A 69,948-nucleotide genomic window follows, 5' to 3' on the forward strand; every position below is an offset into this window, starting at 1 on the left:
CAGTGGGACCAGGGCAAGGGTGTGGATGCAGGGAAGAATAAAGTATTGAAGCCAGTAATTCAAACTATTACATAAATTTTCTTTTTATTTATTTATTTAGAGACAGAGTCTCTCTCTGTCTACGAGGCTGGAGTACAATGGCATGATCTTGGCTCACTGCAACCTCTGCCTCCCAGGTTCAAGCGATTCTCGTGTTTCAGCCTCCCAAGTAGCTGGGATTACAGGCGTGCACCACCATGCCTGGCTAATTTTTGTATTTTTAGTAAAGACGGGGTTTCACCATATTGGCCAGGCTGGTCTCAAACTCCTAACCTTAAGTGATCTGACTGCCTCAGCCTCCCAAAGTGCTGGGATTACAGGTGTGAGCCACCGCGCCTGGATTATTACATGAATTTAAAATCCTGACCAATGGTTCAATGATTTGAAGTGTTTGGAAGTGAAATTCTTCTGTATATTGTTTTTGCATACTTCCATTCATGGTGCATTATTTTCTGGTGTATTTTATCATTTTGGATTGGTGTTCAGATATGGTAGGGCTTTTAGAAATGGAACTTCCATGTGGCCTGGCTTGAGGAAACATCCCTCAAGAATAATTTTCTGTCAGTCTCTTCCAGGTACCCTAAGGTTCGCATTAGCCAAGGACTCCTTATTATGTTAATTTCTCAGGTTGGAGGTATGTGGACATTGCAAGGAGTAGAAAATTGAACCCTAGGCTGGGAGGAGTGGCTCACACCTGTAATCCCAGCACTTTGGGAGGCCGAGGCGGGTGGATCACCTGAGGTCAGGAGTTTAACACCAGCCTGGACAACATAGTGAAATCCCATCTCTACAAAAATACAAAAATTAGCTGAGCATGATGGTGGGTGCCTGCAATCCCAGCTATTTGGGAGACTAAGGTGGGAGAATAGCTTGAACCCAGGAGGAAGTGGTTGCAGTGAGCCGAGATCACGCCATTGCACTCCAGCCTGGGTGACACAGCAAGACTCCATCTCAAAAAAAAAAAAAAAAAAGACAGAAAAGAAAAAAAGAAAATTGAACTCTATACCATGTAGAGCAGTGGTTACCAAATCTCAGGTGAGGCATTTTTCCTCCTGCTAGAACCAGGGCTGAGAGAGACGGATAGCGCACTGGCTTTATGCAGGAGTCTCAGTTTAACCTCCTCAGGTGGGCCCAAAGCCTGTGCCTTATTCCTACATCATCATTAAAAGCCGACCCCTTGTTACCAAAAGCAGGACGACAAAAAACATTGGTAGGCCAGGCACAGTGGTTCACGCCTGTAATCCCAGCACTCCAGGAGGCTGAGGCGGGTAGATCACTTGAGGCCAGGAATTTGAGACCAGCCTGGCCAACGTGGTGAAACCCCGTCTCTACTAAAAATACAAAAAATTAGCCGAGTGTGGTGGTGCACACCTGTAATCCTAGCTACTCGGGAGGCTGAGGCACGAGAATTGCTTGAACTCGGGAGGTGGAGGTTGCAGTGAGCCAAGATTGCACCACTGCACACCAGCCTGGGTGACAGAGTGAGACTCTGTCTCAAACAAAAACAAACACAATGACAAAAAAGCGTTGGTACCCACACATTCATTTTAGTTTTAATTTCCTCTTTAGTTTCGTTGTCTTTATTTTTAGCTCAGTGCTACACTTGAAAAGTTGCTTGTAAAAATTTACCCAGCATTTCTTTATTTTTTTGTCTTCAACTTTTATTTTAAGTTCAGTGGTACATGCACAGGATGTGGTTTGTTACATAGGTGAACACGTGCCATGGTGATTTGCTGCACAGATCATCCCATCACCTAGATACTAAGCCCAGCATTCATTGGCTATTCTTCCTGATGCTTTCCCTCCCCAGCACCCCTCACAGGCCGCAGTGTGTGTCGGTCCCTCCTCTGGTTTCCATGTGTTCTCATCATTCACCTCCCACTTATAAGTGGGAACATGCGGTGTTTGGTTTTCTGTTCCTGTGTTAGTTTGCTGAAGATAATGGCTTCCAACTCCATCCATGTCCCTGCAAAGGACATGATCTTATTCCTTTTTATGGCTGCACAGTATTCCATGATGTATATGTACCACATTTTCTTTATTCAGTCTGTCATTGAGTGGTGTTTAGGCTGATTCCATGTCTTTGTTATTATGAATAGTGCTGTAATGAACATACACATGCATGTATCTTTATAATAGAACAATGTGTATTCCTTTGGGTATATACCCAGTAACAGGATTGCTGTTTACCCAGTATCTCTATCTGCTTTGTATAGTGAGTTTTCTCAGGTTCTCTCATTAGCTGTTTTGTGATTTTGTATATGCTCTTCTCTTTTCCTGGATTACTCCCAATATCCACTTATACTTTAGGCTCCATTTCTTCTGAATCCTCTGGTAAATTAGATATTCTTCTTCTTCTTTCTCATGGGGAAATTATTTTCCTTCATAGCATTTTTATATTTTGTGATCTTACATGCTTATTTAACTTCTGCTTTCCCATTAGACTCTCAGCTCCTCATAGACAGAGACCAGATCTGTTTTGTTTTCTACTAATTCCCAGAGCTTAGTACAATGCTTAGAACATAACAGGCCCTCTGTAAGTTTTTTTTTTTTTTTTTTTTTTTTTTGAGATGGAGTCTTGCTCTGTCGCCCAGGCTGGAGTGCAGTGGCACAATCTCGGCTCACTGCAAGCTCCACCTCCCAGGTTCACGCCATTCTCATGCCTCAGCCTCCCGAGTAGCTGGGACTACAGACGCCCGCCACCACACCCGGCTAATTTTTTGTATTTTTAGTAGAGACGGGGTTTCACCGTGTTAGCCAGGATGGTCGTGATCTCCTGACCTCGTGATCCACCCACCTCGGCCTCTCAAAGTGCTAGGATTACAGGCGTGAGCCACTGCGCCCAGCCTCTGTAAGTATTTGTTGAATGAATAGTCATGATATTTAGGAATACCACATGTCATTACAGTCGTGTATGTGATATTATGTTAGTCAAAGTACTTTTAAGTATGGTTTCCAAAAGCTTGCTACTTGCCTGTGTTAAGACTGTGCTAGTCTCTGTTCTGGTCAATCTTTTAATGAATGATTGGATAGTGACATTTATGGACTGTGTCAGAGAATTATACAAGCTTTTTCCCAGTCAAGACTCTTGGTTGAAAGCAATAGAAATGGACTCTGATTAATTGAAACAGAAAAGGAATTTAATTGAAAAGGTATTATATAACTTGTACAACTGATGGGAAGATGGAATTAGGTTTGAACAGGATCCAAGAAAGGAAAAGCCCAGTTGCTATAGTTTGAATGTTTGTGTCCCCTCTAAAGTTTGTGTGGAAACTTAATCATCAATGTGATAATATTAAGAGGTGGTAATTAAGGTAATTAAGTCATGAAAGCAGAGCCCTCATGAATGAGATTAGCAACCTTATAAAGGGCTGGAGGGAAATATCGCCCCCCCCTACTTTTGCCCTTCTATCCCTTCTGCCATGTGAAGACACAGTGTTTGTCCTCTCTGAAGGGTGCAGCAGCAAGGTACCATCTTGAAAGCAGAGACAGGGCCTTGCCAGATACCAAATCTGCCAGGTTAGACTTCTCATTCTCTAGAACTACGAGCAATAAATTTCTATTCCTTGTAAATTACCTACTCTCAAGTATTTTGTTATGGCAACACAAATGGACTGTGACAGAAGTTGGTATGAGAAGTGGGGCATTATGATAACAAATACCTTAAAGTGTGGAAGCAGCTTTGGAACTGAGAAATGGGTAGAGGCTGGAAGGAAGAGATTGGAGGTGTATGCCAGAAAAAGCCTAGACGATCCTGAACAGAGCATTAATCACCATGAATGGTAATTTTGGTGAGGGCTCAGAAGAAGGGAGCTGTAGAGAAAGCCTAAATCTTCTTAGAGACTGAGTGGTTGTGAACAGAATGTTGGTAAAAATATGGGTAGTATGCTGGGTGCTGTGGCTCACGCCTGTAATCTCAGCACTTTGGGAGGCCAAGGCAGGAGGCTCACTTGAGCTCAGGAGTTTGTGACCAGCCTAAGCAACATAGGGAGACCCTATCTCTACAAAAATAAAAAATTTTCCAGGCTTGACGGCGCATGCCTGTGGTCCTAGCTACTTGGGAGGCAGAGGTGGGAGCATCACTTGGGCCCGGGAGGTCGAGGCTGCAGTGAGCCAGGATTGCACCACTGCAGTCCAGCCTGGGTAACAGAGCAGGACTCTGTATATAAAAAATAAAGTAAAATATGAGTGGTAAAGGCAATCCTGATGAGGTCTCAGATGGAAATGAGGAAATGTGTCATTGGAAACTGGAGGAAAGACCATTCTTGTTACAAAGTGGCAAAGAATTTAGCTGAATTGTATTCCTGCCCTACTGCTTTGTAGAAGGCAGAACTTAGGAGCCATGAACTAGGTTATTTGGCAGAAGAAATCTAAGTGTTCAGGGTGCTGGATGATTTATCTTGAATGCTTATAGTAAAATGTAAGAAGAGAGAAATGAATTAAAGATGGAATTTATAATCAAAAGGGAAGCAGAATTTAAGCCTTTGGAAAATTTTCAGCCTTGCTATGTACAGAATAAAAAAGCATGTTCAGGAGAGAATACCAACGGGGTAGCCAAGCGAATGTTTGATAAGGAGATTAGCGCAGATGAAAGGGAGCCAGATGCTATCCATCAGGATAAAGAAAGAATGACCCCAAAGGCATTTTGGAGATTTTTGAGGCTGCCACTCCCATTATAGTTCCAGAGCGCCAGGGCCTTGAGAACTGAATGGTTTCAAGGGAAGGGCCCAGGGCACCCACGGTACCTCAGGACTCACTGCCCAGTTATGCCTTCAGTTTCTGCTCCCCAAATTCTGGTACAGTGCTCCTTAACCACCTGAGCTGTGGCTCAAGTGGGCCCAGGTATAGCTTGAACTACCGCTCTGGAGGGCACAAATGGCAAAACTTGGCAATGTTCGTGTAGTGCTAACTCTGCAGGTGCACAGAGTGCACAAGCTATGGAGGCATGGCTACTTCCACCTAGATTTCAAAGGATGCTTCAAAGAGCCTTGCCAATACCTAGTGACCATGGGAGTGGGGCCACCCCAGAGTCCCCACTAGGGTAATACCCAGCAGAGCTGTGAGGTCAGAGATACTGCAGACAGCCCCCACTTGGGCAATGCTTCATAGAGCTTTGGAGGCAGGGCTGCCGCCGAAGATCCCAGACCTGTAGAGCCACCAGCCACCAGCATGCAACGTCAGCCAGGGAGAGCCACAGGCACCTAACTCCAACCCTTGAGAGCTGCTGTCTGGGCTGTGCTCAGAGAAGCCATGGGGGTGGGGCTGCCTGGAGCCTTGGGGGTCCAACCCTCATCTTACTGTGTCCAGAAGGTGGGACAGACATGGAGTCAAAGAAGATTATTCTTTTTCTTTTTTCTTTTGAGATGGAGTCTTGCTCTGTCGCCCAGGCTGGAGTGCAGTGGTGCAATCTTGGCTCACTGCAATCTTCACCTCCCGGGTTCAAGCGATTCTCCTGCCTCAGCCTCCTGAGGAAGATAATTCTCTTATTGAACTGGATCCCCATTTGCCCCATTTTATTATAACACCTAACACCTCCCCCGCAGCTGCCAGCCTGTCCCCACTCCTGGTCCAGTGATGTACCCTACTTTCCTTTCCTTTTGGGTTCCTTTTTGGATTACAGATGCGTGCCGCCATGCCTGGCTAATTTTTGCATTTTTAATAGAGACGGGATTTCATCATGTTGGTCAGGCTGGTCTCAAACTCCTGATCTCATGATCCACCTGCCTCGGCCTCCCAAAGTGCTGGGATTACAGGCATGAGCCACCGTGCTTGGCCAAGAAGGTTATTCTTAAGCCCCAAGATTTAATGCTGTTTGCCTTGCTGGGTTTTGGACTTAACCTGAGACCTGTTACCCTTTTCTTCTTTTCTGTTGCCCCCTTTTGGAATGGGAATGTCTGTCCTGTGCTCGTTATACCTTTGTATTTTGGAAGCACATAACTTGTTTGATTTCACAGGCTCACAGCTAGAGGAGAATTTGCCTCAGGATGAATCATTTCTTTGAGTCTCACCTGTATCTGATTTGGACTTTAGACTTTTGAGTTGATGCTGAAATGAGTTAAGACTTTTGGGGCTACTGGAATGGAAGGAAGATATTAGGTTGGTGCAAAAGTAATTGCGGTTTTTGCTATCACTTTTAATGGCAAATATTTTACATGTGAGAAGGACATGAATTTTGGGAGTCAGGGGCAGAATGCTGTGGTTTGAATGTTTGTGTCCCCTCTAAAATTCATGTTGAAACTTAATTGCCAATATTGTATTAAGATGTGGGGTAGGGCTTTTAGGAGGTAATTTAAGTCATGAGAGCAGAGCCCTCATATATGGGATTAGTGACCTTATAAAGGGCTGGATGGGACTAGCTAGGCCCTCCTTTTTTGCCATTCCATCCCTTCCACCATGAGAGGATACAGCATTCATCCTCTCTGGAGGATACTGCAGCAAGGAATCATCTTGGAAGCAGAGACCAGGCCCTCACCAGCCATTGAACCTGTTGGTGCCTTGATCTTGCCTTCCCAGCCTCCCAAACTGTGAGAAATAAATATTTGTTTTTTTTTTTTTTTAAATAAATTACCCACTTGCAGGTATTTTATTATAGCAGCACAAACTGGCTAAGACACCAGCCAAGATTCATACCATCATGGACATAGTTTGCTTAGAATTCCTATCTGATGATGCTGTCACTGGACACGTCCTGCTCTGTTCTTGGATTCTATAGTCCCTGCTCACTCACTATCATAATACTGGGCTTATCTTTACCTTCCTTGTGTCTTTGCAGCACTTTCTGGAGGGTCCTGGGTGGAAGCATCTGGTTGGCTGAACTTAAGTCATGGGCTTGCCCTGCTTGCTAGGTTTTGGTACAAAGGTACTGTCTCTTCACTTTGGCTGCCATGATGGAAGACAGAATCTGCCTTCAATTGATCTTCGGACGCTCTCCTCAATAGGAAGGGGTTCATATGTCTGTTCAGAGACAGCTGCTAACCCCAGGGAAGATAATTCTCTTATTGAGCTGGATCCCTATTTGCCGCATTTTATTATAACACCCAACACCTCGCCTGCTGCTGCCAGCCTGTCCCCACTCCAGGTCCAGGGATGTAGCCTACGTTCCTTTCCTTTTTGTGTTCCTTGCCTGTGTCTCATGCAGTCTGTTAGAATTCATTTCTAATGTGGCTGTGGATAGGGTAGATCTCCTATGTTCTTCTTCATATTCTTTGAAAAACAAAAACAAAAGCAAAAATCTCATAGACTTTACTGTCTTGAAAGAGTTTCCTGCTGAGTCCTGTCAGAATCTCTGAATTCACTTTAATTAAATTCTACAAACTTTAATGAACCCATTTCCCTGATTCAGAAAATAGTTGCTCTTTATAGGAATTCCCTGATTCTGAGCACTGGGGATGCATAGTTCAGACCCTAAAAGACCTAGAAACCCATCATATAAAATTCCTTGGTCCATTTTTTTTTTTTTACTCTTTTTAAAGCCTTTCAGATGTTGAGAAGCTTGGGGCATTTTCACTTTTTGGCATAGTAAATATTATTATTATTATATATTTTTAAGACAGAGTCTCTCTCTGTTGCCTAGGCTGGAGTGCAGTGGTATGATCTCAGTTCACTGCAGCCTCTGCCTCCTGGATTCAAGTGATTCTCCTGCCTCAGCCTCTTGAGTCGCTGTGATTACAGGCATGAGCCGCCATGCCCAACTAATTTTTGTATTTTTAGTAGAGGCGGGGTTTCACCATGTTGGCCAGGCTGGTCTTGAACTCCTAACCTCAAGGGATGCACTCGCCTCGGCCTCCCAAAATGCTGGCATTACAAGTGTGAACCACCGTGCCTGGCCACCATAGTAAATATTAAAGAATTGTATAGACAGAGTTAAAAACATCGTGGAATGTTTCAAATATGTGAATGTTAAGTGGTTTTTAAACAGACATGCTAAAACACAATTGTATGTATAATCTTATTTGTAAATAATGTCAAAAATCCCATTGATGTTGCTGTTGGGTTGGTAGAGTTCCTGGTCTTGGCCTGTCCCTTGTTATCTCTATTCTAGGTATGTCTGGCTCTGACACACCCTGCTGTCATCTGCTCAGTCCTTCTGGAGGCCTTTCTAGAGATGGCAAACCATCTGGGCTCCCTATCCTTGGTTCTGTCCTTGGCAGGACTGACCACCATAGGATAAGGCTGGTCCTTCCCATTGCTAAAGCTTGGCTTTCCCACCTGTTACCCTAACCTAATGCCTGGACGTCACCTCTTGGAAAGCATTATGGACCCTGTGCTGAACTTGACTTCCTTTGTCTGCCTTTCATGGGAATTCACCCTCCCTTTACACAAGAGTTCCTATTTTTGGTTTTAGAGATTCCTCTGGGTCATCACTGAGCTGAACTGATGGAGGTTCCTTGAAATCAGCAAATGGCCTAGATAATCAGGCCTCCTAACCTCAGCCTTCTGTGATGCTTTGCTTTTCTATTTCCCTCTGCGGGGTTGGGTGGAGCAAGGGATATAGTCTTTTAGAAATAGTATTTTTCACTTAACAAAGACCTCAAACCAAGGAATAAGCATAATCTCTACCAGGGAATGCCACTTAATTGCATTAAGCTTCTTAGATTTATCAGATGAAGGATAAACCTGATTTATCAAAACCAGAGTGGCTGATATTCTGGTTGACAAAATCCAGATTTAAGAGGATAGTTCTTGTTAGTTGGATCAATGAGCTGAAGTGGATGTGATGGCATTTAATTGGTACAGATGTCATATTTGTCACTTTCATTGCCCAAATTCCCAATTACATAAACTCATATTTAGTAATAGCTTAGTGGCATCCCACTTATAAAAGTCTCAGGGGTTTTAGTTGGAAATATATCCAATTTACTATAAAACTGGCATAACCTTAGTTATAAAACATCTTCACATGGCATACACAGATGTCAAGGAACAATTTTACTTAGGGCTTTTGTAAGTGTGATGAGATAAGGATGCCTGAATACCTAATTCAAATAAGCATTTTTTTTTGGTGAAGAAGTCTAAATTACTAAGAGAGATTTACGACAAAGAGAATTTGAATAGACAGCTAGTTGCTGAAGACAGTGAAAAAATTTTTGAAGAATGACATATAAGAAAGACACTGAATCCAGTTGGCTTTACAGGCAAGTAACGTATCCAAACTTTCAAGGAATTATGCTATTAAAATGATTGCAGGCCTGAGTATAGGATTCCATGTTGAAAATTGTGTTCCTCAGGATTTTGAAGGCATTGTTCCACTGTCTTGTAGCTTCCAGTGTTGTTACTGCAAAGTCTGATGTCACTCTGATTCTTGAGCCTATGTGTGAAACTATGTTCTTCTCTGGAAACTTGTAGGCTCATCTCTTTGTCTCTGGCATTCTGAAAATTTTCAGTAGAGTGGACCTATACTCATCCGTCGGGCTGGGCACTCAGTGGCTCTCTCAATCTAGAGATTATTGAATTTTCTTTGATTATTTACATTCCTATTTTTTCTGCTCCTCTTTTCTGAAGCTTTTGTTAGACCTTCTGGACTTGTCCTCAAATCATTTTTTATATTTTCTACTGTTTGTATCTTTGTCTTTTATTCTAGTTTCTGGGGAATTGCTTCACTATCTTCCAGCTTTTCTATTGAAGTTTTCAATTCTGCTATCATACTTTTACTTTCCAATACCTTGGTTTTGTCATTGTTGTTCTCTATGTAGCTGTTTCTTAGAGTATTATCTTATTTCATGGCTGCAATACCCTCTTTATCATATCAGAAAGATATGATAAAATCTTTCTGAATAAAGTAATAATAGTTTTAAAAATATTCTATTCTCCATGCATAATCTCTCTTTTCTCTGGAAAGCTTTATTCTGATTATTTTAGACTCTTTCATATAAGACAATTTTCTCAAATGCCTGGGATCCTCACCCACGTGCTCATATTTAAAAGAGGGTCACTAAAACGCTGTCTGACCAAAAGAGAACCCTACTGTAAACTATGGACTTTGGGTGATAATGATGTATCAGTGTAGGTTCATCAAGTGTAACAAACGTACCTCTCTGGTGGGGGATGTTGACAGTGAGGAGGCTGTGCATGTGGGAAGTGGGCAGAGGATATAAGGAAAATCTCTTTATCTTCTGCTCAGTTTTGCTGTGAACCTAAAAATATTCTAGAAGAGTATTTTTGAATATTTAGAAGATAAAGTCTGTTTAACAAATACAAACAAAACATTTGTTTTGGACACTCTAACCATTGCAGTAAGCAAATAAAAACCCAACTTAATGGGAAAAAAAAAAAAGCTGTTTGAATGATCTGTATGCATGGTTAGGACTTCCTGACTGTAATTTTCATTGTGTGGCCATCTAGCTGTCTATTTCCTTGGAGAGGCCCTGGTGCCCATATCTTTAGGTTTTTTCTTTTGGATCTGTCAGATCCACTGGCAAGACTCTTCCAAACACTTGCATAGAAAATACATACCTGGCTTCCAGGATTCTCAAGAAAAGTAAAAGTAACAAAAGGAAAATGGATTCTACCAGATAGTAAAGCTGTATTACATGCAGGGTGTGGTGGCTCACGCCTGTAATCCCAGCACTTTGGGAGGCCGAGATGGGTGATTGCTTGAGCTCAGGTGTTTGAGACCAGCCTGGGCAGCATAGTGAGACCCCCGTCTCCACACAAAAATACAAAAATTAGCCACGCTTAGTGGTGTGCGCCTGTAGTTCCAGCTACTGGAGAGGTTGAGGTGGGAGGCTGGCTTGAGTACAGGAGGTGGAGAAAGCAGTGAGCCAAGATCGCACCACTGCACTCCAGCCTGGGCAACAGAGCTAGATCCTATCTCAAAATCAAACAACCAAACCACACCACACCACACCACACCACACCACACCACACCACACCACACCAAACCAAACCAAGGGAGGCTGGCTTGAGTACAGGAGGTGGAGAAAGCAGTGAGCCAAGATCACACCACTGCACTCCAGCCTGGGCAACAGAGCTAGATCCTATCTCAAAACCAAAGCAAACCAAAGCAAACCAAACCAAAGCAAAGCAAACCAAACCAAACCCCGAAAAGATTGTGTTAGAAAGCTACATTAATGAAAAGAGTGGTAGTATCACATAAATTGACAGATTAACGGAACAGAATTATAGGTAGTCTATAAAACGTAGTCTGTTACACGTAGTATAGTGAAGCTGTTATCACAAATTAGTATAGGAAGGATTATCCAATAAGTGCTGCCAAAACCATTGATTATTTGGGGGGAAAAGTTAGCACTTCACCTTATATGCTAAAATTAGGTTGTTTGTTCATGCTTTGTCTTTTGTTCAATAATTATTTGTCTCCTATTATGTTCAAGCCAGGTTAAAGTATAAAATTAAAAATAATATTGAAAAGGGGATAACAGTGTAAGCCTAAAGTTACTGGAAAGGAAAAAAATCCATAAATTTGACTACATAGAAATTAAAAATATCTGCAGACAAAGGAACAAAATAATACAGAAAAATTTTTATAACATATGCCGGATAAAGGGTTGATATCCTGTATCTATAAAGAGTTTATATAAGTTGATCAGAAAATAGTAAAACCTGATAGAAAAATGGGCAAAAAACATTCATAGAACAAACATAAGTGCTGAAGAAGTATACGTTAAAAAATCTACCCTCACAAGCCAGGCATGGTGGCTTATGCCTGTAATCCCAGCACTTTGGGAGGCCAAGGCAGGTGGATTGCTTGAGTCCAGGAGTTTGAGACCAGCCTAGGCTACATGGTGAAACCCCATCTCTACAAGAAAATGCAAAAATTAGCCCGGCATGGTGGCATGCACCTATAATCCCAGCTACTAGGGATGCTGAGGCACAAGAATTGCTTAAGCCTGGGAGATGGAGGTTGTAGTGAGTCGAGATTGTACCACTGCACCCCAGCCTGGGAAACAGAGTAAGACCTGCCACACACACACATAGAAGTCTACACTCACTAGTAATCAGGCCTCACTCATTGAAACGTGATACCATTTTTTCCCTGTTTAATAATTAATAATAGGCAAAGGAATTTAAAAATTACAATAATGCTTATATGTATACCTTGAAATGAGCACTTTCATGCAATGCTATTGAACGAATGAGTAATTTTTTTCTGGGAAGCAGCTTGGCAGTCTATATCAAAAACAACCCTGAACAACAAGTATATCAAGCCCCTTCCTCCTTCTTCAGAGCCTTGAAAGTGCTATTCCGTCTACCTGGAATGCTCTTCCCCATCTCTTCCTAGATCATTCCTTCTCACCTTTCAGGCTTTCTGAAGCCCACCTCCTGCAGGCAGGCTTCCAGTGACCTCAGGGTAGATCAGATTCTGTGTCTTTTTTTTTTTTTTTTTTTTGCCTGATCCATCAGCCAGTGTTTTGGGAGCCAATTTTGGGGAGAAGGCAGAAGGACCCACTGTTCATATGTAAACTTCCATTGAATTCCTCTGTTTTATTTATGGTGCTACTACCCTCAATTATGCCTGGCATTTCTCGATTTTTTTTTTTTTTTGAGACAAGGTCTCGCTCTGTTACCCAGGCTGGAGTGCGAGTAGCTGGGAATACAGGTGTGCACCACCACGCCCGGCTAGTTTTTCTATTTTTAGTAGAGATGGGGTTTCACCATGTTGGCCAGGCTGGTCTTGAATTCCTGACCTCAGGAGATCCTCCCGCCTCCACCTCCGTCCTGGGGTTACAGGTGTGAGCCACACCGCACCCGACCACATTTCTCTGTTTTATCCTCTCCAGAGAATAAACCTCCACCTCTTCACAGAGTTGGGAAGGTGTGGTCACCTAGCTGTTCAGTGCGGGGATGGAATCCCTGAGCCGGGTGTTTTCAGCTCCACCCCCATTCCCACTCAGAGGGAGTTTGTGCTTTCATTTCTTGTAATTTGTGCTTTTCTGTGTTTCTGAGTCACTCACAATGAATCACTTTCACAATCAGATAAAAGCCCCTAAATTTTCTTTATTTAAAATTTCCTACTTTGTGACCCAGTAATTTTACTTCTTGGAATATCTTTTTCTTTTAAGGAAATAGAAATTTGGAAAACATTTAGGTACAGACATCTGCATCACAGTACAATTTATAATAGAGGATGATTAGTTGCAAACATCCTAAAAATCCAGTATCAGGGTCATGGTTGAAGTAGGCACTGATAAAGCCTTTAAGTGGTATTTCCAAAATTATGTTCTTAACGACATGGGAAAAAACTTATGATTTATCATAAAATGAAAAAAGCATAATATAAAATTGTAGGTATATCTTTACTAAGATTTTATTTTAAAATATGCATGGAAGAAGGCTGGAGGGAATTACTTCTGAATATTAACAGTTGTTACCTCTGGATGGTGAGATCTCATTCACTGTTTACAGTGATCATGCATTATCTTTATAATTCAAAAGAATTTATATATATGTAAAGGAGGAGAAAATAAAAAAAATTATATTCTTAGGTTGCATTAAGAGAGGTAGAAGTTTTAGGGCAAGAGAGGCAATAATCTGGATTCGGACCAACTGGAGTGTCATGTCCAGCATACAGGGAGGGTGGCACGTGTTAAGAGGAAACTAGGCCAGGTGCAGTGGCTCATGCCTATAATCCCAGCACTTTGGGAGGCCAAGGCAGATGGATCACTTGAGGTCAGGAGTTCGAGACCAGCCTAGCCAACATGGTGAAACCCCATCTCTACTAAAAATACAAAAATTAGCCAGGCTTGGTGGTGCACACATGTAATCCTAGCTACTGGGGCAGCTGAGGCACAAGAATTGCTTGAACCCAGGAGGCAGAGATTACAGTGCCCTGAGATCATGCCACTGCTACTGCACCCCAGCCTGGGCAACAGAGGGAGACTTTGTCTCAAAAAATAAATAAATAAATAAATAAATAAAAGAAGAAAGAGGAAAGTAAACAAATTGCAGGTTGGCCAGAGACTTCTGGAAATTAGGATTATCTGGAGGAATGGGTGGAGAGCAGGCTCAGGCTGGATCTGGTGACTGTCTGTATGTGGCTGCACTACTGTTTGGGAAGGACAGAACTGAGTGTCCTGTGGCTCTGGGATCAGAGCCAAGGCTGGAGAGAGATTCTTAAAGGTGGAGAGAGATGTTCTGACATCTCTCTGACATCTGATGGATACCTCTTCCTGCAAACGTCAATAGTCATGCTGAGGTTGGTGTGAAAACGAAGAATCCCTAGTTAAGGAACTGGAGGTGGTAGAACCATGAGGCTGGCAAGCCAGTGGCCAGTGAGCCAGCATGTTAGATTGGGAAGAAGTTTTGACATCACCCAGCTTGACAGCCTTGTTTATGTGCAGCCCGTGATGTTCTCATGCTCCCATCGGTCATAGATAAGATGACCTTGGGTTATGCAAAATTCCCAGTGCACTCCACATAACCCCATCCCCGTCTTTCCTACTCAGGAAGGCAATGTGAATTTAAGTGACTGGAATTAATCTTATTGTAGAAACAACCTTGAGTTTTTTCTGATTCATGCGAAATAGCACATCACTCATGAGTTTCAGATCAATGATCAGTGACAGGTTACCACACACAATGCTCCTCATACCTATTGTCACATACGTGTTTCTCATCCAACTCTTTCATTTCACAATGGGGAAATTGAGGCCTAGAGAAGGGAAAGAGCCATAGTCAAGCACGTATGAGAGGTGTGAGGTAGGAGCCAAGTCTCCTAACTCCAAACGATGGCTCTTTCTCTAACTGAGAGCCACCAGCTGTCAACTTAGATTTTGGTTGGTGGCAGCAAGGGATAGGCTGGTGAGAGGAAGAAGGAAACAAAGGAAAAGAAAGGTGTGAACCTGCTGTGTTTCATCCTAGTGACATCGCCAAGGAGATGCCTGCGTCCAACAAACCTAGAATTCTCCAGAGCCCCCTGCCTGACCAGTGCTTGGAGGTGAGGTGGGGATATGAGGGTGGTCGTATGGGTTGAATGGTGCCTCCTGCCAGATATATTGAAGTTTTAACCCCTAATACCTCAGAATGTAACCTTATGTGAAAATAAGGTCTTTTCAGAGGTAATCAAGTTAAATCGAAGTCATTCGGGTGGGTCCTAATCCAATATGAGTGATGTCCTTATAAAGAGGGGAAAATTTAGACACAGAGACACAGGTAAAGGGAGAACACCAGGCAAAGATGAAGGCAGAGATGGGAGTGATGCGTCTAAAACCCAAGGAGCACCAAAGATTGCCAGCAAAACACCAGAGCTGGGAGAGAGGCCTGGAACAGTCTCCCTCACAGCCCTCGGAAGGAACCAGCCCTTCGGATATCTTGATCTCAGATTTCTGGCCTCCAGAACTGAGAATCAGTTTCTGTTGCTTAAGCCGTACAGCCTGGGGTACTTTGGTACAGTAGCCTTGGCAAGGGAATACAGGTGGGATGGGGCTTACAGCCGCTCTTCTCTGCATAAAGTCTTCACCATATCCCCAACCCAAATGGTGTGATCCCAGCCCCATGACACTGTCCTCACTCTTAAATCCCCAGCCCCTATGTGCTTGTGTTTGTGTGGCCGCCAGTCTAGGACCCAACTTGTCTTGCCAAAGGTCCAAGTTCCTGAGCCCCAGCCTGACCCCGGCTCTGACACCAAGCTCAGAGTGGGTGAGCTTTGAGGGAGGGGAAGGATGCCATCTGTGCTCACTGAAACCTTTCTTCTCCTACCTTTCCAAAGTAGGAAAGGTTGGGGATAACAGAAACACCAAACCAGGGCTCTCAAGCCCCTCAGGTGATGCTGGCTCTAACGCTGGCTTCTAACCTGCAGCTTCTGGCCTCTCACCCTGGCTGGAGGAGAATCTCTTAGACAAGGACCTCAACTTCCAGTGGTCATGGACTTCCAGTATGTGAACAGCCTCCTTTTTGAGGCTTTCAGGATTGAGCCCAGCCTCACTCAGTCAAGCAGTGGTTCAGATCCCTGAGAGGCAGAGGTCATTGCTGGAGACTAGCTGGAGAAGTCAGAGAGCGCTTCCTGGAGGAGGAACCTATGTTAGTCTGGCTGAAAGGTGTGAGCTTGATTTTACTGCATGACTACTGAGCCAGGCACAGTCACATACTTTCACTTATTTGGTTTCCTGTCAGTTGTGAGGCAGGTAATGTTATTTCCATTTTAGAGATTAGAAAACTGAGACTCAGAGAAGCGAAATGATTGACTCTAGACCACAGCATTTAAATTCAGGGCCCTCTGGTGACAAGCTCATCTCACTCTTCTGCACTAAGGCCTTTTCCAGGGTCCAGTAGTATTTAAAGGATTTGTGGAGTTTCGAAGTGTGGGGGGCAGGGACACTGCATGCTGACACAGGGGCAGGGTGGGAACATACTGGGTGAAGCTGGGAGCCATGAGGAAGCTGGCCTGATCTACTTCAGCGATTCAGAGGGAACAATGGGAACCACAGCTGGAAGAGGAAGAGGGTCGTAATTTATTAGGCTGAGCATTCAGACTCGCTGGGTAAGCAGCGAGTGAGCGAGTGAGCTCTGGATGAGGAGTACGGAGCTGGTGTTTTCAACACCCATCCTGATGGGAGAGGGGCCAACTTGCCAACCTGCTGTAAAGGCATCGTGGCTCTCAAGGAGAAGCATGTGGCCAACATCAGATAGACCCCCTTTCCTTCTTCAACCCTAGCCCCAGATGCTCCTGGGAAGGGAGGACAACCAGCTTGCCTCTGAGGGTCACTACCTCGTGCTCTCTCCTACCTGGGTCGCCTCCACATAGGTCAATTCTGCCAGCAGTGGGCCCATCTTCAGCCACACCTCCTGTATCTAGATGGCTCATCAGGACCTAAGTGCCCCCTCAGCCTGTCAATCCCTCCTCTGACTTTGCACAAGCAGTTTTCTCCACTTGAATGCTCAGTGTTCTCTTTCCCTCCCCAGTGAACTCCTAGTCAAGACCCAGTTCAATTGTTCATTTTGTTTCTGCAGCCTTTGTGGCTCATTGGCAAGATCCAGTCTCTTCCGCTTCTGTACATTGCCATTGTCCTCACTGAGGTCTGGGTGCATGGAGAGCAGATAGGAAGCAGATCCTTCAGTTGCTTCTCCTGGTGGGCAGACTAGAAAGGGCCAAGGTAGGAAGGACTAGTGACCTAAACCTCCCTTCCCAAATACCAAGGATGAGGATGAGGTGGGATGAGTGCAGGACCCGTCTGAACTGGACTGTGAAGGGCTTGGCTGGCAGGCACGCTTGGAGAGCAAACTATCCAGTAAGGAAGCACTTTGCAGGGGGCAGTGTGGCCAGGGCGACGATGGGCATAGGGGAGGCAGGGCAAGGACATTTATGCTTTGACCACTGATTAATGCGCTGGAGCAGTGGGGATGAAAAGAAGATAGTGTCTGAGGCATTTCAAAAGGCACAGCATTTAGGAATCAGGGCTGTTGGTGGCAGAAGGTATGAGTTTGAGGGTGCAAGTTGTTGGCTGGAGTTGGGGGTTATAGAGACCAAAGAGATTATACAGGACCAAGAAGTAAAGGAAGCCTGGGCAAAAGAACTCTATCCCCCCACCCCCCAGCACATCGTGATAGCATCAATACACACCTACTTGTGATCAAGTCCTGTTTATTTCAGAAGTATGAACAGTAGAACTAGGAAGGAGTGATGAAAACAAGGCACCAGTCCACTTGACAGGGCCAAATCCTGCACAAGCTCTGTCTGTGCAATCAAGGCTGACCCAGCAGCCTCAATCCGCCTTTTCCTGTGAGGAGAGGGTTTGAGGACAACCTGTGCACAGGTAACTGTTCCATAGGGTGAGGTTGGGGTAAGTTGGCTCTGGGTCCCTCTGGATCAGCTGCAAAAGGTCAGAGGGCCCCCAATACCCTTGGCCAAGAGCATCCCATGCTGACTCTGTCTGTGCTCAGGCAAAGCCACATTCTGGAGAGGAAGCCATAGTGCCTGGTGGGCACCAGGAAGGCCTCAGGTGTTCAAGAACAACTTGCAATGAGGCTCCATGGCCAACAAGCATCTGCTTCCCCAGCCCAGTTATCTCTGCAGAGCCTTCCAGCAGGGGGCAGGGGGCATCCCAGGCAGCCAGACTTCTCAGGACCCCTCTGTTGGGTGTCATAAGCCCCAGGCCTCTATACATACTGCTTCTTAGAAGCAGAGCTGCTGGGACGACTGGGGGATTTTTGGCCATTCTGAGGGGGTGGGTCCAGGAAGAGAGGGGGCCTGGAAGAAGCCAGCCTCTCCTCTGTGGTCAGGTTGGCCCAGTTCTGCTCGCTGGATGAGAGCCCATTGTAGGTGGGGCATGGTGGGGATGAGGGCCCCTGGCCCACGGGGAGGTAGAAGAAGACCTGGTCCGTGTAAGGGTCTGAGGAGGTGCCCTGAGTTGGGGGTGCGTCTTGGCCCTGCCGTGCCCTCATCCCCCGGCTGAGGCAGCGACACAGCAGGTGCACCAACTCCAGCAGGTTAAGCACCAGGGAGATGAGTCCAACCACCAACATGAAGATGATGAAGATGGTCTTCTCCGTGGGGCGAGAGACAAAGCAGTCCACGAGGTAGGGGCAGGGTGCTCGCTGGCACACAAACACGGGCTCCATGGTCCAGCCGTACAGGCGCCACTGGCCATAGAGGAAGCCTGCCTCTAGCACACTCTTGCAGAGCACGCTGGCCACATAGGTGCCCATCAGCGCTCCACGGATGCGCAGGCGACCATCTTCCGCCACCGAGATCTTGGCCATCTGACGCTCTACGGCCGCCAGTGCCCGCTCCACCTGTGGGTCCTTGGCCGGCAGTGCCCGCAGCTCCCCCTCCTTCTGCCGCAGCCGCTCTTCTCGCCGAGACAGGTAAATGACATGGCCCAGGTAGACCAGGGTGGGCGTGCTGACGAAGAGGAACTGCAGCACCCAGTAGCGGATGTGGGAGATGGGGAAGGCCTGGTCATAGCAGACGTTGGTGCAGCCTGGCTGGGCCGTGTTACACTCGAAATCTGACTGCTCATCACCCCACACTGACTCGCCGGCCAGGCCCAGGATGAGGATACGGAAGATGAAGAGCACTGTCAGCCAGATCTTGCCCACCACGGTCGAGTGCTCCTGGACCTGGTCCAGCAGCTTCTCCAGGAAGCCCCAGTCACCCATGGCTCCCGGGCCTCCGTCTGCAAGGAGACAGAGCACGTCAGCGTGTCAGCATGGCATCCTTCTCGTTCGCCTAGCAACAAGCCTGCGGGGAGGTCTGCCACGCCCGTTCTACCTACAAAGAAACGTAGGCTCAGGAAGGAGAAGGACTGGCCTGGAGGCTCCCACTCAGCAGTGCAGGCAGGACCCAAAGCAGATCTTTGGATGATGGCTGCCAACCTCTTTGTATGGTCTCATTCTGCTTTGGCTAAGGTCCCTGCCTAATCAGACATCTATGTCCCTCTTGTCCCCGAGCCACTGCCCCAGGATGGACACAGGCCAAGGAAATCTGGGTGGAGTTGAAGCTCCTTTGCCTATGGGAACAGAATTTGAGGAACTTATCCAAAGTTGTGCAGCTGGGCTAAGCCCTTCCTCCCTTTTGCCCAAGGCTGGCTACCCCCAGACAGTGGGAGCTGGTTCTGATGGTAGAGGGGTTATCTTCTGCTTCTTAGGGGGCTCAAAGCCTCACGTCCCTGTTCCCCGCTTCATATCTTACCCAGCTGGCTTCACTCTAATCTTTGAGCCTGCAAGGGCTGGGAGGCGGGAGGGGTTTTAGGAGCTGAAGGCAGCATCATCCTTTAGCTCCACCGGGCAGCAATAATGACCACCTGCCACTTGAGGAGGGACACTTGGTCCTGTCTTCTTCCTCCACCTCCACTCCCACCCTCTTCCACCTCCAAAGCTGATGCTGGCAAATTCTAGACTCTTGAAAGGAATTGTCATTGCAGGGTGAGGTACGGGCCACAAAGTTCCCAAGGGGGAGCTGCCTCTTCCCAAGTGCAAAGCTGTTTAGAGCCAGGCTCTGGAAGCGGCCCTGGGTTCAAATCTTGCCTTTCAGTAACTGCGGCCCCTTGGATAAGGAACAACCTCTGGGCGCCTCAGTCTCCTCCACGGTAGAGTGGAAACAATAGTATTCCTACCGCCTCGGGTTGTTACAAGGATTCCATGGAAAGAGGGTGGGAGCCTGGCCAAGGCCACCTGGGTGAGCGCGGCTCTGTCGCGGCGGGCGTTCCGCAGCAACCCCCGTCCCGGCCTGGGAGGACCCAAGACTCCGCCCGGCCTCCCGCGAGCAGGTGGCGCTCCCGGTCCCCTCCTAGCCCCCGACTCACCGCCTGCCTGCCGGGCGGCCCAGGTGGAGGTGGGGACGATGGCCGGAGCGACGCCCGCGGGAGCCCTGCTGGACCGCACGCGCGGGCGGGGCGCCTTAAATAGCGCAGAGGGGCGGGGTGGGGGCAGGAAATGCGACGGGGAGGGCGGCGGGCGCTGGAGAGAGGGCGGGGGCGGGGACTGGGAGGTGCAGACTCCCTAAACCCACTCCGGGGAGGTGGGCCTGTGATTTGCGGTGGGGAGGGGCAGGAGGGGCTGACCTACCCTTCCTTTCCTCTGTTCTCTCTCCACCGGGTATTCCAGACGGTAAACTCTCCTGTCGTTTCTTTGGCCGGGGAAGGGGAATTCTCCCAGGCCAGGATCTCTCAGGGTGGCTGGATTTGAAAGGGTTGCAGTAAGGGCTGTTGATCTGGGCAACTGGCCTGGGGGGCTGTGAGGGGTGGGCGGATGGGGATGGGGTGTGGGGACCACTCATTTGCTAGGTGGCTGGCCCTAGTGTGCCAGGATGAGGCAATCAAGGCTAATTACGGCGTGTGAAGCTCCAGTGGGGGACAGGGGTTGTAATCCACCTTCCAGCCTACGTGGTGGAGCTGGGGTCTCTACCCACACCCAGCCCACGTTCTTCCAGAATTCTCAAACATCCCCATGCCTGGGCAGGCTACACAATCAGAGGCCATTAAGCAATTCCCATGGACTCCTTGAGACTGGGGGTGGGGGAACCACCTGACCTTTAGCTTGGACCCCATTCTTATGCCTCTAAATGGTGGCTGGGTGGTGCGGGGGACATCCATAGGAATGAAAGGGCTGTGCGGAGCCTGCTGTCACGCATTCAGGCATCACAGGTGGATGAACATCAGTGAGTGTCTGCTGGGCTGCAGACGCTGCTTGGGGACCCAGGGATACCCTGAGGAACCAGCCAACCCTGCTCTCTGGCCTCCTCCCTCACTGGCTGGTGCAGGGATGGAGCATATCAGCCCTTGGATAACGGTAAGATAATAAATGTGGAAAGTTCTCCTGAGAGGTACAGGGTGATTCCCAGGGGACTTGATTAGGAACATTTCCTGGAGGAGAGGAAATGCTTTTCCCCCTCCATTAGCCAAGTGGAAGGGAAGAGCATTCTAGGTAGAGGGGCGGCATGGGTGTGGCTCCAGGGCCTGGAGCTGTGGGGTTCTGAGACTGTGGCCACTGCCCTCGGAGTGCTGAGACTTTGTTGGTGGCTGAGCCCAGGAGTTGAGACTTTGCTGTTGACTCCTGCACCCTTAGGCAAGTTACTCAAATCCCTGTGCCTCAATTTCTTCCTCTACAGAATGAGGATAGTGATAGTATCTGCTTTGTGGGGTTGATGGCATACAGTGTGATCAAAGCACATAGTGTAACAGTGGCACATAAAGTTTTTCCAGTGAGTGGTGGCTAAAAACATTGTGATACTGTAACAAAAAGGGTCTGTGGGTTGTTCTTAGAGGGTGGTAGGGGCTGGCGCAGCTGAGGACAGGGAAGGTGGCAGGGGCTGTTGAGGCCTGGGGCTGGTGGCACAGAAGTCCCTGTTTCTCCACAACAAAATTTAGTCCTTGGATTCCCTGGGCCCCAGGGCTGGGTCCCTGAGGGTTCTGTCTTCGGGACCAGCACGAGGACATCTCTGGGGACATGCAGACCTGAGAACTTCAGGGCTAGCTGCCCTGGGGGATCCGGCTGGGCTGGCTTCCCCTCTAGGCCTCTCCCTCAGGGCCAGGCTGAACTGAGTCTCCTGGATTTCTGAAGCTAACAACTGCCCCACTTAGCTCTGACCCTTGGGGGCATGAGAACCGAGGCCCCTGGAGGATGGTTCTCACCACGCCCCCACTGCAGCCTCTGCTCACTACCGAGTTTTCCTCTCTTGGGGCTGGGCCCAGCTCTCCCAAAGCCTTTCTGATTCAGTATACTGGGAAGGAGGGAAGAGCCAGTGGAGGGCTGGGGAGTGACGTCAAGGCGGCCCTCACCCTGCTCTGACCCCTTCCTCAAGGGCTTTGGAGGTTTGAATAACTCGGCCTCTTCCCCAGAGGATGAAGAAGCTGCGATCAACCAAGACAACGGTTACCACAACCTGGCCATTCCACCTGGAAATGTCCCTGGAACCACATGCTTCCCTGCATTCCCATTGCCCTGGTCCTGTTCAGGCTGCCGCCACCTCAGTGGCCTCCCAGCTGGTCTCTTGGCCTCTAGCCCCACCCTTCCAACTCAGCCTCCACACTTCCCTCGAGATCTGACCAACATCGCCCTGCTGAAAAGCCATCTATGGCTCCCCATCACCTTTTGGGTAAGCCCTATAGGCTCCCCAACCTCCAGTCCCTGGCCACCTCTCCAGCCTTACCCCTCACCCTTCTCGCTGTGACCCAGCCAGGTCTCACTGATGGGGTTCTCTGTGCGCTCTTGCCTTTGTCCATACTGTTCCCTCTGCATGGAGCACCCTCACATGCTGAACGCTGTGAATCAGGGCTTTTCTCAGTTGTTACCTTCTCCCATAAGTCCCCTTGCTGGCCCCCTCTGTGCTAGGTGTACCTTTGTGCTCTCAGCAGCTCAGCCACTACCTATGGTGCTTTGTTTTTGTTGTTATTTAAAAATTTTTAATTGTGTTAAAAGGCAGCTACCATAAAATGTATCATCTTAAGGATTTTAAGTGTACAGTTCAGTAGTGTTGAGTATATTCTCATTGTTGTGTGACAGATCTCCAGAACTTTGTCATCTTGCGAAACTGAAACTCTGTCTCTAGTAAACCACTCCCCTTTCCCCCCTTTCCCCATTCCCTGGTACATGGTCTACTTATCTTTATTCTCCTCTCCTCCATTAGACTGTGGGCCCCTTGAGGGCAGGCAGCTGGGTCTTTATATCTCCACCACCTAGCAGGGCACCAGATCTGTATATAAATTTGTTAATTCAACAAGTATTTAGTTTGTTGCAAAAGTAATTGTGGTTTTTGCTATTAAAAGCAATAGTTACTAAGCACCTCCTATGTGCTGTGGGGCTATCCTAGACAGTGGAGATAACCAGGGAACAACAACAAAAAAATCCCTGTCCTCAGAGGTTTTACATTCTAGCAAAATGTAGAACACGTTAGATGGTGATGAATGCTCTGCGGGAAATGAAGTAAGGAGGAGTGAGAGTGCAGGGGTGGCAAGTTTCAATTTCTTTTTTTTTTTTGAGATGGAGTCTTTGCAGTGGTGCGATCTTAGCTCACTGCAACCTCTGCCTCCCAGGTTCAAGCGATCCTCCTGCCTCAGCCTCTCAAGTAGCTGGGACTACAGGCGCACGCCAGTACGCCCAGCTAATTTTTGTATTTTTAGTAGAGACGGGGTTCCACTATGTTGGCCAGGATGGTCTCAATCTCTTGACCTCGTGATCCACCCGCCTCGGCCTCCCAACGTGCTGGGATTATAGGCATGAATCACTGTGGCCGGCCTCAATTTCTAGTAGGAGAGGAGAGAACACCTCACTAAGCAGCTGACATTTGATGCAAGCCCTGAAGGCAGGGAGGGAGCCCTGTGGCTATCTGGGGGCACAGCATTTCAGATAGAGGGAACCTAGGATGCAAAGGCCCTGGGGAAGGAGTGTGCCTGGTGTTTCCTGGCTTGGGGGACAGCAGGAGGTCAGTGTGATTGCAGCAAGTGAGCAAAGAGAGGTGAGTTTAGAAAGGCAACAGGCGAGATGTGGTTGGGGCAGATCTTGCGGGCCCTTGAAGGCCTGTGTAAGATGTCTTTGGAGGTTTGGGACAGAGGAGTGACATGGCCTGACTTAGGTTTTGACACAATCACCCCAGCTGCTGTGCTGGGAATAGACTACAGGGGCGGGTGACAGACAGACCTCCCCCTTCAACGTAGGACTTGCTGTCTAGCGGTGTGGAGCCTGGCCAGCTGACTGCCTCCACCTATCAGCACTTCCAGGTGTGCTTCTGCTGTCTAGGTGGCCATGTTCTTTTTGGGGTGGCCTCAGGCCATGACTGAACCAGGGGGTGGTCAAGGCCTCGCCATTGCTGTCCGGTGCAGAACTGCCCGCACGGGACACGTCTTGTTGCTCAATCCTGCTTCCTCCCCTTTACACTTACAGGAGTCACTCCCCGGTGCACCCCCTTAGCCCTTCCTCAGAGTCCACTTCCCAGAGCCAGGGGCAGGAAGCGAGAGATGGAAGCAGTCATCCCGGGGAGAGATGATGTGCTGTCAGTTTGGGCGGCTGTAAGACTGAGTAGTTTAAACAACAAACATTCATTTCTCACAGTTGGGGAGCACAGGAGTCCGAGATCCAGGTGCCAGTATGGTGAAGTTCTTGGCGAGGGCCCTTTTCTCTTTGTATCCTCACATGGAGGAGAGAGAGAGATCATCTCTTTCCTGTCTCTTCTTATAAGGGCACTAACCCCATTCAAGAAGGCTCCATCCCATGACTTAATGACCCCTGAAGGCCCCTCCTCCTAATACCATCACACTGAGGGGTAGAGCTTCAGCCTATGAATTTTGGGAAGACACAAACATTCAGTCCATATGGGGACTTGGACCAGGGTGAATGAATACAAAGGAACGTCCTGTTTATCTTGGGCTGCAGGGTGGCTGTGACCTTACATAGCAGATGTAGATTTGAAGACTGTATGAAATCCTAATCTCTCATATGCATGATTGGAGGGAGTTTGCAGTGAATCCTCATGGGTGGGGAAGGAGGAGGTAGAGGCACGAACCCTGAGAAGGTCAAGGGGACGTGAGGGCCACCTTGTGGTGACATGATGTGCCCTGGGACTTGGTGGTGAATAGTAGTCACCCAACACATACTGGATGAGATCAGTGAACTGCACTGCTCAGAACAGCTCCAGGCCAAAGGCAGGCTGTGCGGGGCTGGAATGTCCCCTTCTCCATGGTCCTGGCCCACAGCCGGGAGAAATGGGGCCAGGACTAGAAGCTCATTCCTTGCCGAGCATTAATTCTCTGCAGGAATAGCCAGTGATGTTCTCTGGTTACTCTGACCTCCAAGCCACCGTTGGCCAGGCAGCCAGAACCACCCAGGAAGATGGTGGAATGCATGCTGGCAAGTAGGTGGAGATCACCCCTCCCTGAGACCTTTGTAACCCTCCAGCCCAAGCAGAGGCTGACCTCTAGTGCACCAGGCGGAGACTTTCCTGAGCACAGTCATACCTGGGAATTTATCAGATACATTAGTGCTGTGCTAATGTTTTACCTACAAGTGTCTCCTTCTACCTCTACAAAAATCCTCTGTGTAGGAACAACTGGGTGTCATGCTGACCGTATTCCCTGTGTCCCTGCCCTGTGCACTGGGAGGCTGACTTACCCTCTGACTTCCAGTTGGGTTAGGTCAGTGGGAGCTACCAGCAGGCAAGCGGATGGGAGAGTGAAGTTGGGGGATTTACTTGGTTGCCCGGATTGGATGCATCGTGTCCGTTGTTACCCTGGTACTAGCCCCAGGGTGCTGCAGTAGCCATACCTTTGAAAACAGTCTCTCTAGGAAGCTCCCTTTAAAGTTACTTGGTTTGAATGTGCCATCTGTTTTCTGCTAGGACCCTGGTTGATCCAATTCCCATTGTACTGATGGCAAGACTGAGGTTCTGAAGGCCTGCCCAAGATGCAGTGCGGTGAAGCTGTGCTCAGGAATGGTCAAGCTATGAATCAGTCATGGGAGTGTAGGGACAGTGTCAGCCGGCCCTGGGCCCTTTAAACTTGGCTGGCTTATCCACCTTCTACTGGCTACTTGTGAGAGCACAGGTGAACCACTGGCTGTTCTGTCTCCGTGATGACCCCACCTGTCTTTGCTGGCTGTGGCGCTTGGCTCACTGGCTCCTGAATTTCTGACTCCTGGCCTTGGCTCTGATAGTCACTAAGTGTTCCTCTGGGTTAATATAGCCTTGCATCCTCTTTTGCTTTCCATTCTGGTCTGGCCTTGGGTGTTGGTGTCCCCTAAATTTCAGGTCATGACACCGCACTGGGAGCAGGGCTGTGAGCCCTCCCAGGGGTTGGTTAGTGCGGGAGATGAGCCTGTGTTCCTGTCTCTTAGCTCTGTGGGCATAGGTCCTACCTTCTTGCACAGTCCCAGCATCCTGCCAGGGCCCTAGTTCAGCGAAAATGTTCAGGGAATATGGGATGAGCCGAATAAAATGCAGGGTGAGGCTGGGATGGCATGCTTGAGTGCAGACTACATGCCCTGTTGAGAGTGCACATAAGGAGTGAGAGTATGAATAACAGAGATTATGTGTACACAGGGTGGGGATGTGTGTTGAGATGGCAGTGACTGGGTGACAGGAGGGAGTGTGGTTTGTCTGTAGTGAGAGTGGCAGTGATTGTGTGTGTACTCAGGGCGAAGTCTAATTACGAAGGCTGGAAGCGCCGTTGCAGAGGGAGCATAGCGCGCTCTTGTGGCCACAACTAGAATCCCAACATATGTATCAGTAGGTTCCACCCCAGCCTCCTCCTCTGGTACAAACCCAGCTCCCCGCTGTCAACCTCAGCCCCAGCCTAACCCAGCTCCAGCTCCAGCCCCAGCTGCAGCCACAGCCACAGCCACAGCCCCCACCCTAGCTCCACCCTGAGCCATGGAACTCTTTCCCTTTCTAAGGGCTCACCTTCCCTACCTTCAGGGTCCTGTCAGTGGGTGGGAGTGTGGGAGAACCAGAGACAGTGCCAACCTGTAAAAAACACAGCCTTTATTGATTTCAAGGCAACTGTCTTGAGGATGTTCTATCAGCGCATCCACCCAAGTCCCTGGGAGCAGGGTCTGAAAGGCTGGCACCAGGCTGAGCACAGCTGTGGGGAGGAAGGTGGGAGCACCGCTGCCTGAGGCTGAGGGAGTAGGATCTGGGGAAAGAGGGCTTCCACTGAGCCAAGTGATGGGGGACCTCTGGGTATCTCCAGAACATCTAGTCAGGCTCCCTCTCAGGCCTCCAGACCTGCCGCTGCTGGGAGACCCCCCCTCCACTGCGAGCGTCTCTTTCTGTGTGGCCTCCAGACCTCGGTGCTGCTGTCGTGTCTGCTTGGGAGCACTTCTCGCCTCTCTTACACATTATGTCCTCAGGGAAGCCTCTCCTGATCACCCCTTCCTGGGTTAGCTGGAAGCCCTGCTAGCAGTGCCCTAAGTGGCCCCTTGCAGGCAGCATAGATAGTTAATTCGCTTATTTCAGTCTATGTCCTTTGAGGGCTGGCCCTGGGCCTGTGGGTTACCTATACCTGGCTAGACAGCCCAGTGCCCAGTGTCAAAAAGCATCTGCCAAAACGAAAGTTGCATAGCTTAGTGAACTCAAAGTGGGGTCACTCAGCCCCGTAGGACCTCTCCAACCTGCCACACCGCCCTGCGTGTCCCATTGGCAGCCCCCATGTTGCGCCACCCCTGCCCTGTGGTCAGATGGGGGTCAGGTTGGGTGCTGAAGCCTGCAGCTTGTTACTGCCTGAGTCTGGATCCAGCTCCCCAGCCTCCACCAGCTTGTGGTGGCAGCGGCAGGTGGAAGCTCGGCTGGTGGAGGACGAGGGGCTGCGGCCCCCTCGAGGCTTGTCCTTGTGCAGGCCTCGCAGGACCCTGTGGCAGATGAGGTAGCAGAGCTCGCAGATGGTGAGTACGATGCAGACGGCGGAGGCGCCCACCATGAAGTAGGTGAAGATTTTCTTCTCGGTGGGTCGGGCGATGTAGCAGTCTACGATGTTGGGGCAGGGGGCCACGTTGGCGCACTGCACCAGACGTGGCATGTTGAAGCCATGCCAGAGAGTGTGCAGCAGATAGAGGAAGAGGAGCTCAATGATGAGCTTGAAGATGAGGCTGAACAGGTAGGTCCACCACAGGCCTCCGTGCTTCTTGCCTGCGTTGTCATATAGCTTGGCGCACTGGTCCCCGTGCTTCTGGCGGTGCCGGCGCTCCCGCTCCTCGCGGTAGGCCACATGCAGGATGACCAGCAGCGAGGGGCATGTGACGAAGATGAGCTGCAGGGCCCAGAGGCGGATGTTGGAGATGGGGAAGTAGTTGTCGTAGCAGACGTTGGTGCAGCCGGGCTGCTTGGTGTTGCAGTCAAAGTCCTTCTGCTCATCCCCCCACACGCGCTCTGCAGCCACCACGTACACCAGCACCCGGAAGACGAACACCACTGACAGCCAAATGCGCCCGAACGCTGTGGAGTACTTGTTCACACCACTCAGTAGGGCCTGGAGTGTCTTCCAGTCCATGGCGCCTGGCGGGGGCCGTGCCTACCTGAGAGAATTAGAGGAAAAACCATCGTGTGAATGAATAGGTGACTTTATTGAGCATTTACTATGTACCGGGCAGTGTTCTGAGTTCTGACTTGTTCAGTCCTCACAACGACCCTCTGAGTTCAGAACTATTATTCCTCCCAAGCTGCAGATAGGAAACTGAGGCACGGCAAGGTTACATAACTTAACCAAAGGCAACAGAGCTAGTATGCTGGGAGGAAGCAAATGTGCTTTGGCTGATAGTAACAATCACCATTTATTGAGTGTTTACTCTGAGTCAGGCGTGAAGCTAAACACTTTATGAGCAGAATCTCATTTAATCTCTTAGAATGACCCCATAAGGTAGTTATTACAGTGCTCCTCACTTACAGATGAAACTGATAATTGAATGATTGCAAAGCAAGTAGTATGTAGTAAGTGCCCCATAAATGCTGGCTAATCATTACTGTGAAATTTAGAGAGGTCAAGTCACTCATTTAAAACAAGAGGTGGATTCAAGGCCAGGCTGTTGGGTGCCAGAGCCTGTGCTCTCCACCACCTCCTCTTCCCTTCTCTGCTGGACTCCTGCCCCAGACCAGATTCTTGAAACGTTTACTTTGTGGATGCCTCACTACTATACTGTGAAGTTGCGGTTATAAGTCCCATTCTACAGAGGGGAAACTGAGGCTCAGAGAGGAGAAATAACCAGCCCAAGGTCTCACAGCTGCTGGGTGGTGAAGCGGGGAGACCAGTTCAGGTGGGGGGTGCCTGAAGGCTTATGATCTGACTCCTGGGAGGACACTAGATCCAGGGAATATCTAGAGACAACCCCCCGCTCCCTGTGCAGGGCCTGGGGAAGCCCAGCCACCCCTAGCCCCACTAGTTGCCAGGGACTTTGTGGTGGAAAGATGCGCTTTGTTCAGGCCTTAACTCACACATCTTCCTCCCAGTCCTGGAGTGACTCAGAGGGTGTGGACGGGTGGGTCTGCCTGAGTGTGCCTTGTTTCTGTGCTGCTGTGGGTGTGAGAGCACCCGCCTGCCTGTCCACGTGTGTGTGTGTGGGCCTATGTGCGTGTGAGTCCCCCTGGAGCTGACTCGCACCTCTGAGCATGCGTGACGCCTGCGAGGCCACCACCCTGCCCCAAAGCACTATTATTCCGGCCTGTATTATGGCCTCTTTACTGGCTTTTCACCTTCCCCCTGTGCCCCTAGAGTCCATTAAATCAGTTGATGCCACTCCCTTGTTTAAGACTCTACTAGCTTCTTGCTAGGCTTAGCGAAACCCCAGATTCGACATTTTCACCCTGCCACACTGGAATAAGGGCCCTGGGGGCTTTTTACTGATTCCTTCTGCCTGGAATGCTCTTCCTCCAGAACCTCACATGGGTGGACCCTTCTCATCACAGAGGCCTCTGCTCAAACCTCATCTCTTTCGAGGCTTCTCCGGATTACCCTGGGTCTGAAACAGCCCCTGCTTCTGTCACTCTGTTCCTGTCCCCTTTCTTTTTTTTTGAGACAAGGTCTTGCTGTGTTGCCCAGGCTGGAGTGCAGTGGTGCAACCTTGGCTCACTGCAACCTCTGCTTCCCAGGCTCAAGGGATCCTCCTACCTCAGCCTCCCGAGTAGCTGGGACCACAGGTGCACACCACCATGCCCGCCTAATTTTTCCAGCCCCCTCTGTTTTCTTTATAGCACTTAGTCACTATCTGAAGTTAAAGAATTTGTCCTTTTTTTTTGGTCTTATTATCTGGCTCCCCCTCTAGAATGTCAACTTGGTCTTGCTCATTGCTTTATGTTTAGTGCCCAGTGCTTGGCACATAGTAGGCACTCAATGCTGAATGGGTAAACAAATGAATGCTGAGTTCTCAGTGTGGCAGCTTGGAGGGAGGGGACAGGAGGGTGGGCAGGATCCTGGTCAGGGGGCAGCCTGGTCAGGGGGATTGGGGGAAAGACTTCCCTACACTGGAGAGAGGGAGAGAGCACAGTTCCTTCTCAGCACCTGGCTCTCCTGGCTGCGTTTCCTCTGGGAATCACAGTCTGGGCAGGATGGGGCGATTGGGAAGACCTCATTCTTGGAAACCCTCCTCTTCTCCCCTACTCTGCTCCTTTTTTTTTTTTTTGGGACGGAGTCTTGCTCTTTCTCCCAGGCCAGAGTGCAGTGGCGCGATCTCGGCTCACTGCAAGCTCCGCCTCCCGGGTTCACGCCATTCTCCTGCCTCAGCCTCCCGAGTAGCTGGGACTACAGGCGCCCGCCACCGCGCCCAGCTAATTTGTTGTATTTTTAGTAGAGACGGGGTTTCACCGTGTTAGCCAGGATGGTCTCGATCTCCTGACCTCGTGATCTGCCCGCCTCGGCCTCCCAAAGTGCTGGGATTACAGGCGTGAGCCACCGCGCCCGGCCCTACTCTGCTTCTAAGCCCTAGTGGTGGGGGAAGGGAGTGGGATAGCATGGAACACGGAGTTCCACCTGGATTCAAACCTCAACTTGGCCACTTAGTAGCTGGGCGACTTCCAAGAATCCCCTAATCTCATTGACCCTATTTACTTATCTCTAAAGGGAAATAATTCCTACTTTCTGGTAGAATCCTGAGACTCTTCCCTCCCAGGCTGCCGCTCACCTGGTGGGAGTTCACAAGAACTGAAGTGGAGGTTGGAGCCCCGTCTGTCGGGACAGAGAGCAGAGAGGGACCCTGACGGCTGCTTCCACCTGACACCCTCCCTTGGCTGCCCACCGGGGTGCGGCTCCCTCCTGGGCTCCCACCTTCAACCTTGGGTGCTGTCTGCCCAGTCCCTCCTAACACACCGCAGGGAGGAGCCTCACTGGCAAAGAATTTCCTTCCCAAGTCTAGGCTGGGGACTGGTGGAGCCGGTTCTGGTTCCCCCAGCTGCCCTCCAAAGCCAGCTCCCAGCGCAACCGTTTTTTCCCAGACCCCCAGACTGTACTGTGCCCAGCCTTGCCTCCCGCCCCACAATGTCCCCGAAGGATAAAGCTCCCTTTCCTTCCCAGTTTCCCTCCATCCTAGGCAGCTTGGGAGTTTGCGGACTTGGGGAGGGGGTGTCTCGGAACCTTCCCGCAGCCGGGACCCCTAATGGGCCCAGAATTGAGAGGCGAGAGGGAGGCTTGGGAGGCACGGGGTGGGGGGTCCCCGCACCCCCGCTTCGCGCCCCATCCCAGCGCACTGGCAGGCTCAAGCCCCAGCCCTGCCGCAGGGGGTCGCCAGGAGCGCTCGGCGCCCCTGAGGGTCCCGCCCAGCCTCTCCCCGCGCCGTCCAGCACTTACCTGCGGCGGCTTGGCCAACGCGGAGGCCTGACCCCACGTCCCCGGGGCGCACAGCAGAGGCGAGGGCGCCGGAGCTGGGCTCAGCAGTGGTGCACACAGACGGCGGGCACACCCCGGGCGGCGCGGAGGAGGGAGCAGGAGGGAGCCGGCTCCTAGACCCGATGCTGTCAGGCGCTCCCAGGCCAGCCTCCGGAGGGGCTGGTGGCCCGTCTGAGCCTCCGCTTCCTCAGGCGTGAAATGGGGGCATCGATGGCCATGGGCTGGGCCGTCCAAAGGCTCCAATGAGATCAGGGGCGGGAAGCACTCTGCAAACTGTTAAGTGCCGCGGCGGCAGGTCCGACTGCAATCAGGACTCGCCTACGCTAGTTTGCCGCGGGTACCGTGCCCGCTTCCGGCCCAGCCCAGTCCTCGCCTGGCGCGGGACCTTGACCGCGCGTGGGGCACCCCTGGGAGCCCGCCCTCCCGGTGCGACGGGCCCTCGACCTCGGCCTCCAGGGAGGCCGGTGCGCTTTGGAGAGCTGGAGTAGGGGGCAGACCTTGCAGCCCACAGCGGGAAGGGGCACAGTGAGTCCTGTGCCAGGAAAGACGTGCAGGAATGAGGGCGGGGTGGGGGAGGTCACCGCCTGGAGTGACTCAGAGGGGCAGACTGCAACCGGAGCTGCCTACCTGAACACCAGGGTCCCTAGTTTCTTGTTTTCATTCCCAAATCGCCTGTTCATATTCAACTATATAGTCTTAACCTGTGAAAGTATGCTGTCTACACTCTTCTGCACTTTGCTTTTTTCACTTAGCAAAATATAACATTTCTCCCGTCAGTCGATATAGAGCTGCCTTGCTCTGTCATTTTAAACACAGCTGAATAGTATATGTACTGTAATATATTTAATCAGTCCTACTCTGGTAAAAATTAAGGCTGTTTCTGGTTTTTTATTTCGTTCTATTACAAATACCATTGCAGTAAATAGCCTCTGCCAAAGCAGGTGGGTCTGCGGCTGGGATGGGGCTGGGCTGTGCTCTGGGGATAAGGACACATTGTCTTATTTACTAGTGTGTCCTGACTGGGAACTAGTAAGAGCCTGCAGCGCCCCAGCCTCTTTTGGAAAACCCCAGGGTTTCCAGCCTCCCTGGGAGTCCCTGGATCTTACGGTAGGGCGCGAGTCCTGTCTCCACAGAGATCATATTGCTGGCACTATGGTGGCTCCCCATGGTCTTTGCCCAGGACTGTACTGGTTTATGTTTGCAGTGCTGGCATCATTAACAATGCCCCCTTTTACTTTCAAAAATGCCCCAAAGTTAGGAGCATCAATTATGGTCACCCTCCTCCTACTCATTTTGGTAGAGAATGAGCACTGAGTTGGGAGCCCAGCAGCATCTTTGCACCTGACACTGTCCTACATGCTTTATTTCATCCTTGCAGCTTCCAGATGAGGAAGGTCCAATCCTTCCTGCTTTTATGAATGAGAAAGCTGAGGCACACAGGGGTGAGGTGACTTGTTCAGGGTCACACGGATAATAAACAACAGACCCAGCTCCGGAGGCCCCAGCAGTGTTGTCTCCAGATACAGAAAAGCCGCAGGGCAGAGGCTCCCTTGTACTCACTGGTGTCGTGGCCCTTGAAGATCTTTGCTGAGATTGAGGAGTGCCAGGTGGCTCAGGTGCATGTGCCGTGCTCTGTGCATGGGCGGCGGGGAAGTGAGCATGAGGGTGTGGGGCCCCTTACTCTGCAGCCTGGTGCTCTGCTCCCTGTCAGAGCAAGACTTGCTCCCCTCTACCTCCCCTCCTAGTCATTTTTTGACTCATTTGAACAATGTTCCTGTCCCTACCATGTCACTAAAAATGGCCTGTCAAGGTCTCCGTGGATGTCCATAATGCTAAATCCAGCAATGACACCTCTGTCTCCATGCCCCTTGACCTTCAGAAGCACCTGGGACAGTGGGACACTCCTTCCTTCTAGAAACACTTTCTTCCCTGCGCTTCCTTGACACCACAGGCCTCACATCCTGGCCTCTAAGGTGGGCTCATCCCGGGGCCCAGTCTCTTCCTTCCCAGGTGAGCTCACCCAGTCCTGGGGCTCTAGATGCCATCCACTCACTGATGATTCACACATTTCCAACACCGGACGTGACTTCTCCCTGAACACCAGACTGTAACCAGAGCTGCCTACCTGAACACCGGGGTGCCTAGTTTCTTGTTCTCACTCCCAAATCGCTTGTTCATGTTCAACTATATATTCTTTTTACATTTAACCTATGGAAGTATACTATGCTATCTGCACTCTTTTGCACTTTGCTTTCTTCATTTAACAAAATATGAGACATTCCCCTCATCAGTGGATATAGGGCTGCCTTGCTCTCTCATTTTAAAAACAGCTGAATAGTATATGTACTGTATTTAATCAGTCCTATTCTGATGAAAATTAAGGCTGTTTCTACTCTTTTATTCCATTCTGTTACAAATACTATTGCGTGAATATCCTTGGATAATCATTTTTTAACACATTTGAAAATTGTATCTACAGGATATATTCCTACATGTGAAATTTTTGCTTTAAAGTTGTATGTGTTTTTAAAATTTTGATACCTATTGCCTAATCGTCTTCACAGATGTTTTCAGTTTGCACTCCTAGAGACAAGGGAGTGCCTGTATCCCCATATACGTACTAATAGAGAGTGTTATCAAACTTTATGATCTTTGTCAATGATATCTCATTATACTTTATTTTGCATTTCTCTTGGTATGAGTGAGATTGAGCATCTTTTCATATATTTAAGAGCCGCTTTTGTTTGTTATCCTGTGAACAGTCCTTTGCCTTTGCCATTTTTCTATTGGATGGTTGACTTTTATTATTTATTTCTCAGGAGCTCTTTACATACTAAAGAAATAAGCCCTCCTCTGTCTGTGATACAAATAGAAAGGATTCCCTCTGCCTCTACTGCTTGACACCTGTAATTTGACTTTATAGATGGGGGTTTTGCCATACAGAATTAAACATGTTTTGTGTAGTCCAGTGTATTAATATTATCTTTTATAGCCTTTGGGTTTTATTGTCGTTAGAAATGCCTTCGCCACTCTGAAGATTGCAATAACATTTTTTCCCATGGTTGCTTCTAGCTGAAGTAGTGTTTTAATGATCTATTAGATTGGTGTAAAAGTAATTGCAGTTTTTGCCATTGAAAGTAATGGTAAAAACCGCAGTTACTTTTGCACCAACCTAATAGATCATGCCACTTCCCTCTTAAAACCTTACAGTGACTTATCATTAACTTTAGACTGCTATCCACTCTCTTGACGTTGAGCCCCAAGGCACCAGGCGACCTAGTCCTGCCTCTCCCCCATCTCTCATCCCCTTGGGCGCTGTAGTGGCCTTCTTTCTGATTCTTGAACAAGCCACGTTCAGGGCAGCCTTCTGGTTTTTGCCTTTGCTGTTCCCTCTGCCTGGACTGCCTTCTCCTGGCTCTTTACCTGGAAGCTTCCTCCTCCTTATTCAGGTCTTACCTTCTTACAGAGGTGTTCCCTGGTTCCCCCACCCCCACCCCAAAGGTTCCTTGCCCCACTTCCTCAGCAGACACTCTTCACAGCTGTCTCTGAAATTATCTCCAGGAGAACAGGGAGCTCGCTGGTCACGTTCCTGCCACATTACCAGGGCCTGGAATGTACAGACTCTCAGTCACTATTCGTAAACACTGGGTGCACATAAGGTTATGTGCAAGAACTGTTTCTGTGTGTGGAAGCCTGGAGAGCTGTGTGTTAAGGGTGGTATGTGGGCCACGTGTGTGTAGGCTTTGATGTGTGTTGTTGTGAATGTGTGTGATGGCGGAGATGGCTGGGGTGGTGTGGGAGGCTGTGTGCGTGTGTGGTTGTGAATGTGTGTGATGGCGGAGATGGCCGGGGTGGTGTGGGAGGCTCTGTGCATATGTGGTTGTGTGTCAGGCGGTGGTGTGTAGTGGTGCCTATGTGTGCGGTTGGGTTATTCTGCTCTGGTAACCAGGTGATTTTATCACCTAGGTCCTGTCATTCTGACTCTGCCAGATGCCGGCTTTTCACTCTTGATATGAGATAGTGCCCCCGACAACTGGCCTTTGCTTTTTCTGGAGTGAGCTGGAAGAGTTCCCCATTCCAGAGAGAATGGCTCTGAGGACCTTAATGCCTTGTGATCCTACCCTAAATTTCTGTTCCCTGAGTAGGGGAATGTGTAGGAGGCCATCTAGGCCATCCCCCCGCCTCAGGACAAAGCTGTGTTGCACCAGGGATTGGCAGCTGCCCTCAGGGCTTACACCTGCTCTCTGGGGGTGGCAGGGCCACAGCCTGTACCTCTCCTGGCCCTGGCCCTGGCCCAGGTGGTGTTGCTCCCAGGCCGCCCTCTCCACCTAGAGCTCTGCCCAGGCCTCGGGCAGGTGCTTCCTGGGATGGGAAGACCACCCCCCCCGCCCTGCCTCCTCTCAGACTGGAGTTTTCCTTATCTTTGTGTGTCTGCAGCAGAGGCATGAGGCCCTTTTCTTCCTTGAGCGGAGAGGTGGGGCAGGCAGAAGCCATGGGAAGCAGATCAGGCAGAGGGATGGGGGCTTTTGAGCCCTGCTCAGGCATGTCTGGGGCTGCAGGCAGGGACGAGGCGATTTTCCAGGCAGGCCCTGGGCTGGAGTGTTGCTTATTTTCCAAGACACCTAGAGTTGCTCGAAACTTCTGCCCACACACCTTGCTCCTCGAACAGAGGTAATACGTGACTTTGCTGAGCCGCTGTCAGGAGCCAACCATTCTAATATGCACGCACCCCTTCTTACCCACCAGGCACCTCCCTCCACCTCCTCTCTTTCTCCTCCATCATTGACAATGGGACACTCCTTTCTTCTAGAAACACTTTCTTACTGGATCTTTCCTGTTACAATAACTATGTGGGTATTTCTCCATCTTAACAACAAAACAACAAAACACCTTAACAACCCCACTTCTCCTTCCAGCGTCTGCCTCATTTCTTTCCACTCCTTTACAGCAAAATCTATCAAAAGACTTGTCCTGATTCATTATCTCCATTTTTTCTCTGTCATCTTCTCTTGAACTTACTCTAATCAGGCTTTTGCTTCCTATATGACACCAAAACGACTCTTGTCAAAGTCCCTATAGCTAAACCCCATGGCCAAGTTTCAATCCTCATCTTTCCCTGAACCCTCAGCAGCGTTGAATGAAGTTGATTCCTCTCGCCTTGACACTCTTCCTTTGGCTTCAGAGACGTCACACTCTCCTGACTTTTCTCCTTCCTTTCTGCACTTTCTTTCTCAGTCTCCTTTGCTGGTTCCTCCAGATCTTCCTGACTTTTAAGAACTGGGCTGCCTTGGGGCTCAGTCCTTGCACTCTTTCTCTTCTCTGCCCTCCCTTGCTCACTTGGGTAACATCATCCAGTCTCAGGGTTTAAAATACGAACATTTAGCTGACAACTGCTAAATATGTATCCCCAGCCCAGACCATTCCTCTAAACTCTGTACTCATGTGTCCAGCTGTTAGTAAACTTTCTCCTAGGATGTTTAACATAGGTATCACAAACCTATGTTAAGCTTCTTACTTACTAGGGTTGCCAGATTTAGGAACAAAGCAAAAGCACAACCAGGATGCCCAGTTAATTCTGAATTTCAGCTAATACATGGGACACACATTAAAAAATTGTTGGCTGGGCGCGGTGGCTCACGCCTGTAATCCCAGCACTTTGGGAGGCCGAGGCGGGTGGATAACGAGGTCAAGAGATCGAGACCATCCTGGCCAACATGGTGAAATCCCATCTCTACTAAAAATACAAAAATTAGCTGGGTGTGGTGGTGTGCGCCTGTAGTCCCAGCTACTCGGGAAGCTGAGGCAGGAGAATCACTTGAACCCTGGGAGGTGGAGGTTGCAGTGAGCTGAGACTGTGCCACTGCACTCCAGCCTGGTGACAGAGTGAGGCTCTATCTCCAAAAAAAAAAAAAAAGTTTGTCTGAAATTTGCTCATCTGGCAACCTACTCCTTTTCTTCCCCTCTGCCCTGCTCTCTCACTTGTTCAGTAAATGGCAGTTTTACTCATCGACTTGCTCAGGCCGCAAACCTTTGAGTCTTCATTGACCCTCTTTTCCCATATCTGTGAATCATTTTGGTGCTACTTTCAAATTATTTACAGGATCTGGCCACTTCTTGCTGACTCCGTTAATATTATTGGGGTAACATGAAATCAGGAACCATTTCTTTCCTAGATGATTGCAGTAGCCTTGTAACTGGCCCTCCTGCTTTAGCCGTTGCCCCTATCCATTTGCTGCTAACAGAGCCGCCAGACGGCTCGTGCCCCTGTTTGCTTAAAAATGCTGCACTGGCTTCCGACTCACTCAGACTGACAGCCGACGGCATCAGGATGGCCTGTAAGACCCTACACGATCGAGTCCTTCTCAGGCCTCACCCACAGGCTCTGGCCTCATTTCCACATCTCTCGGCTCACTGGCTGCCCTGCCTCATTGGCTTCCTGTGTCCTGGGTATGTGCCAAGACTTTCCGGGTCTCAGTGTCCCTGCACTTGCTCTTTCTTCTCTCTGAAATAGACTTACTGACCTTCCCTGGCCTCCCCATCTAAAATCGTAGTTCCTTTCTCAGCCTCCCCTACTTCCCTTCCTGATTGATTTTTCTCCATAGCAGTATACCCATCTGACACATCCTGTATTTCGTTTGTGTTTTATGTTTGTTGTCTCTCATGTCACTAGAAATCTGTGGGGACAGCCATTTTCTTTCTGTTGTATTTGCTGCTATATTCCCAGTGCCTAAAACAGTGCCTGGCACTTAGTAGACAAAAAATACTTGTCACACGAGTGAATAAAACCCCCAAAGCATGGTAAGCTCCTGTCCCAGGCCAGTGCATGGCGGCCATGTCATCCGTTCACTTCTAGCTCAGCATCGCCACCTCCTACCCACCAGAAGTTCCTTCCCGACCAGCTGCCCTCCTCCAGGAAGCCTTTTTTGGCTGAGCCTCATTTTTTCTCTCTCCTTCCTGCCACCAGGTCAGAATCCCCAGTGCTCAGGGGTCAAGTGGGTTGCATGGCTGGCTGTAGTCCATCTGTCCTCATCCAGCTTCTTCCCTCCTTCTGGATGGGAGGAGACTGTTTGCTTGGCTGTGGTTCGAGCTGCAAGAGTGTAGGGCATGAGGATGTCTGGGGAAGCCAGCTTAGGGTGAGGTGTGTGCAATAGGCCCTGAAATCAGTCTGCCACCTGCCATGTGGGAGCTTTTGGTGCCTTGATCCTGGGCTGAAGAGGTGATGGCAATGGATTTCAGGGCGTAGAGCTTAGATTGTATCTCAGCTGTAGGGCCATATTGTTCCCGGCCTCGCTGTCTCTACAAATTAGATAAGCACCTGATAAGACAGTTTGCCATTACCTGAGCTGTTAAGGATGAGGAAAGGAGCATATTGGGAGGGGCAGAAGAAAACAACAGGGTCATCCTGCCTGGAGTTTGCTAAATGATCTGTATGTTTGTAAATGTGTTCTGGTGCGACCATTCTTTTCCTTTTTTAAAATTTTATTTCAATAGTTTTTTGGGAACAGGTGGTTTTTGGTTACATGGATAAGTTATTTAGTGGTGATTTCTGAGATTTTGGTGTACCTGTCAGCCGAGCAGTGTACACTGTAGCCAATAGGTAGTCTTTTATCTGTCACCCCTCCTACTGTCCCAATTCCCCAAACTCCATTCTGTCACTCTCATGCCTTTACTTCTTCATAGCTTAGCTCCTACTCATGAGTGAGAACATACAGTATTCTGTTTTCCATTCCCGAGTTATTTCACTTAGAATAATGGCCTCCACTCCATCCAAGTTGCTGGTGCAGCTATTTATTTATTTATTTATTTATTTATTTTTAAATTTATTTAATTTTACTTTAAGTTCTGGGATACATGTGCAGAACGTGCAGGTTTGTTAAGTAGGTATACATGTGCCATGGTGGTTTGCTGCACCTATCAACCCTTCATCTAGGTTTTAAGCCCTGCATGCATTAGGTATTTCTCCTAATGCTCTACCTCCCCTTGCCCCCAACCCAGCAACAGGCCCCAGTGCGTGATGTTCTTCTCCCTGTATCCATGTGTTCTCACTGTTCAGCTCCCACTTATGAGTGAGAACATGTGGTGTTTGGTTTTCTGTTGCTGTTAGTTTGCTGAGAATGATGGTTTCCAGCTTCATCCATGTCCTTGCAAAAGACATGAACTCATTCTTTTTTATGGCTACATAGTGTTCCATGGTGTATATGTGCCACATTTTCTTTATCCAGTCTATCATTGATGGGTATTTGGGTTGGTTCCAAGTCTTTGCTACTGTAAATAGTGGGTGCAACCATTTTTGACAAGGCCATTGGAACATTTTGACATGGCCTTTAAAAACCATTTCTTATTATGATAAAAGTGCACAACAGAAGCTTCACCCCATCCCACATGCATTCCCAAGCTTCACCCAATCCCCAGCACTTAGCCCATCCCAAAGCCTCAGGACTGGTTGTTTTCACACAGCCAAAATGTCGTTTGCCTCCAGATGCCCTGCTATGGTTGGGTCTGAGTTTCCCGAGAGACATGTGTGTTTGGATGTCCAGAGGCAGCTGGATGCGTGGGACTGGGCCTCAGGAAAGAGAAGAGGAATTGGAACCCTTGTGTGAGTTGGTGCAAATGTAAAATAGTGCAGCCTTTTTGGGAAACAGTGTGGCAGTTCCTCAAGCACTTAAACACAGAATTACCGTAGGACCCAGCAAGTCACTCCTAGATATTCACGCAAAAGGACTGGCAACAGGAACTTAAACAAATATGTGTACATGAATGTTCTTAGCAGCGCTGTTCTCAATAGTCAAAAGGTGGAGACAACCCAAATGTCCATCAGTGGATGAATGGATAAACAAAATATGGTCTATTCACACAGTGAACTGTTATCCAATCATAAAAGTGAATGAAGTTCTGATACGTGCTGCAATATGGATGAGTCTTGAAAACATTATAAGTGAAATAAGTCACACACCCAAGGACAAATATGGTATGATTCCACTTTTTTGAAATATTGAGAATAGGCAAATTCATAGAGACAGGAAGTAGGTTAGAGGTTACCAGGGGTACCAGAGGTTGCTGGGTGAGTGGAGGTTATTGTTGAATGGGTACAGATAGAGCTCTTGCTGCGGGTGATAAAAAGCCTCTGGAAGGCCGGGCATGGTGGCTCACTCCTGTAATCCCAGCACTTTAGGAGGCTGAGGCAGGCGGATCCCCTGAGGTCGGGAGTTCGAGACCAGCCTGACCAACACGGAGAAACCTCGTCTCTACTAAAAATACAAAAACATTAGCTGGGTGTGGTGGCGCATGCCTGTAGTCCAGCTCTCGGAGGGGGCGGAGGTTGTAGTGAGCCTAGATCATGCCACTGCACTCCAGCCCGGTGATGGAGCGAGATCCATCTCAAAAAAAAAAAAAAAAAGGCTGTGGAAATAAGTAGTGGTGATGGTTGTACAACATTGTGAATGTATTTAATGTGACTGAATTGTACACTTCAAACAGTTAAAATGGTAATTTTTATGTTAAGTATATTCTATTACCATATGAAAATTAAAAAAAAAGAAGGGTGGAAATACAGATTTTGGAGTCAACAGTGTTGAGATGGTGGTCAAGGCCATGGGAGAGGATGTAATCATCCAGGGAGGGCATGGAGACTGAGGAGAGAAGGTGGCCTGGGACAGAGCCCCAGGGACCTTCCTAATTAAGAGGTGGCCTGAAGGAGATTGAAAGGGAGCGGCTGGAGCATGGGAGGAAAACCAGATACGTGGTGTCCCAGAAGCCTGGGTGTATTAGTCAGCGCTCTTAATTGCACATGACAGAAATGCAGCTTGAATTAGCTCCAGGCACCATAAACTCATTGGTTTATAGAAATACGGGAAGGGCAGGGGGGCCTTGGGGCCCCAGGGGTACCTGGAATTAGGTCTGGGGTGCACCTGGAGCCGCTCTCCTGGCCTGCTTCACTTCTGCTCTTCTCTAACTGTTGGCGTTCTTCTCTCCTGGCACTAATGGGCTTTTGCACAAGGTTACTCTTAGCTTGAGTTCCTCCCTTCCAAGTTTTGCCATGACACTCTTCTCTTAGAAAAGATTGAAATGATCTGCGGAAGAACGCTGATTGGCCTCACCTAGAGGACACCCTGAGGACAAGGGACCTGGGCATCAGCCTGGCAGGTGCCTTTAGAACCCCGGTTTAGAGGAAGAGGAGAAGTGCTGAGTGGGCAGAACAAGTAAGGACTCAATGCTCTGGGGGAGAGGCTGAAGAAGGAAGACCATCTACCCTGCTAAATGCCTCATCACACAGACAAGGGCTGGAAAGCATCCACTGGGCTTAGTGACAAAGGAATCGTAGGTGAACTTGGCAGAGTCAAAGCAGTTTGAGTGGCATGTGAGGACAGAGACAGATCATAGCTGGTGGGTGAGTGAGTGGGAGGTGAGGAAGTAGAGACAGTAAGTGCAGACATCAGTTTCAGGAGGCACAGTTGTGAAAGCCAGGAGAGAGGTAAGGAGGTAGCTGCAGGGAACATGGGGTCAAGGAAGGGTTTTGCTTTTGTTTTTGGATGGGAAAGATCTGAGCATGCTTAAATGCTGAGAGATGCAGGAGAGAAGTAGGTGTTAAAGATGCAGAAGAAAGCAAGGAGGTGGGGGAGAAAGAGGATCCTATGCACAGGTCGGGAGTTTAGAGAATTAACAGTGGGCCCACCCATTTGTGCTGCAGGAAAAGAGAGAGGGAGGTTGTGGATGAACATTGGTTTGTAGATTTGCTGGCAGTCGAGAGGAGAGCATTCTTCTCAGATAGCTTCTACTTTAAGAAATAGGATGTAAATAAGATGGAATGTGCTAGAAAGTTTGAGGAGAATGGAGAAATTGAGGAAGCTGCCACCATGTACAACAGCAGAAAGACCAAAGCAGAATTCGTCAGGTGGCACCGAGCGCCCAGGTTAGGCGGGAGAGCAAGAATTTGCAGTGGCCTCACTCTGTTTGGTTGCGTGGTTTACTCTAGCAGAGTCCAACACAAGGTGGAGAGATAGAAAAGCCTGGTTGCATTGACTGGGGCCTGGAGTTCTGCTAAGGAAGGAGGGGCAGAGGGTAGTGGGGATGCTGTGCGGCAGCAGTTCATTCTAGTCACCGTCTCAGGAAATGTTCATTACCCTTTTACTGTGTACTGGCCATGGCGTGAGGTCTGAGGATACATTGCCAAACCAGGCAGATACTGTTCGTGCCCTCAGAGAGCCTGCGGTCTAGTAGGGAAGGCAGCTCCCAGGTGAGATGAGGGTGATAATAAAGACAGTGTGAAGCTCAGGCTTAGGCTGGCTGCAGAAGGAAGGGAATGTAGGGCAGGGAGGCTGGTAGATTGAGAGAACGGCACAGGGTCAGGTCTGGAAGTGCCTATGGGATCATGAACAGGTGTTGAGGGAGAAGCTAAGTGAGGGGGCGGGGCGGAGGCCATGGTCAGAGCATAGGAAGACCTCCCATCATTAAAAAAATCTTCACTGGTCCCCTCATTCTCCTGCGAACAAACACCCTCTTGTTTCCTGTTCTTCGCACAGCCACGTTCACCAGCCAGTTGTTCACACCTGTTTACATGTGCCCAGCCCTCACTGTCCCTTCACTGCCCTGGGACCTGGTTTCTACATCCCATACTCCCGCACAGGTACACGTGAGCATCTTATGAATCGAACGAACACTTTTCAGTCCTTATTTGATTTGGCCCATGTCAGCATTTGGCTCTGATGATCACTTTCTCCTTCTAGAAACACTTCTTTTGGCTTCTGCGACACCATCTTCCTCCTCTACGACGTCATACTGCCATGGCTTGTATGATCTCTACTTACTCTGCCTGGAGCTGTCTTTCCCCCATGTTATTTGACCTTTAAGTCTCCAGCCTAGGGCATCTTCTCATCTCTCCCCCAGTCTCTGTATGGTCTTACCCACTCCCAAGGCTTAAGCCCCCAACTACCATAGAGGCCCAGATTATGTCTCCAGATAAAAAGTAACCCCCCATATTCCCATTGAAGAGAGGCTCAAAAATGTGTGGGCACTGACCTGGATATATAAACTTTTAGTGTGGTTGAAATAAAATGTACTTTATTAACTTAGTTTGTTATACATTTTAAAAATCACAAATTGTATAAAACAATGCAGTAAGAAGTATTAGTTTTTCTCTCCTCATGCTTTATGAAGTAATTTAATTTAAATTTTTAACATTTTTCTCTAACATCTGAGTCCATATCATTAGAGCTTTGGTTGTTATCAACATTTTACAAGACACAAAAACTTTATTTCTGCCCAAGTTATTTGTGACATCGTGCTTTTTGAATCTGTGTATGATGCTGGAGATTTGATTCTTTGCCATAAAAGTCTGGCTGCTTAATATTAGGTTGCATAAATAAAAAAAATCTTCCAGTAGGTATTTGTCATCTCCATCACATAACCGCTTCCTTTATTGTTTTAAAGTGATTTTTTAAAATGGGCTTGCTTACGAAGACAATCCTTGCAATTGTAAAGTCCTGCCCTTGGGAATAATGATTCAATATATGTGAAATGCCTTTGCCTTCATTTTTTTTTTTTTCTGATTCTGCCAAGCAACCACCATGAATATCCAAAACTTCATTGATTGAGGTTATTTCGGGCTAATGAGTTTTCCCCAAAGAGCGTTGTGTTGTTCAAAATGCAATAATTGAGAGCATGCCCCCCAAATGCAGAGAGCTTTGTAAGGACTTGAATGTAAGACAAAGACTTCCTTCCTAAAGGGTAATTTTGGAGCAAAATCGCGTCTTATATTCACGCATTTATGCTGACAACTCCCAAATAGGTATCTCCTGACTTGTCCTTTTCCCTCTTACATCAGCAGCCTACTAGACATTTCCTTCTGGGTGCCCATCATCAGGGTCAACCCATTTTAATTGAGTGCCTACTATGTGTCAAACACTTTTCTAGGTGCTGGAGGATAAAAGGGTGAAGACAACAGAGTCCCACTTTTTTTTTTTTTTTTTTTTTTTTTGAGACAGAGTCTTGCTCTATTGCCGGAGCTGGAGTGCAGTGGCACGATCTCGGCTCACTGCAAGCTCTGCCTCCCAGGTTCACGCCATTCTCCTGCCTCAGCCTCCTGAGTAGCTGGGACTACAGGCGCCTGCCATCATGCCCGGCCAATTTTTTGCATTTTTAGTAGAGACGGGGTTTCACCATGTTAGCCAGGATGGTCTCAATCTCCCGACCTCTTGATCCGCCCGCCTCGGCCTCCCAAAGTGCTGGGACTACAGGCGTGAGCCGCTGCGCCTGGCCCAGAGTCCCACTTCCTAAGGAGCTCATCCCAGTGAGGCAATAAAGAGAATAAATATGTAAAAAAATAAGAAAATTTCATATACTAGTAAGTGCTACAAAGAAGATAAAATGAGGTCACATAATGGAGAGTGACGGTGTGTGGTGGGTGAGGAGGGTGGGTCAGAAAGGGCCTCCTGGAAGAGGGGATGTCTGAGTCGAGATGTGAATGCTGGGGAGACAGACATGTTAAGCTGGAGGGGAAGAGCCCTGTCAGCGAGACAGGTGAGAAGACCCCAAGATGGGAGAAGGCCAGTGTGGGTGGAGCATGGCAAGAAGGGAGAGTGAAGGGTGGTTGGTTTGGAGCAGGAGCAGTAGTCAGTGCCTGACCACATAAGACCTTGCAGGCGGTAAAGTTTGGCTTAAATTTATTTTTCTGGCCATGATGGGAAGCCACTTGGAGGATTTTAAGTCAGGGAGTGACTCCACTGGTCTGACTGACATGCTAGAAAGATATTTCAGGCTGCTATGTGGAAGAAGAAGTTTAGGGGAACAAGAGTGGAGGCAGGGAGACCAGTTGCTGCAGGTGTCCAGGTGTAGAAATGAGGTGCCTTCGCCTGGGACTGAAGCACTTGGAAAGACTAGGGTGTTGGATATGAAGTCACCAAGTGTTTGGATTTTGATATGGTATTTTGGAATTATAGCCAACACAACTTGCTAATGATGCCAATATGATTATGAGGAAACAGACTCCAGTTTTTGAATTGAGCATCTGGACGGATGGGGATGATATTTTCCAAGGTGGGGAAGACCTGGAGAAAACTAAATCTGTTCTCAGTTAGGGGAATTAGGAGTTCTATTTTAGATGACCAATAGAAGTTGAATACAGGAGTCTGACCCTCATGGGAACAGTTAGGTCTGAACACATCAATGTGGGAGTCATCAGTTTATGGATGGTTTTATAGGTGGTCCTGGATCAGGTCACTGAAGGGGAAATGTATAGAGAGGAGGAAAGAAGGTAGAGAACTGGGCCCTGGGGCATCTTGCATTTAGAGCTTAGGAAGAGGAAGGAGAGGCATTGAAGGACATCAAGAAAGACACATCAGTGAGGTGGGAGGAAAGCCAGGAGAGATGCTGCCTGGAAGCCAAGAGGAGACAATGAGGAGGGAGCTCTTCATGGTTGAATGACGCTGAGGGAGTTAGGCCAGGCCGAAGAATGGACCACTGGATGTGGCAGCTTGGAGGCCCTTGGGGATATTGACAAGAGCAGTCCTGACTGGAACAAGTTAAAGCAACAAGGAAGTGGAGGCAGCAAGTATAGAAGACTTTTGTTTTGGCAATGAGGTAGCAGCTGGAGAAGAATGGAGTGTCAAGAGAGAATTCAAACAAAGAGAGAGATGAAAGTATTATAGCGTATTTGTAGAAAGGGAAATGGCAAGGCAGGAGAGAGAGGCACCAACTGTGGAGCACAGTCTAGAGTAGGTGAGGGGTGAAGGGGTCCATTGTCCAAGTGGAAGGGGGTGTCCCAGGATCAGGGATGTTTTGTCCACGTTACAGGGGAGGAGCAAGGCCGACAGCCACTCATGCTTTGAGTTTGGCAGATGTGGTAGTGGTAGGCTGAGCTGAGCTGGCCTTTTGCTTCTATTCCCAGCACCCTGTTATGCCTGACTATCAGCTTAAATGGAGGATTAGGAGAATGGGGTCTGGAGGTTTGAGGAAAGAGGAGAAGGCATGATAGCATCATTTTAGGGAGTAGGGGTAAAGAGTTAGGAAAATATAGAATTTCTTAGAGGTGCTGAGTGTCCTTGAACTTTGTGGTCAAAAGTTTAAATGGAGACCAGTCAGTCCAGTTGTATTATCCTCCAGGTGCTCAGGAACAGGTGCCATGGGGAGAGTTGGGTTTAACTGGAGTTAGAGTCTTGCCAGATGAGTACTGGAGAGGCATGAGAAGGCGAGGGAGTGGAGGACACCTGCAAGCTGGTGATTATCTGGGGGACTGTGGAGTCTAAGCTGAGAAAGGAGGGCAGGGAGAATGGAAAGGGGCGGGGGAACATAGTGGTGGGTCAGTAGATGGGGCAGAAGGATTGCTGGAATGGGAACCAGGTTGGGTGAGCCACATAGATGGGAGATGATGCAGCTCTTGGTGTAGACAGGCCTAGGGTGTGAACACGCAGGCGGGTGGGTTGGAAGGGTGGATAAAAAGGTTGTTGAAATCAAGGAAGTCAAGGAACTGAGAGGTCAAGGTGTTGAAAATGGAGTCACTACTAATAAATGTTGTAGTAGCAGATGGAAGACACTGAACGAGGGGCTGAGGTCATCCGTGAAGGAGAGGGAAAAACCAGGATATCTTACTTGTATCTCAAATTCAACATGTCTGAAACTGAGGTTATCCACACCTCTCCACTCAAGTAAATGGTACCACCATTCATAGCTGGAAACCTGGGTGTCACTTTGATCCCCACAACCAATTAAATCACCACATCTTTTGGATTCTATCTTGTAAACATTTCTTAAGTCCATCTACTTCTTTCCATCCCCAAGGTGCACACCCTAGTTCAGGCCATTGCTCTTTCTTGCTTGGATGATTGCACCAGATTCCAGACAGGTAGCCCTGCCTTGGTCCCGCCACGTTTTACCCAGAGACATTGCAAATTGCATCACGTCACTTCTGTGCTACATCTCTCTAGGGACTTGTCATTGTCCTCAGGATAAAGTCCAAAGTCATTAGCAGAGATTTACAAAGAAATCATTGCAAGGATCCAGCCTCTGTCTACTCCAGCCTGACTCCTACCTGAGCCCCTCACCTGGCCCAAGCGCTCCTGGGTTCTTTCCATCTTTGTCACCAGGTATACTTTCCCTTTGCATAAGCTATCCCCTCTGCCTGGAATTCCACCCCCTTGCTTGGCAAAATCCTCCTTCTCTAGATGTCTCGGGGAGCCTTTTTCTGGATGCCTGGATGTTAGATCCTTTTTCCTCTCTCCCCAGCTTCCCCAGTGCGCTATGAGTTTGGTAGCTGTCCTCTTCTCTAGAATGTAAGCTCCATGAGGTCAGGGACCATGTCTGATTTTTCCCAGATGACTCCTTAGCACCTTATATGGAGCTTTCACATAAAAATGAATAATAAAGAACAAATATTTCCAGGAATGGAAGGCTCTAGTTGTGGAACAGTTCTGGGTGATGACCAGGTCTGGGGTGGGGTCCTGCTACTGGGTAGCTAAATGTTGTGGCAAAGGTGGTCATGGGACGGAAAGGACAGGGTGATGCACAGGTGACCCCTGAGGCCTTGGGTCGTGGGAGAATAGCAGGAGGAGAAGGCCTTGGGCTATGGGCTTAGTCTTCAATGAATGAGGAGAGGTAGGTGGCAATGATGTGGGCAGGACAGAGGGCAGAAGAGGAAGCAAAGGGGGATTTTTCAAGAAGGTGAAGGTGGACAAGTGTGAGTGGTGGTGAGAGCAGTGTGAGTCTTGACATTGTGGGTGGGATTGAGGATAAGATGGCCTGATGGCTGAAGCGGTTCTTAATCTCAGCCTCCTCTGAAGGTCTCCACTTGGCTCAGTGGCTCAGGACTCGAGACCTTTGGGAAGAGCATCCAAGGAGAGGTCGCCATGGGAGCTGTCAGGTCCTGGAGTGAGCTCACTATAAGCTGGACCCAGCAGCTGCCCCTGGAGGATGGATCTGGAATCTTGGGGGCATTGGCTATCGTGGGGTCCCCGGGCCTGGACTTGGGAGCTACTGTGGTCGGAGCAGTGTGGGGCTATCTGGCTCTGAACGGTCAGGAGTGCCACCGTGTTCTCTCAGGCTGGCAGTCACAGCTCTAGTATGGATTGGAAGTGGGAGCTACTCTTGTTTCCTGGAGTCAGGAGGTTAGTAGATGGTATTGGTGCCCTGCCCATGTCCCCTTTACTGGGGGATATCCATTCTCCAAATGCTGTGAATATTGGCTGCTGATGGCTTATGGGTACCCCCTGAAGAATTGATTATGACTGAGCCAGAGCCACCTACCCCTTCCTGCCAACCCTCCTGCCACTGGGGGCACCTGAAGTAATGACTGACTGAAATGTGGTGAGACTTATGATCTGAAGTCCCCTAATCCCACAGGGGTTGGGCCAAGGCTGCATCTCCCTGAGTCTACATCCCTGCTCAGCTCAGCCCCTCCCTCCCCCACTCCCCTTGCTTCTTCCTTCACATGCACAGAAACCCCTGCCTCTGGCTCTGCTTCCAGGGAGCCTGCCCTAAAGATGGGTGACTTCGATCTTATGCCATAATCAGGGGTGGGTGTGGAGGCTACCTGTGGACCACAGAGGACAGACCCCCTGATAGACTCAGCAGATCTGTGTGGTCTTGAAGGGCCTCTTCCCCTTTCTAGACTCAAGTTAGCTTACCTAAAGGTGACACCTTGATGCTGGCTCTAGTTGAAACAACAACAAAAACAAAACAAAGCAAGCAAACAAATGCTTTGCTGAACTCCGCAGGCTAGGTGTGGTGGAAGATTCAGATAAACAAGACTCGGTTCCTTCCCCCAAGCAGCTCACAGACTAGTTACTCATCTAACAAGCATTTATTGAAGGCAGCAGGGACCTGGATGACTCAGTGACCTGCCCATTAAGGGCTCACAGACTGATAGGGAGACACTCAGGGGAAGTGACAATTCCGATTTGGGGAGAGTGGCAGAGGGACAAGCGAGGCTGGCACTTGGAGAGATGGGTAAAGCTGTCCTAGAGGTTTGAGGGAGGGTCACAGAGGAGGTGGGAAGGGCATTCTAGCCAGAGGAAATAGCATGACGAAGGCACAAGGAATGACACCACATGACGTGTCTGCCTGGGGAACCAGGAGCCCTTTGGTATTACTGGCAGGTAGAAAGGGGGAGGAAGCTGGGATGAGGTGGGGAGATCAGCGGGGGCCATGCTGAGGGCATGGGGCTGGTGATGGTGGAAGAAATTTTAAAGCAGGAGGAATGACATGATCAGTTGCATAGACAGATAAATCACTCCATCCCCGTAGCGGAGGGCAGATGGGGGAAGTCCAGGAGGTAGTTAGGTTATTGTAAGGAGAGGAAGAGCAGATTCAGGTGGCATTTAGGTACTGGAATCAGTGGGATTTGGTGCCAGTGGGGACGTGGGGTGTGAGGGACAAGGATGTCAGGCTTGTCCCGTCCCCTGGCTTGGGCAGCTGGGTGAATAGCTGTGTCCTGCATGAGATGGGGTGGGGCATCTTCGAGGGGGCAGGTCTGGGTTGAGCTGATGAGGTCATCTTGGGAGTGGCGAGTATGAGATGCCTGGGGGCCTCCCAGGGAATTGTCCAGTGGGCATTTGGTGGGACTTGGAGGCATGTTAGGGTGGAGGTGTGGTTCTGGGAGTTGCCAAAGTCTGAGTGGTGGTGGGGTGGGGGAGTATGGAATGGGGAAGTTGTATCAGTGAAAAAGAACATGAAATTCCATAGATTCCAGGATCCACGAGGGACCTTTCAGCTCAGACACTCTCAATGGGCCCTGGCCTGTAGGATGTGCCTCTTGGCACCTTGACAGATTCCCATCCCTGGCTTGCTCTCAGCCTTGCCCCTCCCACTGTCAGAAGGGACTCACCTATCCAGGACCTGTGCTGGGCAGGGCTAGGGAGGCCCGACCCACGCTCATCCCTGTGATGGACCCTCACTGAGAACCGACTCTGCTGGGCACAGGGTCTCCTGGGATTCCTCTCCTTCTGCTTTGGCCAGCTGGTTGCAGAACCCCGAGGCCCCTGGAGTAGCCTCTGCCTTTGGGCACAGCCCACCATATCCTGGGGTCACACTCTGTGTGTGTTGGGGGGTGATGGGTGAGCCTGGATCTGAGGTTCCAGTGCTCAGGTGCTCACTGAGTAGTCTCGGCATCCTCTCTGAGGTCCACCTAATTCCCCCTGCCCCCCGTTTTCCTATTGGCCACTCCCCACCTGGTCTGCAAAGTACTGGGAAGATCATATTTATTAAGAGGTTTGACATACACTGTTGCCATATACAAAATCCCCACTAACCATCAACCTCCCTCCCCTGAGGCTCAGGACCCAGGGACCAAACTACCCCCAACCTCCCACATTGGCCCCTGGGCGAGCTTCCTGAGCCCCGACAGCCGCCCTCCTCACCACCCTGCTACGGCAAGGATGCCACTGCCCCTGCCTGTTTTCCTGGGTGGCCTCAGGTCGGGGGAACCTGGTGATCTTATCTGCTGATCTCGCAGGTTACGGATACCCACCTGCATCCACTGGGGCCGACCCAGCCTTCATTAGGACAGAGTTCCCATCCTCAGGGTGCCCCCCCTGGGAGAGGACATATGGTGGGCACGTATCGGGTAGGCGTTCCCGACGCCGAGACCGCCGGTGCCTGGGGCCGAAGATCTCCAGGCACCTCTTGCCCACCAGGTAGAACACTTCACTGAGGTTGAGCAGGATGCAGATGGCAGCTGTGGTCACCATGAAGTAGGTGAAGACCTTCTTCTCTGTGGGCCGGGAGATGTAACAGTCCACAGTGTGGGGACAAGGCTCCACGGAGCAGGCCACCACGCGGGGCATGTCATAATCCTTGTAGAGGCGGTGGAAGATATAGAGGAAGCCGGCGTCCACGGCGGCCTTGAAGATGAGGCTCAACAAGTACGTCCACCACAGCCCGCCCCGCTTCTTGCTCGGGTTGTCGTACAGGGATGGCGCATTGGGCCCGTGTTTCAGGTGGTGCTTGCGTTCGCGCTCCTCGCGGTAGGCCACGTGCATGACCACGAGCAGGGAGGGGCACGTGACCAGGATGAGCTGCAGGGCCCAGAGGCGCACGTGGGACACGGGGAAGAACTCGTCATAGCAGACGTTGGGGCAGCCGGGCTGCTTGGTGTTGCAGACAAAGTCCTTCTGCTCATCGTCCCACACCTCCTCCGCTGCCACCACGTACACCAGCACGCGAAAGATGAACACCACAGACAGCCAGATGCGGCTCAGCGCTGTGGAGTACTTGTTCACGCCACTCAGGAGGCCCTGCAGAAATGCCCAGTTCATGCTGGCTGTGTCCTGGGTACTGCACGTGGAAGGTCTATACCTGGGTGCTACCCACCCACTCAGGCCTTGGGAGCCTTGAGGCCTGGGGGAACCTGGAGATGGGCACCCTCAACGCTGGTGCGATTGACAAAATCTTTTCACGATCACCGTGTCATCATGTCCTCACTCCCAATGACTTGGTAGGGTAGGGATTGCCCCTGTCCTCATTTCACAAAGAGTAAGTGAAGGCGCAGAGATACCTGCCCAAGGGTCCACAGATAGAAGTAGCAGAGCTAGTCTTGCACTTTGGTCTTCAGGTTCCAAAATCAGGGTCTATTTTATTCTGCAAGGTAATAGATACATGTGAAGACAATCATCCTGCATGGATATGCCAGCCAACCTCTATTACCCCAAGTTTCAGCCCATGACGTCTAAAGAGATCGTAGGAAGGTTTGAATTGGACGATCTGCTCTCCCATCAGCTGCCAGGGCTGGGCCAGGGCAGGAGGGGTGGGAACGTATCCTTATCAGTTGTCAGATCCATCCCACTTTTACTGAGCACCAACAGGAGCCTGGCCCTGTGTTGGGGACGTTCACATCAGCCTCTTGATAAATCCCGGAACCGTCTTCCTCCTTACTCCTTGCCTCTGGCTCCAGGAAGGTTCTCAGCCCTGGCATTCCCTCCCAAACGAAACAGAGGTGCTTTGGAATCACGGGGACCTGATATTATCCCTGGCAGCCCTGGTGCTGGGGCCTGAGGGCTGACTGTCTTGACCACAGTGGGTTCCTCTGGAATTCCAAGCATTCCAGCTTTAGGAAGGACCGAGGATGGATTCTGGCATGGTCTGGACCCCCCATTTACTTTCTCTGGGGGCACCCCCTCCTCTGTCCATTTAGTGGCTGTTTGCTAGCTGCATTCCCATTGTTTCCTCTCAGGCCCCTCGCCTGTGGACTTTGACCTCCACACCCCCTTGTCTGGAGTCCCCGTCAGGCCCCATCTCCAAACCCTCCCCTCCTCCTACGCTCCTCCTTCCCCATCCCCATCCCTGACTCTGCTCTCAGCCTCTTCAGACATCGTGTGCCTGGGACACTTTCAGAGCAAGAGGCATCGCCTGTACCCAAATGGTCTATTTACCTGTCTTATTTTTTTGCCAGACTGTCAGCTGCTAGAGGGCCAGCTCTTCACCTCTGTCTCCCTAGCACCTAGCACTGGCCTGGCCCAGTGAACACACAATAGATGTTTGTTAAACTGAACTGAAACCCATTTCTTCCTGATCCCCCCTCTTCCCTAATCTTCTGTCCTCCCTTAGGTCAGCCAGGACATTCCTTCTCCTCCTTGGCACTTCCCTGGGGATCCTCTAGGGACCCTGACCCTCTGGCTGCCTCCCTGAAGCCCAGCCCACAGCCTGAGGTCCCTTGGATATCCTCAGCTCAGCTAGTTGCTTGCTTCCTGGCCAGCCTCCTGCCCTATTCGGTCCTCACCCTTCTTGGGTCCAGTAGCTGCTTCCTTGTCCTTGGGCTTGTCTGTCTGCCTCGGGACCTCCCAGAGGCAGCTTTTGTTCCTCGCTCCCCTGCTGGGTGGGGCTTTCTGGGCCAATGAGCCAAGCGAGAGTGATTGGGTGGGCAGGCAGGAGGGCGGATTTCCCCGGGCACATATTCAGAGCAACCACCTGCGGCTCTTCTCTCCTGGCCCACGCCTCCTCTCTAGCTTGGCTGGGCATGGCTGAGCCTGGCTCCCAGGCAGGCAGGTATGTGGGTGAGACTGCTCTGTGGGGTTCAGGAGCCTGATATCATTAAGCCAAGGCCTAGGACAGCACCAGTGGGATTGACCCTGTCCCCTTCCCATTGCCTCCTTACCCTGCCTCCTTGCCCTCTCTCCTGCCCTTTTCCTGGGAGGCCTGATTCTGAGGTCCTCAGCAGCTGACATTTACAGAAAGGGGCAACCTTAATTTAGTGCAGGAACGCATCCCATTCTGATGGTGGGATATTTCTGGGACTGGAGCCTGGGAAGCTCTTGGATTATGTAGGGGATGGGAGGGGTCAACTATGACTTTTCTAGACCAGGGCACCCACAGCCCTGGTGGAGGCAAGGAATGCAGGTCAGCAGCATGAAATGCCCCAGTTAGCACAGGTCAGGCACAGCATCGCTGTTCATCCTCTGTGGGTCCTGGGGAAAGCCTCCAGGGAAGCTGGAGTGTGACCTCACATATGCTGGTGGGGGGCCTGGGACCTGTGTTCTGGCTGGGATGATGAAGGTTAATGCGCAGCTAGGGAGGGGCCTTCTGCCTCATTTCCCACAGGCGTTATTGAGCACTTCCTAATACCAATGATTAACATTTATGTGTCCTTTTACAGCTGGCTAACCCTGTCCACAGCCATGAGCTCATCAGTCCTCAGCACAACCCCACAGGCTAGGTATTATTAACCCATTTTGGAGAGAAGCTTAAGTTACTTTTCCAGAGTCCCGGTGGAACTAGACACAGGCATTCTAAGTTCATGAATTTCCCACTGCAACGTGGACTAAGCTCCATTCTCTCTGCAGACAACCAACAGGCCTAAACTTGCCATGGGGGATAAAGGCTGGATGGGAGCATGAGCAAGTAGCATGTCCCCTGGAGTACTGGGGGCCCCCTTTCTGGAAGAGAGGATGCCCCTCACAGGCTGGATCAAGTGCAGCCCTTTGCGGGGGCAGAGAGATTGACACCATGAACGTGTGAGGGTCACAAAGGCTGCACAACCAGAGGGCACCTGGAACCAGCAAACGAGTTGACTTTTATTAAGTTCTGACAGTGGGCCACACACGATAAAGGTGCCCGCATGTGTGTTCTTCTATGAACGCCCTCCTCCCTCTAACCCTGGGCAGTGGCCCTCACTGTTTCCATTCTAGAAAAGGAAGCCCAGCCGCAGGGCAGAGGGGGAACTGGTCCAGTGCCGTCCAGCTGGGGCAGGTGGCTGGAGTGGAGGACTAGGAATTGGCTCCCAGAGCATCTGAATCCTCTCTCTTGCCTGCCCCTACCTCACAGCTTAGCTCCCCCACTCTCAGGTTGCACCTACGAGAGAGGCTGGAGCCTCCCCATCCAGGCCCAACCTGCCAGCCCAGTCCAGGCAGCCCCTCACAAGATGGTTGTCTTCACATGGTCTCGGGGGCGATCTGGTAAGAGAGGAGGATGGCTGTCTGAGCCCAGAAAGATGAGGTCCCCCGAAAGGAGGTCGTCTTGTTTGCAGGAAGAGGTGGTACCGTGTGGGTGATGACCTGTGCACATGGCTCGGGCTTTCCTTGCCGCCAGGCACTCGTGGCATCTCTTGCTCACCAGGTAGATGAGCTCCACGAGGTTGAGCAGGATGCAGACGGCAGCTGTGGCCACCATGAAGAGGGTGAAAATGTTCTTCTCTGAAGGCTTGGAGATGAAGCAGTCCACTATATTGGGACACGGATCTGCGTGGCACTTGACCACAGGAGGGAGAATATATTTGGGGTAGAATGAGTGGAACACATAGAGAAAGGCGATGTCCACGCTGGCCTTGAACACGAGGCTGCAGACATATGTCCACCAGAGCCCGCCCCGCTTCTTGCCGAGGTTCAGGTAGAGGCGCCCACTGTTCTCCCCATGGGCTTCTCGGTGCCTCTTCTCCTGAACCTCCCGGTAGGCCACGTGCATGACCACAAGCAGTGAGGGGCACGTCACCAGGATAAGCTGCAGGGCCCAGAGGCGCACATGGGACACGGGGAAGAACTCGTCGAAGCAGACGTTGGAGCAGCCAGGCTGGCGAGTGTTGCAGTCGAAGTCCTTGTGGTCATCACTCCACACACGCTCGGCCGTCACCAGGTACACTAGCACGCGGAAGATGAAGACCAGAGACAGCCAGATGCGCCCAAAGGCTGTGGAGTACTTGTTGACCCCACTCAGGAGGCCCTCAAAGATACTCCAGTTCATGGTGGACCCACGCGTCAGCTGCTACTGCAGGGAAACAAGAACAATAATTTCCTACATTTATCACAGACTTGCTCTGAGCACTTCGTAGAAATATGTCATCACATTTCATCCTCACCACCACTAGAGGAGCTGGGTTCTACTACTGTCCCCATTTTATAGAGGGAGGAAGCTGAAGTTTAGAGGCATTATACAAGGTTACACAACTATTAGGTGCAGGGCTGGGATTTGAGCATAGGTAATTAAGTCCAGAACCCAACTCTTACCAATACCAGTGGATGAGGGCAGGTCCAGGGAACCACTCATTCCTCCCAGGGCCTGAGGCTCTGGTCTTGAGGTTCTGCAGAGTGAAGACTGATAGAGTTGGGACATTCTGCCTGCTCCCTCTGTTTCAACCCTGGCCCTCCTCCTCAGGGGGCTGAGCCTTGAGATGGTTCTCTCCTTTCTGAGCACTGCTGCCTCTTCTCAGACAGCCCCTTCCCCAGGGGAACCTGCTCTTTGTTCTTTTCTTGGCTCAGGGATGGGACTGGAAAGGAGGCTGGAACCTTGTCCCCAAGCTCCCATCTGGTCTAACACTCTGTAATTAGCCAGGCAGAGTCCTGCTCAAGTGCCACTCATTTGAAGCACGGCCAATGCAATCCAGCTGAAAAGCTAAAGCAGGCAGCAATAAGTTCTCTTCATACAGTAGGCTTCCTAGAGTAACCTCGTATTCCAGTGTTTCCCAAACAGTGTTCCCTGGAACCCTGTCCCATAGGTTGGCAACAGGAGAAGTGAGAGAAGAGGATTCTGTGTCAAGAAAAGTTGGCAAACGTTGGGTTTAGTAAAGTTAAATAGGGTTCTTTTGCTCAACCGTGCTAATAAACTCACTAATAAATTCACCTAAAGAGGTATGAAATATGTGGCATTGCCCAAACTCCCTTGCCCACAGAAGCCCTTTTCCTCCTGACATAACGTTTATCATCTTGTGGAACAGCCTTGTCAAGACATCAAGTGGGAAATGCTGCTCCTGTCAGTTCTGCTGGTGAATTTGGCCTTATGAACTCACAGAATCAGATTCACTTCCGCGTAAGGGCCGTGACTGCTAGGCAGAGTAAGGGGTCCCCACTTCCTCACTCGAGAGTCCTCTGGCCTGATTCCTGGGGATGGGGGTGTGTCCACTAAGACCCATGAACTGTGGTTTCAACCAACTGTGCACCCTGGGACCCCAAGGAACCTGTCTTCCTAGCCACTAAAGGGCTCATGATGGCCTTCCCATGCTGGTCCAGGCTGAAGCTCACCAGGCTGTCTCGAGCCTCTGCATGATCAACTGCAAAGCAGAGGAGTGATAACAGCCAATATCCATGAAGCATTCATGCCATGCCGGGCACCGCTCTAAGTTCTTTGTATGAATCAGTACATTATTCCTTCACAGCAACCTTAGGAAAGGGCATATTTTTTTATTCCCAATTTACAGATGAGGAAAGAGGAACACAGAGGGATTAATTAACTTGCTCAATGTCACATAGCTAATAAGTGGCAGAGCTAGGATTTGAACCCAGGCAGGCTGGCTGTAGAGCCCACCCTCTGGGAACTGCCCAGCCTTAGGCCTCAGACTCTTTCCTCGAGTTTCAATGAGCTGCCTGTCTGTCTGTGTGCAGACGGATTCTGTCCTCCCCCTTGTGTGTGGATCCTGGATGAGGGTGACTGGGGGTACCTTTGCCCACCACCCTGTCTCCACTCCACCTGCGCCACTTGGACGGGGGATGGGTGGGGGTGGGGGCCGGGGGGTGCGGGGGGAGCTCTGTTCTGAATCACCAGCCTGCGTGCTCAGTCCTGTCTAAGGTAGGCGAGACTCCTGGCAGCTTCTCAGGGAACACCCAGGGAGGCCCCGCCTTCAGCCCCCAGGGGCTCTCACCCAGCCCATCCCTACTTGGGGAGGAGTGGGGCAGGGCTTTGCAGGCCCAGGCAGAGCTACCCTGCCTGCTGAGATTCCAGCCTGGCCCCTGCTCCCACCTTTGCCCAGCTGGGGAGAGCTGAAAAAACCCAGAGCCCCTTATTCCTCCACCATCAGGGCCCAGGGTGGCAGATGTGTCCAGGCCACCTCCCCCCACTCCCCAGCAGAGAAGTGTCCTCCTGCCACGTATGCCAAGGGGCAGGGCACATGCGGACACAGATGCTCTTACCTGAGTAGCTACTCCTCAGGGCTCTCTTGGCTCCCAGCAGCCGGCAATAGGACTCAGCAAGCAGCTGGAATTTCATACCCAGAAGTGGGGAAGGTTTTTGGGGAAGCCCGTTGAAGCCTGTTTCCAGGACAGAGCCTGCCGAGTGTGCCGGCCCAGCCAGGGAGGAGGAGGAGCTGGGGCCTGCACTGCCATTGGCTGGGCCCCAGCCTCCCCAGACTGCTTCTGATGAGGCTCAGGAAACTGAGGGGTTCACTCCTCCCAGGGCGCTGAGCCTCGAATCCTGGTATCCTCTCAGGGGAGAGCCGCAAGTCCACTCTGACTCCTCGTTCATCCTCCCATCTGTGGGCTTGTGTGGGAGAAGCTGAGGGCTGAATCCTAGCTCTGCCACTTTCTCACTGTGTGATTTCTCGCCTTCTCTGTGAAAGGGGGAAAAGAACAACACCTACCTCATAGGGTGGATACGTGCATTAACCCAGCCTTAGGGTAAAGTGCTTAGAACAGTGCCTGGCACAAGGGAACCCCTGTCTACCATTGCCTGGAATGCGTATAAACTGCCCAGCACAGGCCTGCCGCATGGTCTGTCCTCAAAAAATGTTTCTTCCTCCCCCTTTTCCTTATTCCTAGGCCTTTTCTTTCTGAGATACAGGGAAGGCAGAGGAGAAGGGAGGGAGAGAGAGATGTATTCACTAGAGAAAATCTCATCTGGATGCATGTTGTCTTTGGGTTAAAAAGGCCAAACCCAAGCCAGGCAGGAACCACAGGAGAGGTGGAGAAGGTGGGCAGGGGCGCCTAGGGAAGGCTTCTCATTAGTGCACAGACACAGTCTGTTGGCCTAATTAACTTCCAAGGTGCCCTGTATCAGCAGGTCACTTGGGGTCAGGATTCAACAGATAAAGTATCCAGGAGCCACAAACACCACATGTCCACAAGCAAACACAATGTAGCTTCACATGTACATACTCTTACACACAGGCCACAGTTATGGGCACAGTGTTGCACACACATGCAGCAGTGGCTTTATTTTATTCACTGCTCTATCCCTTGTGCCTAGTATGGGGCCTGGTGTCTTGTCCAGTTAGGCTTCAATTTATATTTATTGAATGAGTGATGTGTGAAATGCACACACCCTGCAGAGAGTCACACATTTCTATACTCCATGCTCTTTCCAAAAAGCTGTTGCCAAGTACAGGAGAGAGGAGGCATATAAAGGGATCAGTTACAACATTGTGAGAAGTCTTAGAAAAGACACAGATAGAGAAGGGAGTTTTAAGTTCTGCCAGAGGTAGACCCAGAGAAGGTAACATTGAAGCTGGGTCTTGAAGGATGTATTGGAGTTTACCAAGAAGAGATGCTGAGGAGGGGCCTTTGAGGCAGTGGGCACATGGTGTGCAGAGGACCTTTGTGAAAACTAATGGAAGAGCATTGGAGAGTGGGCTGGGTAGTGGTGGGGACACCACATGGCAAGGTGCCTGGAAGGTCAGCAAAGACCTTCCAGACCGTGAAGGACCTGAAATGTCATGCTAAGGAGTTTGAATTTATCTTGGGTGCAGAGGGAGGCATGAGGGAATTCTTTTCTTTTTTCTATTTTTACATTTCGTATTGTACTGAGGCAGGAGTGAGTTCTAAAAAAGGAAAAGACATGGTCAGATTGGTACCTTTGATTCTCATTATTCAAGGTAGTTATATTCTACAAGTCACCATGAACACCAAGTTAGTGCATACTGAAGCATTCTTCCTAGAGGACATATGAGGTTAGGTTCCTGCAAGCTTCTGTTTACAATGTGGTTAGCAACTGATCAGTACAGAAGTCTGATTTATGTGTGTTTCTGAAGACACCTTGTTTAATATTTATTGTTGACCCATTAATATTGGACTCATAGCCAACACCACTATATCTCATGACTGAAAGAAGCTTGTCTAACACACATATTTTTCCCATAAGGCCCATCATAGTCTTCGTGTACTTAGAAACACTAGATGGCACTTCAGCACTATACTCGGGGCCATTTCAAACAGCAAAACCCCAGCAAAAAGCAAGAAATGAGAAAAACATGGCACTAAGTAGACCTCCAATGGAACATATGTTTATATGTATTAGAGCTGAAAGGGGAAGGCAAAATGTCACCTTATTCAGCCACAGCTGGGAACACGTGCATTGGGAGACTCAAATTTTTGCCACTCTGTGCATGTTATAAATGGTCATGAAAGTGTCTTAGGTATAAATTTTCGATTAGAAATAAATTGTGATGAGCTGGAGAATGCACAATATGGAATCTGTGAATAATGAAGATCAACTGTATGTTTAGAAAGCTTCCTCTGTTTGAGAAAAGAGGCTGCAGGGGCTTGTGAGAACAGTATGAAAGTTACTGCAATGATTTAGGCAAGAGATGAGCAAGAGGGTTGGATTTGGGAAATAGCTGGAAAATACAGCTGGCAGCTTTGGGGGACTGACTGGATGTAGGGTGTGAGGCAGGAGGCTGACCTAGGATGGTTCACAGGTCACTGGTTTTGGTGATTTGATAGGTGGTTGGACCACTGATAGAAATAACCCTATGAGGTAGGAATGCCAATGGCCCCATGTTCCAGATGGGAAAACTGAGGCCCAGAGAGGCTAAGAAACTTGCCTGGGCTTACACAATCAGTAATCAGGAGAGCTGGGGGTGGAGTTCAGGTAGCTGAGCTCCAGAGCCGGTGCTCTTAACACTGTAATGCTTCAACATCTTCATACCCAAGGATCTGGCAACACTGTTGGCTCCTTTATGGCTGATAAACATAATCATTTACTTGTCATCAAATATTCATTAAGAACCTACTATGTGCCACGTGTTGTGCCTGATAGTGGAAATGAGTCAGTAGGCATGATTCTCATGGTTCAACCTCTGGGCCTGGTCCTCTTGAAGATTACAGTCAAAGGAGGAAATAAGACATTAAACACACAAACACACACCAATAACTCTAAAAATGCAATTGTGATAGAGTCACAAAGGAGAAGCACAGTGCCAAGAAAATGTATAATGGAGAACCAGACCTAGTTTCAGGAGGCAGGGAAAGCCTTTCCGAAAGTGTAAGATTTACATTGAGGCCTGGAGCTTTCTCCTCTGCAGGTAACCCTCTGCCTGCTTCCTAAAATCCCAGCACTCTCCAGAGCTCTCCTGTATTCTCTTCTCTCAGTGCACTCTCCACAGGCTGTGGCTCCTACCACCAGCTTGGGGCTGAGGACTCCAACTATTGCTGCCACCTCATGGCCCTGGATAGTTCATGTGGCTCCTACTCAGCGCATGTAGCGCTGAACTGATGAACTCCAAACACATCTGTGATGAACCTGTGCACCACTTTTCCCACTGACTCCCCCTGCTATGCTTGGAATGTGTCCCCCAATGTTCTCATGTATTGAAACTTAACTCCCAATGCAACAGTGTTGGGAGGTGGGACTTTAAGAGGTAATTAGGTTAGTTAGATTAACATCGTTATCATGGGAGTGGGTTTGTTATCATGAAAGTGAGTTTACTATCAAGTGAGAGGTTTCAATAGAGGCTTCATGGCTGTTCTTTTACTGAGGGATGGGACTTAGGGGATGCTGGAAATCCAGGAGGGAGCTGGAGGTGGGAAGGGTGGAAGGTGGGCATGACAGAGAAGAGGCAAACCTGGAGAACAGGGAAGCAGTTGTGTGATGGGCAGAATCCACACAGACCTGGGCTCAAACCCCATTTCTGCTCCCTAGCTATGTGGCCTTGGTCAACTCATTTTTTCTCTCTGAGCCTTAGTTTCCTTTCTTTAGAATGTGGAAGGGGTGGGGGGTGCTGTTGTGAGGAGTCCTTGAGAGGATCTGTGTAAACGTGGTGATTTACAGTTGGCATGTCTCACACATCCATTTTCTTCCACTCTGTAAGCTGTTGCTCTCCGACCTGTTGGGTGGACATTTGTTTTGCCCCTGGGATGAATGGTCATGCTCTTCCCCTATGATGTGCCTCCCTTCCTGGGCCTCTAGACCTACTCCACCAACTCTGCCCATGCTTCCAAGCTCAGCCCGAGGAGGCTGAAACTGGGATGTGCCCCTTGGTCTCTCCCTACGATTTCTGAGGCTCTGTGTGAGCTGGGTCATGGAGAGACTCACCATTCCTGAGACTGGGGCCCAATGCTTCTAGGTATCCTCATCCCTCCAGCCCGGCCCACACTAAAGCTGAATCATTGGTCTCAATCATACAGTGTTTTGCTGTCTCTGGGCGGGTTGTCTCAGTTCCATTTGGGGTCTCCCTTTTAGAGTATTGAGGGCACATGAGCAGTTCTTGGAGCTTTGGCCACTGGCTGCCACATTTCCCCTTGCTACAGAGTTCCAAGGCCAAGGACCTTCCTGGTGGGCTCTTGCCTGGATGCTCAGAATCTCTGCTGAGTCATGGTCCAGTGTGGGGACCACATGACTTACTGAAAGTAACCAGACAGCTCTGGATTTTAAATCTGGTTCCATCAAGTGGTGAGTACATGTAGCAGGTGTCAGGATCCACCCCAGATCCTCTTGGCATACTCCATTTCGGTGGTTAAGAGGACCTAGCACAGCACAGTGATTTACAGCAGGTGAGACCAGTGTCCAGTGGCCAGCACCTGCCACTCTGCCTGGGGCTCTCTGGGCTTCTGGGCCTCTGCCTGCATATGGGGTAGGCTGGAAGTGCTAGTGAACTGATGCCCCACTGGGAAGAGCCCTCAACAAATGACTGATAGAAGTTAGGGTATAAATTCTCCAGCCTCCTCAGCCTTTGATTGAGATGACTGTGAAGCCATTTTCTACTGTTTCCCAGCAGTCCCCAGCAGGATTAAGCTCCGTTGCCCATGGAGGTAACTCGCTCAATTAAACACCCTTCATTAGCTTTCTTCCCTTCTCTGACTCACTGCCCATTCCCATGCTGATGTTTCCTCGGATGGCCTCCCAAATAAACAACTTGCCTGCAAATCCTGCCTCAGGCTTGGCTTTTGGGAGAGCCCAAACTAAGACATCTCTTGTTTGAACAGAGAAGCAATCTCATTTCCTGGGGAATTCGCCTATCTTCACTCTAACCAGCCGCATCTTCGCTCATTGAGTGTTGATTGGCTCAGAGGTGGGACTGGCCCCCAGTTGTGCTAATGAGTCATACTTATCTTGCTCAGTTGATTGGTCCAATGTGACAACTTAACCCACACTGATCTACCAAGGGGTCTTCCCTGGGACTTTTGAACATGGGATAGGGAGAGTGTCCATCTGATGACAGACATAGTGAGAAGTGAGGCTCCGGAATTGCTGGCAGCCTGCTGTTTGACAAAGCTGCTTTGCTGAGTGAGACAATGATTCTGATGCAGAAAGGGAAGCAGAAACAAAAGATGAGCAAGCAAGTGCTTGGAAGGCACTGGAATCCCTGGCTTGGTCTATCTTTGGAGCCCAGCCATAATGTTTTCTTTCCTGCATGCACATAAACCGCTGCATTATCCTTTTGTTTTAGCCTGTTTAATTTGGGTATCTGTCATTTGCAGCCAAATATACTCTCTGTAACCTTGGATTTGCCATTTAATAGTGCCTGGTGCATAGTAGGTGTTCAACAAATATTTGTTGACTGACTTGTACCCTCTGGACCCTGTTTCCCTTACTTGTGTGTTGGGGGTGATAATAAGTAGCTCGTAGGGCTGTTGCATGGATAAAATGAGACAATGAGAGGGAGAGGGCTGTCTTGGCCTGTTTCATGCCACTGCAAAAGACTACCACAGACTGGGTGATTTATAAAGAATAGATATTTATTTTCTCACAGTTCTGTAGGCTGGGAAGTCCAAGACCAAGGTGTTGGCATCTAGTGAGGATGTGGCCTCTGCTTCCAAGATGGTGCCTCAAACACTGTATCCTTCAGAGAGGAGGAACGCTGTATCCTCACATGGCAGAGGCAGAAGGGCCAAAATGGTGAAACTTCCTCTATTAAGCCACTTTATAATGTCATTAATCCATTCACGAGGGTGGAGCTGTCATTACCTAAACACCTCCCCAAGGGCCCCACCCCCCAATACATCAGGGATGAAGTTTCCAACATATGAATTTTTGGGGACACATTCGGACCATAGCAAGGGCTCTGTCAACTATGAAGTGTCAGACCCAAGCAAAGAGCTTTCTTCTGCCTGTGAGCCAGGGAGGGTGCCAGGGAGGATGCCAGGGAGGATGCCAGGGAAGACAGGGCATATTGGGTGAGGTGCTCAGAGCCCTGCCTGGATCTGTGGATGCACAGAGCTAGTGAAAGCTGCATGAAGATGAAGATGATGGGAGTGGAATGGGAGGAATGGCTTGGGGAGAATTTTTTTTCTTTTGAGAGAATCAATAAGAAGGGCAGAGAGGGAATTAATGTTTATTGACTCTCTGTTATGTAGCATTCATTGGGCCCAACTCCTCGCATACATCAGAGAGTGCAAACTGGTGACCTGGAGGCGAATGTTTTGTTTGGCCTTCATGGTGCTAAAGAAACGTTTCAATTAATTACCAACATATCAAAATCTGGAGGTTCCATATGAAAACATATTTTGGGGGAAGTTCTAGAGGATCCGGCAGCATGGGGTCTATATTCCCTGTAGCATCAAGAGGTGGAGCTGACAAGCAGCTGCCCCCACCTTGTAGTCATTAAGATGGTAATCCTGGACACTGGCAACTCATCTTCCCAATAGCCCTGCAAAACCCACTTAGTTCCATTTTATAGATGATAAAACTGCGAGTCAGAGATAACGTGATTTGCTCCAGACCACATAGTTAGGGATTGATGGAGCTGGGGTTGTGGCTCAGTTCTTGTTGACCCCAGAGTCTGTTCTCCCACCACAGTATGGAGACTGTCTGGCTATCAGTGGGAGGAGAGTGAGGAGGGAGACAGGTTTGGTGTCAGTGATTAGGAAGGGTGGGGGTGCCACAGGTAGAGGCAGGAGAACTTGAGGGTGGGGAGATGATGCTGTCAGACCAGGCCATTGCCAGTTCGAAGGGACCACACGGTGTCCAGGTGAAGGGGTCCACTCCCAGGTCACTTTTAGCACCTGGAGCCTGGGCCTGGTGGTCCGAGGAATAGAGGATTGTGGCTGGAGATATTTTGGGGACCTGGTGGCTGATTAGCCAAGGGGAATGAGGCAAAGGGAGGAGCCAGAAATGCTGTTCAGGTGCCTCACTGGACGGCCTCGGAGGCTGGTGCTTCAGAAGATCAGGGTGGGGGAGGGGCAGGAAAGGGAAGGGGGAGGGGCAGGAAAGGGGAGGAGAGAGAGGTTGGGGGAAGCAGGTCTGGGAGGGGGAGATGGTGCATCCAGTTTGGAGGTGTTGAGTTGGAGGGAGATGTCCGGGGAGAGTTGGCTGAGCAGGTCTGGAGCACGGGAGGACGCTCCTAGCTGGAGATAACGGTCCAGAGAGGAAGCTGTGATGCCCAGGACAGACAAAAGGGGCCAGGCCTGGGGTGTCCACACCAACTGTGGCCTTAGTGCTTGGTGGAGGTTGGAAGGATGCCCCCCCATTCAGTCTCTCTGACCTTCCACAAGGTAATGAGGATCCCGCCCTCTTCACCCAGTGGGCCCCTCTGTAATCGGCTTCCCTGGGGATGTTTGAGCGAAACGGAATAGCGAGGCAGGCAGGGAGGAAGGGAGGGAGAACTGGTTATCGCTTCCCCTCAGCTCCGAGTGGATAATTACACAGCTCTCTGAGCCCCAGGACTGGGCCAGGCGGCAATCCATACAGACAGCCTCTCAGAATTAATGGGACTCCAAGGGGTTTGGGGTGAGGGAGCACCAAGGCTGAGAGAGGCTGAGGAGAGAGAAACTAGACATGGGAAGACTGTGTCTGACAGAAAGAGCCCAAGATGCAGGGTCTGAAGCAGAGACGGAGGGAAAGAGCAGGGAAGTTGAAGCTCAGAGAGGTTAAGTCACCTGCGCAGAGACACACAGCAGCAAAGCTGGGCTTTGGCCTCTGTCTGTGTCCAGAGTGCATGCTCCTTTTTTTAAATTATTATACTTTAAGTTTTAGGGTACATGTGCACAACATGCAGGTTTGTTACATATGGCGGACCTTCTCCCTCACTGAGAAGGCCCCTGGAAACAGGCCTTCAGCACACAAACCCTGCATCAGAGCTGCTTCTGGTCTGAGTGAAGGTGGGGACCTAGGGAAGAAGAGTGACTTTTGTAGATGTGAGGGAGGAAAAGGGAGCAGGTGTGACGGATCCTTCCAGGCAGCTCGCATGGGGCCCCTCCGTCCTCTGTTGGAACTAAGGGCACCTCTGCGTCCCGCCCCTCCGCAACCCCGGCAGTATGCCCCTCTAGCATGCCTCCGCCCCTCCGCAACCCCGGCTGTATGCCCCTCCAGCCTCCGCCCCTCCGCAACCCCGGCTGTATGCCCCTCCAGCCTCCGGAATCACCTGGAGTTTGGTTTATGCTTATTGTACCAATGGTAATCTCTCAGTTCTATGAATGTGCCATGGCTATGTGAGATGTTATCAGTAGAAGGTATACAGGAGCTATTTGTACTATCTTTGTAGTTTTTAGATTCTTCCAAAATAAAAAGTTTATTATAAAAACCCCACAACCAACAGCAGATTCCAGCTGTTGGTTGGGGGCAGGGAAGGGGGCTAATGAGGGGAGAGGCCAGGGCCCCAGAGGGGAACTGGGGTGCAGAATATTGATGCAGGCCCGCACGGCAGTGTTCGCATTTAGCTCAGGCATACGAGGGCCCCGTGGTACTCGAGTTGAGCCATTCGGGTCAGTATCATTCACTTAGGCCCCCGTTGGCCATGTCACCAGGGCCTCAACCTGAGTCTATGCTGGGCACACTGAAGATTCAGTCCACTAGGAGGGTGAGGATGCCAGGGGTAAGCACCGGAAGTATCTACAACTTACTTCACATCTGTTATGTGCTGGTAAGTCTCCTAAGCTGCTTCATATACAGCGTCAATTTGAATTCTCAGAAAATCCCATTTCCTGGAGGAGTCCGAGGCACAGAGAGGTTAAGTAACTTGCCCAAGGTCACACAGTATGTTCTGACCAGAACCCTTCTGATAGCCAGGATGGGAGACCTTTTTTTTTTTTTTTTTTTTTTTTTTTTTTATTATACTTTAGGTTTTAGGGTACATGTGCACAATGTGCAGGTTTGTTACATATGTATCCATGTGCCATGTTGATTTCCTGCACCCATTAACTCGTCATTTAGCATTAGGTATATCTCCTAATGCTGTCCCTCCCCCCTCCCCCCACCCCACAACAGTCCCCGGAGTGTGATGTTCTCCTTCCTGTGTCCATGAGTTCTCATTGTTCAATTCCCACCTATGAGTGAGAACATACGGTGTTTGGTTTTTTGTCCTTGCGATAGTTTACTGAGAATGATGTTTTCCAGTTTCATCCATGTCCCTACAAAGGACACGAACTCACAGGATGGGAGACCTTTTAAAGCTTGCCCCATGAAGGGGACACACTGTAGGTACCGCAGGACTTCTACGTCTCAGGGCAGGAGCCACTGGACCAGCAGGTTTCTGGCGGCCTGCAGCTTGGGAGCCAGCGGGACTGAGATGGGCTCTGGCCCCTCTCCCAGGAGCCTCTTGGGCATCTCGGCTTGGCTCTTCTCTGCATGGTTGCTCTGTCCTCTCTCACACCTGGTCCCCAAGGCTATTCTGCCTGCTCTACTCCACCGCGAAGCTCAGCTTCTCCTCTTGGCTCCTGCGCTCGCTGCTCCCAGTCTAGCTGAAGGAGTGACTGATTGGCCCAGCTTCTCCTCCTGAGGATTGGCCGCCCTTGGGTCCAGGCGTCTGTGACCTGGACGGGCAAGACAAGTAGGACAGTATGGTTCAGTGCCATGAGCCCCGGCTCTGCAGGTGGATTGCTTAGATTTGAATTCCACTTTCTCCCTGTGTGACCCTGGGCAAATGACTTCACCTTTCTGTGCTCTTGACTCATCCTCGGAGGTAACAGTGCTATCTTCCCCACGTGAAGACTGAATACGTGATGCCGTGTGAATGAATGCATGCAGAGCCCCGGCCCAGAGGACGCACTCTGCTACCACCGCTTGTGGCCATTCTTATTGCTGCCATCATAGATCACAGTGTGTCTAGTTGGCAGGGGCAGCGAGTAGGGCAGGGAGTGATGGACACACCTCCTACACCCAGCCAGCCCAGGGACTGCTCCTCCTCATGCTCCTAACCTGTCCGTGAATCTGGGTAAAAGACTTCCTAAGGAAGAGGAGAGTTCAGGCTTCAGGCTTCAAGGGGTGTGTGTGTGTGTGTGTGTGTGTGCATGTGCACACGTGGAGAAGTAATGCCCCCCTTTGTTCCCACCCCCCCACTGCCGTGCCTGAGCCCCCGGGCTGTGGCCTTGCTTTGTCTCTTATGCCCTGACAGTGGTGAGGGAGGGCTCTTCCCACCTCAGCAGAACACAGGTAGATGTGTGTGCAAATGATAGGCTTTTAGGAGGAAAGTAAGGACTTTGCCTCACAATCCGGAATCTTCCAGGATCACAGAAGACTCTGACAGCATCTGGGTGAATGAGCAAGTGGGTGCTGGGAAAGGAAGGCAGATCTTGTGGGCAGAGCTGCAAAGCCTGAGCTCCTCCAATCCTGGTCTGTGGAACACCTACTTCTCCCACCTCAGAATCCTGCCTAGAAGTCTCTCTGCACCCCCAACCCCCGCCACCCACCTCCAGCTGCTGGGCACACTGGTGCAGATCCAGGCACAAGAAGCCTGAGGGCTCTGGTGCTAGGATGGCTCAGGCCTTCAGGTATGGGGCCCAGGCAAGACATGGGATGGGGAAGAAAGGCCAAGAGGAGGCTGAATCATGCTAGCGAACAATAAGACGTCACACATGTGCACACCTACAAAGCTCCTAGAAACATCTCTAGCTCATGGCAAGTGCTACCTGGGTGCTATTAATGCAAATGAAGATAGATGAGAATGAAGAGGCCTGTGTCAGAAGCTGCCGGAGTCCGCTGACAACCAGAACACAACCTCCTTGGGACCCTGCACCTGCTGGAGAGAGGGGACACCAGCACGGGACAGAGTGCTTACTCTGCGCCAGATACGGTTCATTTAATCCCAACAGCCACACAATGAGATGTGACGATCATCCGCCCATCTTCCAGGCGAGAAGATGAAGGCTTAAAGTAGTTAAATAACTCTTTTTCTGTTCATTTTGAGCATGCCAAGATGACTTCTTTGCACCTGCTCTTCCCTGTCTGCAGTGCTTATGCTCTGCCCTAAAAATATTCACAAAGCCAGTATATAAAGCTGTAACAAATCACCCCGAAATTTAATAGTTTACAATCACAAGTATTTATTATACCCAAGTTTCTGTTGGTCAGGAATTCTGGAGCAGCTTCAGGACGACATGAGGATGTTTATGGGACCTAGGCACTTTGGCCTTTTATGGCCTCTTCCCTTTCCAAAGAATATTTGAAAAATTACATTTCATGATTGTGTTGGTATAAAGATAAATATATTAATGTTCTATATTAAAAACATTTTCTTTGACCTAAAAGTTCCTTCTTTCTCCTAATTTTAAAAGAAGTGAAAAACATTTTCACTGGTCCTAAACGTCTTGTGGGCCCACAGTATGGTGCCTCATGTGTTTAGTGGACAGATTGGCCCTGAGTGCCTCAGCCAGGTAGTTCTGGTTCAGGGTCACTCATGTGGCTGCAGTCTCCTGAAGGCTTGACTGAGGCTGGAGGGTCCATTTCCATGATGGTGCACTCACGTGGTTGCTGGCAGGAGGCTCAGTTCCCTGCTGTGGGCCTCTCAATGGGTTGACTTGAGTGTCCTCATGATATGACAGCTGCTTCCCCTAGGGTGAGAGAGGGGAAAGTAGGGCGGAATCCTTTTATGCCGTACCTTGGAAGTCATCCATGGTCAAATATCATTACTTCTGCCACATTCCTCTTGTGAGTCATTAAATACGGCTTGCACGTA

The 69,948-nt window shown here is 49.8% G+C and overlaps 4 protein-coding genes across 5 annotated transcripts; all 4 read right to left on the minus strand.

The window, feature by feature from the left end:
• Positions 1–17,529: 17,529 nt before the first annotated feature.
• On the minus strand, positions 17,530–20,316 carry GJA4 (gap junction protein alpha 4). Of its 2 annotated transcripts, none has more exons than XM_055255089.1 (2): positions 20,238–20,316; positions 17,530–19,109 (listed from the first exon to the last, which is right to left on the minus strand). In XM_055255089.1, exon 2 carries the CDS (start codon positions 19,090–19,092, stop codon positions 18,091–18,093), a length of 1,002 nt encoding a protein of 333 aa, XP_055111064.1. In that variant the 5' UTR covers positions 19,093–19,109; positions 20,238–20,316; the 3' UTR covers positions 17,530–18,090. The 2 variants fall into 2 exon arrangements, with proteins under 2 accessions (XP_055111064.1, XP_055111065.1); XM_055255090.1 differs by having other exon boundaries at positions 17,530–19,204; positions 20,238–20,296.
• Positions 20,317–27,593: 7,277 nt separating this feature from the next.
• On the minus strand, positions 27,594–28,406 carry GJB3 (gap junction protein beta 3). The gene has a single exon (XM_055255092.1). The coding sequence runs from the start codon at positions 28,404–28,406 to the stop codon at positions 27,594–27,596; it is 813 nt and encodes a 270-aa protein (XP_055111067.1).
• A 21,094-nt stretch (positions 28,407–49,500) lies between these two features.
• On the minus strand, positions 49,501–53,476 carry GJB4 (gap junction protein beta 4). The gene is made up of 2 exons (XM_055255093.2): positions 53,428–53,476; positions 49,501–52,289 (listed from the first exon to the last, which is right to left on the minus strand). Exon 2 carries the CDS (start codon positions 51,965–51,967, stop codon positions 51,167–51,169), a length of 801 nt encoding a protein of 266 aa, XP_055111068.1. The 5' UTR covers positions 51,968–52,289; positions 53,428–53,476; the 3' UTR covers positions 49,501–51,166.
• Positions 53,477–54,698: 1,222 nt separating this feature from the next.
• Positions 54,699–58,270, minus strand: GJB5 (gap junction protein beta 5). Its single transcript, XM_055255091.2, has 2 exons — positions 58,040–58,270; positions 54,699–55,904 (listed from the first exon to the last, which is right to left on the minus strand). The coding sequence occupies exon 2, from the start codon at positions 55,878–55,880 to the stop codon at positions 55,059–55,061; it is 822 nt and encodes a 273-aa protein (XP_055111066.1). The 5' UTR covers positions 55,881–55,904; positions 58,040–58,270; the 3' UTR covers positions 54,699–55,058.
• Between the last annotated feature and the right edge of the window lie 11,678 nt (positions 58,271–69,948).

The sequence above is a fragment of the Symphalangus syndactylus genome, chromosome 12 (assembly GCF_028878055.3).
Source record: "Symphalangus syndactylus isolate Jambi chromosome 12, NHGRI_mSymSyn1-v2.1_pri, whole genome shotgun sequence".
NCBI classification, from domain to species: Eukaryota; Metazoa; Chordata; class Mammalia; order Primates; family Hylobatidae; genus Symphalangus; species Symphalangus syndactylus.

Bases quoted from the DNA above. Each gene is read 5' to 3' on its own strand.
- GJB4 (XM_055255093.2), bottom strand. From the start codon at position 51,967: ATGAACTGGGCATTTCTGCAGGGCCTCCTGAGTGGCGTGAACAAGTAC.
- GJB3 (XM_055255092.1), bottom strand. From the start codon at position 28,406: ATGGACTGGAAGACACTCCAGGCCCTACTGAGTGGTGTGAACAAGTAC.
- GJB5 (XM_055255091.2), bottom strand. From the start codon at position 55,880: ATGAACTGGAGTATCTTTGAGGGCCTCCTGAGTGGGGTCAACAAGTAC.
- GJA4 (XM_055255089.1), bottom strand. From the start codon at position 19,092: ATGGGTGACTGGGGCTTCCTGGAGAAGCTGCTGGACCAGGTCCAGGAG.